Genomic DNA, 72089 nt, shown 5'->3' with positions numbered 1-72089 from the left:
GCACAATGCTACTAAAATGCTCAGGATGCGTTACCGAGAAGGGTAACAAAACGGGGAGCAGAATATCGTCGTCCTACCGCTGTGCTGGAAGGGTGATGCGGATGACAACCAAATGGGTCCTGCTATTGAAAGAAATGGTACCCCAGACCACAATTCCTGGTTGTCGGACGATATGACTAGCTACAATCAGGCTGCTATCTAGCGCTGTCTGAAACATATCTGAAAGGCTGATCATCGGGGTTTCAGTTCGATGCAGGACTCTTCACTGAAGACAAATTCCAGCCGGAGACGTGTCTGGAGACACCCCAACAGTGATGGGATACCAACCTGACTGACGCCCATCGTACGGCCCCATAGCCGGGAGTGAAGAAGTGGGGTGCAATTCCTTTTCATATCAGAACCCCTTTGGTTGCCAATCTTGTCATTCTTACAGCACAGCGGTATGTCATCGATGGATCATGGAAATCCATCCTGGGCTTACGTTTCATCAACATAGAGCCCCACCGCACACGGAGTGAGTTTGAACTGCGTGTCTCCGTGCTTGCAAACTGTCCCTGGGCCAGCAAGGTCGCCGAATCTCTCCCCTATTGAGAAAGTCTGGCGCACTATGGGCAGGGCCCTTCAATCACCTCCGAATTTTTACGACCTAAGGCACCAGTTGGACAAAACAGCATGTATGCCTGAAATGGGTTCATATGAGGGTTAATCGTAAAGTAAGGAGCGATCGGTCGCGAAATAGAAACCACAGGGAAAATACGATGAAATTTTGCACAGGTGTGTTGGCGGTGTCTCTAGTATGCCCGTCGATCGCGTTACGTCGTTTTTTTTAGTTCTGAGCACACTGGAAGCACAATCAACCCGGACAGTTGAAAATGTGTGCCCCGACCAGGACTAGAACCCAGGATCTCCCGCTTACAGGGCAGACGCTCTATCGATCTGAGCCACCAAGGGCACCGACTGCAGGTACTTATCCCATGCACGCTCCCCGTGAGACCCACATTCCCAACTTAATGTCCACACAATACATGCGTAGTGCCCTGCCCATTACTCTCACTACTCGCGGCAGACAATCTTACCGTAACACATTAGAATTCGGGCAATACGTGTGCTTCCGCACAAAAGGAAGAAGGTCAATGGGCGGTTAGCCTTAACTGTATGAAGATGGTATCTGTTCTTTCCGACATTTCGCCTGAAGCTATACAGCCAATATTACATAACTGTCGTGCGTTTTCTTCTTCAAGAGAATTCTCAGCGGCATTCTGCAGGAGCAATGAAGATGCTCTTGCATCGTTTTTAATTGTAAATGTTTGATTACCCACAAAACAGTCCGTTATTGTCTCCCTCTGAGTTTCATCTCTGCTCACATGAACCGCTGGATACGAAGACAACATTTTCGCACAGACAACGAGCTGTAGGCCAGCTTAGAGAATTGGCGGAAATCACTGGCAGCTGCCTTCTATAAAGAGGGTATTGGAAAGTTGGTACAACACTACGACAAACGTCTCAGTCGGATCGGCTACTATGGAGATAAGTAGCTGGAATTTGTAGCAAACTGTTGCAAATAAAACAGTTTTGATTTTCACTGTGTTTTCCATTTCGCGACCTATAGTTCCTTATTTTTCCTAATAGCCCTCGTATAATCAAAATTGTAAATTATAACGTATTGTGAAAGAGCGTAAGCAATATATCGGTTATAAAGACGCCTACTTGTGAAAGAAAGCTACGAGGCAGCTATCGCTGAGGCAGAGTATGTGTAACAAAGTGCTTACCTTAGCTCGCGCGGTACTAGGAAGTGGTTGCTCGGGCGTAGCAGGCGTAACGCGCCAGAGGCTGGCAGTATCTGTTGCGATGCTCCGGAGTGGGCAGTCGCTTAGTATTAAATACTTTGTGCAATAGTTTCAGTGTTATCTGTTAATGATATATGGAAGAAATAATTTGAAGTAAAGTTAATTAAGAAAATGCTACAAGTGTTATTATGGAATTTTTATGAAGCATGTTTTTACATCTTGTTACAATGACCTGCAATAAGATAATCAGTATTCATGTATTTATGTGCTTTTGCTGAAGAACGAATTTCAATGACACCTGCTTTGTACGTAAAACCATGTTTTTTATTGTATTTTTTGTAAAGACAATTTATTTGTGTAAATGTAATTTTTATGATGTGACGTAACAATTGCAAATCAGTTTCGTCATATTCCGCCTTCCAAGTCGATGTCGTTTTTATTTAAACAGGTTCTAAATTTGTCTCAGTCAAAACTTACGCATTTTGACTCTTTGAGACAGTAGTTAGTTTAGTAGTGCTGAGAGCAGTACAACGCGTTATCAAGGCGTCACCAGTACGAGGTAAGAAATGTATTTCAGACAGTTTATGGACTTTCGCACTTATTCAGCTTTACAGGGCCGTAGTGAGATCGAATAGGTCTGAATGTGCTTACATATAATTTGTCATTATCGCGTACCGGTTATAAATAGTTTGTGTTCACTGGTATTGCTTTCTTGCTAGTAAACAGATTGTTAAAAACAGGATCAGATACGCGTAATGAGATAGGAGCAGCCCCGAATCCTCCCGCGGTGAGAAAAATGGTACCACATCCTCACAAGCCCGCAAGGGTCTGAAAAACGATGGGACCGAATCATCCTGTTTGAAGCAGGTAGCAGTTATAAACGTTATGAATACGCCAAGCAGGCAAAGGAAAGCATATGAAGTTACAGTAGAAGATTCAAACATTTTTCGCGTGTATTGTATGTTTTAAAAGTTTTATCTTTTATCTATTTGAGATAAAGTCCAGCCGGCAGAGTGCCAGCGACCAAGTCCCGCTTAAGGTCACGCTTAAAGCGTGCATGAGTGAATCAATATTGTTTGTTTAAAGCATGGAGGGGTAGAGGAAGGAGAAAAGGAAAATGGCAGTGATAGTTATATTACTGTCTATAATACAACGTACAATGTGTCAGTTTGAGGGGATACAGTCCTGTTACCTGCTTACCTACCTGGTTTCGGGAGGATTCGGGGCTACGCCCAATCAGATACGCAGTCAGCACACCACTTGATATAACCGTCGTTTGTTAGACATAAACATTACACTTTAGACTTAAACGTTACATGCCTCAGGAGACCATCCAACAACTCTGTTTCCCATGTCAAGTCGAGTAACTGCTTGCATAAGCGTCAGAGATGGACCAAGGCGTTATTGATTTACTCAATTTGTGAAGCTCTTTCTCCTCAATAAATTATCGAATTTACCTGAAATTGTAGTCATTTCTTTGCCTGTTCCCAAAGTGAGACAAGCTTTTCAGTAGCCGGCTTTACAAAATGAGTGCCAGTTGAATATGGAAGTTGTATCTTGTTCCTGTGTAAGTAGCGCTGTAATATCTAGAAAAATATATACAGCGAACGGAATAGTTCAGCTGAGTTAAACTCAGTAGACTTAAATGATGTTTGCTTTGTGGACATTCTCCCTTGGCGTCAATACTTACAAACCAAAGGTGTGAAAATAGATAATTCGCAACAGTGTGATCAGGTCGGCAACATCAAGAATTGTGCCAGATCTGCAAGCTGGATGAAAACTCTTCAATAGGCCTACAACGCGGTTCCTTGTTTAAGAAGTTTCAAAAATCAAAATGTTTTCAGCAATGTTGAAAATTTGCCAGTTTTGTTTGCGATGCCTGATACCAATGCATCTGTTGATAGGGTGTTTTCCCTCATAGCCGGTGGGCAAAAGAAAGGAACCGTTTGTAGATACACAAAGTGAAGCGAAAATTACTGGACTAGTAATAATTCAAGGATACTTTTTCAAATATTCAAATGTGTGTGAAATCTTATGGGACTTAACTGCTACGGTCATCAGTCCCTAAGCTTACACACTACTTAACCTAAATTATCCTAAGCACACACACACCCATGCCCGAGGGAGGACTCGAACCTCCGCCGGGACCAGCCGCACAGTCCATGACTGCAGCGCCTTAGACCACTAGGCTAATCTTGCGCGGCGTCAAGGAGACGGGTATATCCCGTGAGGAATTTTATAGCTATATTCTTCAAGATAACAGTTCAGCAGTTCTCTCAGCATTACATCCTATTGAAAAAGGGAACACCACTGTAAAAGATTAAAAGCCACACCAAGGCAACTGATCTGTATTTGTACACTTAAATACCAGTGTTTAATGCTATGGTAGGTTTTCAGTGTATTATTTACTGTCCATGTTGGGATTAGAAAATGTATATTATCACATTATTACCGCTGTGTGTAAAATATAAACGACTTATTGATTCTAAAATAAACAGTCAGGATTTTTTTTTTAAAAAAAACATACATTTTTGTAACGCCCTGTACTGCTGCTGATAATTCTGAGTTGATAACCCTACTTGAAAGCCACGGCAAATATTAAATCGCTATGTTCAATACTACTTGTCCGCCGGCCAGAGTGGGTGAGCTGTTCTAAGCGCTGCAGTCCGGAACCGCGCGACCGCTACGTCGCAGGTTCGAATCCTGCCTCAGGCATGGGTGTGTGTGATGTCTTTAGGTTAGTTACGTTTAAGTAGTTCTAAGTTCTAGAATGACGTCAGAAGTTAAGTGCCATAGAGCTCAGAGCCATTTGAACCATTTGAACTACTTGTCCCTAACCACTGCTTCATTTTGCAAAGAAGGCCGAATAACTTGCGTAATGGACAGATGGTATATACATGAAATAACTTCAGAGCACCTCAACGCTTCCCAGAAGATCATTCCTCTTCCATATCCCACCCTCTCCACTTCTCATCGCTAGTTGCAGCACTGTCTTCTTTTCCATTAGTGCTCTTCATCTCCATATTTATAGTTCGTTGACATGAGTGCGTATAATCATAAAAGAGAAGAGCCCGGGCAGTCGCTTTATTCACACTTGGCTAGGAGGCTTTCGGTGTGCGCGAGGAAGACTAACGTCCTAATAACGAGGTGAACGTGTCCGCTTAACACCTCCCACCCCCAGGCCCTGCATCTGGTACCTGCTGCGCGCCGTCGCCGGCCCGGGCGCCATTCGTTACGCGACTCGATTAGGCTAACAAGAAGCGGCTGCATTTCCCAGGAGTCAGCCCCTACGTGCCGCCGCCCCCGCCCTATCCGGGCTTTGTTGGCTCGCAGACGCGCTGGCAGCGACGCCACTGAGAGGGGTGGTCGGTGCACGGTAGCCTTAGGGGGGAGGGGGGAGTTAGGGGGGCAGGCGCGATTGCCCTTATTTACAGCTGCCTCGTAAATCGTGCCCTAGCCACCCTCCGGGCGGGCCACCACGCCGGACCCATGCAGAGCAGCCCATCCCTAATGCTGCGCCGTCGAAGATGTTTAGGAAACGATTTCCTCGGAGAGCTGCAGTGGCTGGAAGAAAAGCCGGCAGAGGAAAGGCGGACCTGGCAGCGGAGTGGCGGAAGCGAGGCTTGGGGCGCTGGCAGTGTTCCGCCTCCCCCTCCATTTGTTGAGCAGGGGGGTGGGAGTGGCTAGAGAGGGGGCGGTCTGCTACGAAGGCACGCTTCCGGGGACGCGGGCTCTCAGCAGCGCTGTTCTACGTCCGACAGTGTTACCCTGCTTGTCGTCTGGTCACACTGTTAACGGCCGATTCACTGTGGATCCGAACGCTGCGTCACATTAGGGTAGTATCCCGTCGTATGGTGCTTAATCAGGTGCGTTCCGTGGTTTCCATACTGGGGAAGGATGCGAAATTTATCGTTCAGAACTAACCTTAATCTCGGGCTTCACTCTTCGCTACGAATCAGTCTGTCACGACACCCAATATTTCAGGGTGGGGGGGAAAGGAGTATCACACTCTAGCAAACGTTTACATATTGTATTTTCTTTAGGTTTCATAATGAGCTACTAAATGACGTCGATATCTAGCTCCAAGGTAAAATCTACAGGTAGTTTATTTATCCTCCAACATCACATTTCCCAACAGTTTACCACAACAAATCGTACTGAAATATGCATTTTGCAGAGAAGCAATACAAGTTAGCTTCGTATTGTGCTTAATTGTGTGCTTAACGTCTCGGTATTTTCGTTTCTAAACTTCAGACGCTTAATGCTTTGTGCACTGAAACCTCATTGCTTATGAGTAGGCTAGACGAACAAGCGATGTTGCCATTACGTCATCCTGTAATACCTTACTGAGAAACTTACTTTAATATATACTTTGGGACGGTTCCGCCTCAGAGACTTTAATTACGAGCCTCAATTGTGCTTGATTCTTTCAACACAGTACGTCAACGTCACATTTCACATTACCCTATAGGACAACATATGTGATACAAAAGTATCTGGACGCCTGGCTGAAAATGACTTACAAGTTCGTGGCGTCCTCGATCGGTAATGCTGGAATTCAATATAGTGTTGGCCTACCCTTCGCCTTGATGACAGCTTTCACTGTCGCTGGCATACGCTCAATCAGGTGCTGGAAGGCTTCTTCGGGAATGGCAGCCCATTCTTCAAGGAGTGCTGCACTGGGGAGAGGTATCGATGTTGGCCGGTGAGGCCTGGCGCGAAGTCGGCGTTCCAAAACATCCCAGACGTGTTATATAGTATTCAGGTCGGGACTCAGTGCAGGCCAGTCCATTACAGGGTTGTTACTGTCGTGTAACCACTCCGCCACAGGCAGTGCATTATGAGCAGGTGCTCGATCGTGTTGAAAAATGCCAACACCATCCCCGAATTGCTCTTCAACAGTGGGAAGCAAGAAAGTGCTCAAAACACCAATGTAGGCCTGTGCTGTGATAGTGCCACACGAAACAAAATGTGGTGAAAGCCCCCTCCATGACAAACACGATATAAAATTACTTTTTTATAATAATATGAATATTTATATATGTCCTTGGAGAGAGAGAGAGATAGTGATTTGTGATTGAGATATTTACTTTAAGTCGTTACTGGTACGTGAATTTTGCTTGCTACCTCCTTCAATGATCAGCTTCTGCACCAGTTGGTGACGCATTACAATTTGGAGGAAGTTATTGTTCTTTAAGGTTTAAAATACAACTCTGTTAGTTACTCGGCCGTATTGCGGATAGCTTTCAGCCCAAGTTTTCGTAGCTTTTCATACCAAAGGGACCACTGTTGTAAGTAAATAATATCAAATAGCAATCTGCTTTTCGTGAGAAAAGGAGATAGCATACAAACTTCCTTCAAACTACACGTCCAGCTACATCAAAATTCGCCAATGGAGTTCAGCACCGTATTATTGTACTAGAACATAATCCAACTACTGTAATTAAGAAATTATGAGAGGTTGTTACTTATTGATCGAAAACTATAGAGAATGCATTTCTTTTCCTGTATTTTAGTGAACTTTGTACACTTAAAATTCTGTCGATTGATAGACGGCGACGACAATGATGCTCGCCTCCTTTACCAAAAACAAGATATTTCTATTCTTCACTTCCAGAAAATTTGTATACATAAATGTTTGGCAACTCTTACACAAACTTTACTCGTTTTTATCACTCAAATATCAATTTTCATTAAATGTAACAATATGTTCTGAGCGACGTCCTAGCAACACGTCCTCTTTCCACGTGATACAGATTAACAGTCCTCTTTTTTTTAGTAAATCAATTGTCTTTTTTTTACATTTACGGTATTTGCATACATTACTGAGCTTCTCAGAATAAAATCAGGCACAAATTAGTTAAAAGGAAACAGTGAGGCACACATAATATTACGACGACCACGCTATAACACCACAGCCTCCGAATTTAACTGTTGGCACGACACACGTTGGCAGAAGACGTTCACTGGGCGTTCGCCATATCAGCACCCTGCCATCGGATCGCCACATTATGTACTGTGATTCGTTACTCCACACAACGTTTTTGCACTGTTCAATCGTCCAATGTTTACGCTCCTTATACCAAGCGTAGCGTCGTTTGGCATTTACCGGCGTGATGTATGGCTTATGAGCAGCCGCTCGACCATGAAATACAAGTTTTCTCACCTCCAACCTAAATTTCATAGTACATGCAGTGGATCCTGATGCAGTTTGGAATTTCTGGTGAGGGTCTGGATAGAGGTCTGCCTGTTACACGTTACGGTCCTCTTCAACTGTCAACTGTGCTATACGGAGTCCCTTCACGTTTCCACTTCACTATCACATCGGAAACAGCGGACGCACGAATGTTTAGAAGTGTGAAAATCTCGCGTACAGACGTGTACCACAAGTGACACCCAGTCACGTGAGCACGTTCGAAGTCCGTGAGTTCCGCAGAGAGCCCCATTCTGCTCTCTCACGTTGTCTAATGACTACGGAGGTCGCTGATATGGAGTACCTGGCAGTAGGTGGCAGTACAATGCACCTAATATGAAAAAAGTATGTTTTGGGAGGTGTCCGAATACTTTTGATCACATGGTATGTATAGTTATTCATTTGCGTGTTCCTTGGATCATAATTGCGGAATACGTCATTCTGTAGTTATATTGCACTGGAGCTCCAAAGAAACTGGTATGGGCATGTGAATTCAAATACAGAGACATGTAAACAAGCTGAATATGGCGCTGCGATATGCATCGCCTATACAGGGTTGGTTCAAATGGCTCTGAGCACTATGGTACTTAACATCTGTGGTCATCAGTCCCCTAGAACTTAGAACTACTTAAACCTAACTAACCTAAGGACATCACACACATCCATGCCCGAGGCAGGATTCGAACCTGCGACCGTAGCAGTCGCGCGGTTTCGGACTGAGCGCCTAGAACCGCTAGACCACCGCGGCCGGCTCTATAAAGGGCGACAAGTGTCTGGCACATTTGTTCGGTCGGTTACTGCTGCTACAATGGCAGGTCATCAAGATTTAAGTGAGTTTGAACGTGGTGGTATAGTTGGCGTACGAGCACGCCGCACGAACACCTCCGAGGTAGCGAAGTGAGAATTTTCCCATACGAACATTTCACGAGTGCACCGTGAATATCAGAAATCCGGTAAAACATCAGATCTCCGACATCGCATGCGGCTCGAAAACGATCCTTCAAGAACGGGAACTAAGACGACTGAAGAGAATCGTTCAACGTGACAGAAGTGCAACTCTTCCCCAAAATACTCCAGATCTCAGTTCTGGGCCATCAACAAGTTTTAGTATGCGAACTATTCAACGAAACATCGTCGATATGGGCTTTAGAAGCACAAGGCCCGCTCGTGTACCCTTGTTGACTGCACAAAACGAAGCTTTACGCCTCGCCTGCGCCCGTGAGCACAAACGTTGGACTATTGATGATAGGAAACATGTTGCCTGGTCTGACGAGTCTCGTTTCACACTGTATCTAGTGGATGAACATGTACGGGTACGGAGACAACCTCATGAACCCATGGACCCTCCATGTCAGCAGGGGCCTGTTGAAGGTGTTTGAGGCTCTGTAATGCTGTGGGGAGGATGCAGTTGGAGGGATATGGGGCCCATGATGCGTCTAGATACGACTCTGACAGATGAACTTACGTAAGCATCCTGTCTGATCAGCCGTACACACGTCCAGAATTGCTATAGAGTAGCTCCGGAAGTACTCTTCTGAATTTAAATGCTTTCACTTGCCACCAAACTCTCCAGACATGAAAATTACTGAGCATATCTGGGATGCCCTTCAACATGCTGTTCAGAAGAGATCTCCACCCCCTCATATTCTTATGAATTTTTGGATAGCACGGCAGGATTCCTGGTGTCAGTCCCTTCCAGCACTTCTTCAGACATTACTCGAGTCCATTCAACGTCGTGTTGCGGCACTGCGTGCTTCGGGGGCCCTAACGATGTGATTCAGCTGCACCAGTTTCTTTCGCTCTTCAGTGTGTACATCACAAGCGAAAAATGTGGCAATATAACTTCACGTCTTCCTCGTTGGACTACTGCTTGTAGACGGCGACAGGTTTTTAACAGGAAAGAGCTCAATTAAAAGAATTCTCTGATCCAGTAGCTTCAATTTTCTTACAGGGCGTATTTGGAGGGCTTACACTTTTATCTTCTTCATCTACACCTACATCTACATCTACATTTATACTCCGCAAGCCACCCAACGGTGTGTGGTGGAGGGCACTTTACGTGCCACTGTCATTACCTCCCTTTCCTGTTCCAATCGCGTATGGTTCGCGGGAAGAACGACTGCCGGAAAGCCTCCGTGCGCGCTCGAATATCTCTAATTTTACATCCGTGATCTCCTCGGGAGGTATAAGTAGGGGGAAGCAATATATTCGACACCTCATCCAGAAACCTGGACAGCAAGCTACACCGCGATGCAGGGCGCCACTCTTGCAGAGTCTGCCACTTGAGTTTGCTAAACATCTCCGTAACGCTATCACGCTTACCAAATAACCCTGTGACGAAACGTGCCGCTCTTCTTTGGATTTTCTCTATCTCCTCTGTCAACCCGACCTGGTACGGATCCCACACTGATGAGCAATACTTAAGTATAGGCCGAACGATCGTTTTGTAAGTCACTTCCTTTGTTCATGGACTACATTTTCTAAGGACTCTCCCAATGAGTCTCAAACTGGCACCCGCCTTACCAACAATTAATTTTGTATGATCATTCCACTGCAAATCGTTCCGTACGCATACTCCCAGATATTTTACAGAAGTAACTTCTACCAGCGTTTGTTCCGCTATCATATAGTCATACAATAAAGGATCCTTCTTTCTATGTTTTCGCAATAAATTACATTTGTCTATGTTAAGGGTCAGTTGCCACTCCCTGCACCAAGTGCCTATCCGCTGCAGATCTTCCTGCATTTAGCTGCAATTTTCTAATGCTGCAACTTCTCTGTATACTACAGTATCATCCGCGAAAAGCCGCATGGAATTTCCGACACTATCTACTAGGTCATTTATATATATTGTGAAAAGCAATGGTCCCATAACACTCCCCTGTGGTACGCCAGAGGTTACTTTAACGTCTGTAGACGTCTCTCCATTGAGAACAACATGCTGTGTTCTGTTTGCTACAAACTCTTCAATCCAGCCACACGCTGGTCTGATATTCCGTAGGCTCTTATTTTATTTATCAGGCGACAGTGCGGAACTGCATCGAACGCCTTCCGTAAGTCAAGGAAAATGGCATCTAGCTGGGAGCCTGTATCTAATATTTTCTGGGTCTCATGAACTTCTCGGGGCCAGTGGATTATATTAAAATTTATTTGCCGAGTGTTGTCGGTTTGAAACAAGCCTTTCTCAAGCATGCTGACCATTTTTATCATTTGACACGTATTATACTCGCCCAGACGCTAATTGCAGAGGAGACCCATATAGCTGGAGGAGCTATAAAAAGCATTAATGAGATATGAGGTGGCGCCGCCATTGATTGCAATCAGCCCACTTTATATTTCTTCACTACAGTGGTTATTCACTGACGAGTATTACGCCTTAAGAGTTGTGGCATTAGCTATTTTCGAAAGCAGAAATACGTAAAACTTTCACTGGATTGTTATCACTAAATGTTGATCAGATACTTTCTGTCTGTTCGGGAATGACCTATTTGGGTTGTTATCCAAGAATGATATTGTAATTTCTGCCTCCGAGAAAGGCGAAAGCCGAAATGTGCAAGGCAAAATACACGGAGTAAATGCTATGGTCAAGACATACAAAAGTGGTTGATAGTTGGAGGAGTGAAAACATTTAGGAGAGTTTAAAGTATGTCCCCATTCCGTTCGTAGTATCTATTTGCTTATAACAATTCGGTTCTACTTTTTAGCAACTTTTATAAATCCCGTCAGCTTTCAAACGAAACTGTGCAGTGTATTTCTGATTCTGTGGTTGCATAAACAAGTTTTTGACCAGAGAAGTTTGTGAATCTGTAAAAGCCACTTGCTGCAGACGATGCAATAGGTAACGTTAAAATCAGGAGAGCAGGATATCTGTAGAGAGGTGCGTGTGGTTTCAGCTATGATCAAAACTCACTTCTAGGGTACGGTGGTTGAGGGAATGTGATGGTGCTGCTGGTCGGCATAAGTAAGGTGGTATAGTTTTGTCCATCGTGAGGAGCTGGTGGGTCTCCTCTGTACAGAGTACTGAACACAGTTTAGCTGTTCAGAGTACCGCAGAAGAGACTGATCAGTGACGTTTATGTAGATTCATATCTAATTACGTATATATATGTAGTTTTCTCTTTATTTTCAATAACATGACAAAAAATCAAGCTCTACGAGCGATTTCATACGGAAATATTTCCAAAATGCTCTTATTCGTCAATTACAGATTCCCAAGAAGTTGTTTGTTTTGTGATTTTAGATCGATAACGACTTTATTTACCAAATATATCCTGCTTTTCATTGTGTATCGAGTCATGTGGCCACAGTTCCGTTGGTATACGTTAGGATATGAGTGCACTATTCGTAGCACTGTTCTATGCTATAATTTTTTTTTTTTTTTTTTTTGCATATTCTCTGTTATTCTGTATCAAACAAAAGATCGTTTCCCAAGCTGTTCATTTGATCCCAACATGCAGCTTACTATCATGTACCCTTTCACATCCGTCTCTGAAATGTGTTCGGTGGTATTGTGAAAAATACACTACTCTCTCCATAAGTATTTTACTGCTAACAGTGCGCATTTTTTTGCTGTAATGAATGTCCTGTTATTAAATTTATGTTTATAATACATTTTACTGTCACTTTACAGTATGGGATCTCAGTTCCTTGCAGAATCAGAATAAATGTGTCTAATCTCAGTATCCTTTTAATCAACAACCATTTCCTACGGCACCATCTGACAAAAACCAATTAAAAGTGCTGTGATAAGGGGCTCGCCTAACCATCCTGTTTTCCAGGACGAGGATGCTCAAAATTTATCAAGCAAACTCTGTCGTTAATGGTGACCCTACAGGGATACAAAAAGCATGGTTACCTATTGAGATGCAGTCAGATGACGAGGAAGTAAACTTTTTTGGTTGGTTAGGTATTTGAGTCAGTTAAATGCATTCAAGTTATAGTGAAACAGATAGTACGTATATGTTCTTTTCCTTTTTTGTTTTACCCACATGTCTCTATCCCGTCGATTTGCTGCAAAATTGGAGAGATGTTGGGAAAATTTGGAAGATAAATAAATTTTTGGGTGCAAGAACATTTGGTTTTTATTAAGATTGCCCAAGAATATACTGTTCTACTGAATATGTTGGCAGATGTTTCACAGTTTTTAAGTGTTCTTGATTTGCCTTGTTTCGTTTGTGTCTCAGTGTTGTATTTTGGTGTGTTTCCTTTTACACTAGTGTGTCAATGTGCTCATATGTGGTGAACATAGGTCTTTAAGAATGAGTTGAGGGGTTTCCAGTTTTATTGGTCTTTCGTATTCCAAGTGTTTTAGTTACTGTGAGTATACTGCTGAGTGCAAAATGGAATTCACACAGCCACGACTTATTTGTGCAAAATATAATTCCGAAATGTGGGTTGCAAAGATTTCAAGCATTAAAATAATGATAATTCTGGTTGAAACGATGATAAGAGTAGGGGGTTAATGCTTGCATCGCCCCACATTGCGCGTTGCCTACTTCTGGGGTAAGTATACCTTCAGGGTATTGACTGGTCTTTTGACTGACAGGTCGTTAACCTATTGTTCTGCCAAAACAATTATGACCCCCAGGGGATAATCCTTCCTTTTGATTAACAGGTCCTTAACCTATTGTTTCCCTACCCATCCCCCTCCCCTTCCTTCTCCCTCTCCCTCTCCTCCTCTCTCTCTCCTCCTCTTACATCGATCTGGGAATTCCAATCGTCGATACAAGAACAGTTTTGTTATAACTGTGATTGTTAGACAGAATTTCAGGAGAACTGCTGGGCATTTGTAACTTCCTGCCACAATATTTCGGCGCAGAGTCTTCTGGCCATCTTCAGGTGGTAATAGCGAAAACTCCCTCAGCTCTGGTATTTAATGCCCCGCCGGCACATGCGTGGTGGATTCACTTGGGGTTGCGCGTGCGTTACTTGAGCTGGTCCGATTCTGCTTAGCTGCGCCCTCAGTGGTGAAAACTCGCCGCATCGATATCAATTCGATTATCGTCTTGTGGTTCCATCACAGAACTACGCTGGCTACGGAGGACACGAAGTTTTTCGACGATTGGATTCCATGCCGAATTCAATTGGAAACCGGCTTCACGATTAATAAGAGACTCACTGTCAGACAACCGTATTTCCTCGTATTTGTTAATAATACAACTCCAAAAGATAGGCGTGTGGGCCACAATTTTTGTCCCATTGTAATTCATGACAGGACCAGTGGATATACAGTGTTCGGTGATGGCAAACTTACAAGACTAAAGAAGGAGAGTAATGCGACCCTGCACAGTACGCGTCGTTTTCTCTATATCAGATTTGCCGCATTCACACCTCCCTTGCGCAGCTCTAAGTCGTCTTTGACAGATCCCAACAGCGACGATCTGTCAAAGACGACCTGTTTCCTTAAATAACGTAACCATCCGGCGAACGGTCCGGACACTTGGATCATGTCGTCCAGGATACCTAGCAGCATACATAGCACACGCCCGTTTGGCATTTTGATCACAATAGCCATACATCAACACGATATCGACCTTTTCCGCAGTTGGTAAATGTTCCATTTTAACACGGGTAATGTATCACGAAGTAAATACCGTCCGCACTGGCGGAATGTTCGTGATATCAAGTACTTAAGTACTTACACGTTTGTGACTATTACAGCGCCATCTATCACAAAGTGAAAAAAGTAGTCCAACAAAAACATTAATATTTCTTTACGTACTACACGAATACGTAATAAAAATGGAGGTTCCTATTTAAAGAAGCGAAGTTGATATCCGTTGGACCTATGGCAGTGCCACCTAGCGGGCCAACCATAGCGCCATCTGGTTTCCCCCTTCAAGCCAGACAAGTTTCTTTCTTCGTAGTTGTTTTGTTTGACGCTCATTTCGTGAGATATTTGACCCGATCACGATCAATGGACCACACTCTACATATATATACAGAGGCACAAACAAGAAACGAACGATAAACACAAGCGGCAGTTGACAACATTACACAATGCAAACACATACATGTTGATCACAAAATGAAAAGTGTAAGCGATGTAAGTGATGGATTGTAACATTTGTGGGTGAAAAAATGCCAGAAATTGTCCAGCAAGAGCATGGGGTCTAATGAACACATCTCCAAGACCACGCATGTGTTCTAACAGCACTCAGAATTGTAACACCGAACGATAATTTTATCTCAGTAAACTTGTGCTACAAAAGTTGATTTTAATCTGAAAAACCAGAGAAAAACATGACGAAATGTACCATAGTATCATATTGTCTGTACTATCTAATACATTTCCTATAGTATAAAAAGAAACATGCAATACAAGCCACTGAGGAGGCTTCACAAACAAAAGAAGCGAAGCGCGTATGACAATATAGAAACTGCCTTTTATTCAGTTGCATAGACGGAACATACCTGCATGAAGTTTGAAGCATCTAAGGAACGACGGAAAAAAGAAAAAATGACGATAGTTCAAGTAGTATCTTATATGCAAACAATGTTGTTCTTGTGCTACAGCAGAATATTATTTAGAAATGGGTCTACACATCTTAAGACACACAGCAGATGAAAGTAGCGGAATTTCTAGGGAAAAGCATGATTAAGTCCAAAACTGAAATAATGTAAAAACATTGTAGAAGGCCACTGTAGTAGACAGCAGTCCGTTAGACCCTGCCTCACTCCCTTCCCAACCACTGCTTCCCCTTCATGCCCCTCGACCCAGCCATCTAGTTTCTGGACAACTTGCAAATAGCCTTTCGCTCCCTGTATTTCACCCCTGCTACCTTCAGAATTTAAAAGAGAGTATTCCAGTCAATATTGTCAAAAGCTTTCTCTATGTCTACAAATGCTAGAAACCTAGGTTTGCCTTTTCTTATCTATCTTCTAAGGGTAAGTCATAGGTCAGTATTGCTTCACGTGTTTGCAACATTTCTACGGAATTCAAACTGATCCGAGGTCGGCTTCTACCAGTTTTTCCATTCGTCTGTAAGAAATTCGTGTTAGTATTATGCAGCCATGCTTATTAAACTGATAGTTCGGTAATTTTCACATCTGTCAACACCTGCTTTCTTTCGGATAAGAATTATTATATTCTTCTTGAAGACTGAAGGTCTTACGCCTGTCTCATACATCTTGCTCACAAGATGGTAGAGTTTTGTCAGGGCTGGGTCTCTCAATGCTATCAGTAGCTCTAACGGAATGCTGCCAACTCCTGTGGCCTTGTTTCGACTTACGTCCTTCAGTGCTCTTTCAAACTCTTCACGCAACATCGTATCTCCCATTTCATATTCATCTACTTCCTCTTCAGTTTCCACAATATTACCCTCAAGTACATCGCCCTTGTATGAACCGTCCATATAACTCCTTCCTACCATTCTTCTTTCCCTTCTTTACTTTTGAAACCGGTTTTCCATCTGAGCTCTTGTTATTCATACGGGTGGTTCCGTTTTCTCCAAAGGTCTCTTTAATTTCCCTGTAGACAGTACATATCTTGTCCCTAGTGATATATGCCTCTACTTCCTTACATTTGTTCTGCATCCATTTCTGCTTAGCCAGTTTGCACTTCCTGTCTATATCATTTTTGAGACGTTTGTAATCCTTTTTGTCTGTTTCATTTACTGCATTTTTATATTTTCTCCTTTCATCTATTAAATTCAATATCTCTTCTGTTACCCAAGGATTTCTACTAGCCTCGTCTTTCTCTACTTCATCCTCTGCTGCCTTCACTATTTCATCTTTCGAAACTATCCATTCTTTTTCTACTGTATTTCTTTCCCTCGTATTTGTCAACTGTTCCCTAATGCTCTCCGTGAAACTCGCTACAATCTCTGGTTCTTTCAGGTTATCCGGGTCCCCATCTCCTTAAATTCCCACTTTCTTGCAGTTTCTTCAGTTTTAATCTACAGATCATAACCAACAGAATACGGTCAGAGTCCACATCTGCCCCTGGAAATGTCTTACAATTTAAACCTGTTTCTTAAATCTCTGTCTTACCATTATGTAATCTATCTGCAACCTTCCAGTGTCTCCAGGCGTCTTCCACGTATATAACCTTCTTCCATGGTTCTTAACCATGCTATGATTAAGTTATGCTGTGTGCAAAATTCTTCCAGGCGGCTTCCTCTTTCAATCCTTACCCCCATTCCATATTCACCCACTACTTTTCCTTCTCTTCCATTTCCTGCTATCGATTTCCAGCCCCCCCCCCCCCCCACCCTGGGTATTAAATTCACGTCTCCCTTCAGTATCTGAATAATTTCTTTTACCTGATCATACATTTCTTCAATCTCTTCGTCATCTGCGGAGCTTGTTGGCATATAAACTTGTGCTACTTGGTTGGCGTGAACTTCTTGTCTATCTTCGCTACAATAATGCGTTCACTTTGCTGTTCGTAGTAACTTACCCGCGATCTTATTTTTTCATTCATTATTAAAACTGTACCTGCATTAGCACTATTAGATTTCGTATTTACAACCCTGTATTCAACGACCAGAAGTCTTGTTTCGCCTACCACCGAACTTCACTAATTCACACTGTATCTAACTTTAACCTATCCATTTCTCTTTTTGAATTTTCTAACCTACCTGCCCGATTAAGGGATCCGACATACCACGCTCCGATGCGTAGAACGCCAGTTTTCTTTCTCCTGAGAACTTCGTCCCCCTGAATAGTCCCCGCCTGGGGATCCGAATGGGGTCTATTTTACCTCCGGAATATTTTAGCCAAGAGGGCGCCATCATCATTTAACAATACGATAAAGCTGCATGCCCTCGGGAGAAACTACAGCTGTAGTTTCCCCTTGCTTTCAGCCGTTCGCAGTACCATCACAGCAAGGCCGTTTCGGTTAATGTCCGAAGGCCAGATCAGTCAATCATCCAGACTGTTGCCCCTGCAACTATTGGAAAGGCCGCTGCCCCTCTTCAGGAACCACACGTTTGTCTGGCCTCTCAACAGATACCCCTTCGTTGTGGTTTCACCTGCGGTGCGGCTATGTGTATCGCTGAGGCACTCAAGCCTCCCCGTCAACGGCAAGGTCCATGATTCATGTGGGGATGTTTGTTGTAAGAGTCTACAATTATTGAATAATTTCGCATTTTTAATTGTTTATTTACTGTTACAATGGGTATAAGATAATCTCCTTCTCGTTCATAACATACATTACTGCAAGTGTGTTGGTACCATTATCTGCACCAGGACTCTTTCTACACATCAGTACATCTTTGAAACGTATCTTATTAATATAAGCCCACAATCACTAGGGAAACCATTTTTTTTAATTTTTCTTCGTTTTTATTCTATTTTGGTTTGTGTGTGTGTGGGGGGGGGGAGGGGGGGATGGGAGGTAGACGTAAAGTACCCTCCAAATGAGGGGTTTAGAGAACTGTGAAGAATCACGAAAAGCTCAAATTTTGATTGTTTGTTTGGGCCAAGGGGCAGTGTGTCGCTTTTCATCAGAGTGACAATTCGGTGGCCTAGCACTACATGTATCTTCACGAAAAAATAAATTCCTTCAGCAACGACATAACTATCAGGACGTAATAAAAATGTAGCAGGAAAATTCGGTCGGATAATGACGAAATTCCTTTAAACTTACTGTCTGTATGTCTTTTATTGTTTTTTCTTGTTTTATAATTACAGGTATGTCAACGGCATCTTGTATGTTACCGTCTACTTGTTTGAACTACGCCACATAGGTTGTTAATAAAGTTGTATTATTTTCAGTATTTTTACGTGCTTCTCTTATCCATTCTGATTCAGCCTAACTGCACTCGCTATTAAGTTCATTCCCATCCTAGAAAGAACTGATTTAAATGAGACAAATATTTTGAACGCTGACCACTTATGTTTCATTAACAGCTTACGTAGGTAAGTGGATATTTACATTTACGTATTTGTTTTTAATTATCTGTTTGTTCTTCCACTGCAACAAAGCAACGCTCCAGACATTCAAAAAAGATATCCTGAGACATATATTAGATGTTAATCTATACCTAGTTGCAGAAACGCTATTCTTGCTGCCTATTTCGCTCGTTGTTTGTTAAATTGCTGTTCCAATAGCGAAACTCCTCTACTGCTTTTAGTGTTTCATGTTCCTCAACCTTGCATGGTTTAACTCGACTGCAATCGATTATTTTTGTTTTACTTTTGTTGATATTCATCCTTAACTCCTACTCAATATTCTACGCATTTCTTTAAAGAGATCTTGCAAGTATTTCGCCGTCGCCTGACGTAATTACAGTCTCATCGACAAACCTCAAAGTTTTAATTCTTTTTGCCTGAATTTTAATTCCCTTCCTAAGCTTCTTATTAGTTTCCTTTACGGCTTGCTCGTTGTACAGACTGGATAAGATTTGGGACATAGATTAAAACCCTAGCTCATCCAGTTGTCCAGTATTTAATTCCAGCCATGTCCTTCGACTCTTCTGAGTGCAGTCTTGTTGTAAATAACCCTTTGCTAGCTATATTTAGGAACTGCTTCTTTCCCAGTTTCAAACAGTGCATCCCTGGCAGCACTTTATTTAAATCTACAAACGCTGCAAAACTAGGCTTAGTATAAACTTTAGTGGTCTTGATCGCAATATATTGAAATATCCATGTCATAACCGCTTTCTACAAACCATCCTCTGATCAAACATACAAGAGAATTAGTATGTAAGTACAATGTTAATCCCAACAACAGCGTAAATAAACGTAAGTTGTCAGTATCCAAAGGCTGAATAATGCGTGACTGTTATACATTATTTAGTCATCATGCGAAGATGTTAGGAAGTCCGCGATTCAAAAAGAAGATGATGAAACGCCAAATCTAATGTAATAACTAATGGTACTTGTTTAATCATTACTGTACCGATACGCTGACACAAATATTTCAACAGTTCATTCCATAAATTGGTTTGATGCACGTCCATGCTGATGTATCCTTTCAGAGCCTCCTGAAACACGTATAACTACTGCAACCTACATACATATGAATACAATTTTTACCACCTACGTTTCCCCCATTACTGAAGTGACTACTGTTTGCTGTTTGTATTCGTAAAGATAAAATTGCTGTGCTTAAATTTGTCAGTGACGTAGCTTCTGCAAATACAAGTGTCATTTAATTAAAAAGCCAATAGCTCTGTCTCTTGGTTCTTACTTATAGCCTACTATGAAACCAACAGCCGTATCTATTGGCTCTTTAGTGTACTACGCAGCGATGACTAATCACCCGGACTACTCAGCTGGGCGGACGATTTTGAATGAAACTTTACATTACGCGATCTTGTTTCCTCGTCGTGCGATTTTGATGAAATACAGCATATACGTTACCCCAAGCTACGCTCAAGTAGCCCGTGAAACCGCCATGCAAATTCGTTTAGTAGCTTTAAACATAAGTTTGTTCAAATAAACATACAGACACGTCAGTTTTGGATAAAGCTTTATATCACGATATCCTTTTCCCCCTTGATCCGATTTTCCTTAAATAAAGCCTATACGTTGTTTCAAGCTTTGCTCAACCCTAGTAGTTTTGGAGTTTTGCAGATTAGCGTATTCCAATGGCGAAAGAGACAGACACAATGGTTTGAGAGTTTGAATATTACTTACAAATAAAATAGCATGTGTCAACGAACCTTCGGAAGCATAGGCGTATTATAGACTTTCAAAAGGAAAGTTTTAATGAGTACATCCACACAGACTATTTTCATATCACCATCACGATGGCGAACGTCTACGAATTTTGTAGAATGGTCCAAGTGACGATGTAGGACGTCTGTGTTTTCAAGCAGCCCGCTTATTAGTTAGTGGCTAGCTCTTCATTACATGTGAGTCGGCAACAGCTGAATTCTAAAAAAAAATACAGTACTTCCACAATATCAGTCACACGCTTCGTCCAAAAATAATTTCCTTTATTCCAGAATGAAGGGAATAAGGTATGGAGCAATAACACTGCTACGTCCAAAAGCAAGGAAAGGTCTTTGAAATCATTCATTAGAAGTGCGTTTTATCACTTAACGGCGTATAATTTACTTAATAATGACTGGTTTCTTGCAAATAGCATTTTTTTTAAATAAGAGACTTCTACTTATACTTGTTATGTAAGTTCATAAAACATACTATTTATGTTCATTGTGTCAGAGGCAGGTTTTATTGCTTTGAGCAATAGCATAGAGTTTTGAGGTGCAGAAGCCTAGCCGCACCACAGGCGGTATGCAAATACAATCTCGGCTGGTGCGAGGGCGTACATGCGCTGTGCGATGTATTTGCTTACCAGGCCCATGGTGGGGTATGACACATTCAGTTAATCACGTTAACAGTTAACACGCAAACTTAGGCATGGGATACATTCTATAATATCACTGCGGAGTAGTCGACCGCTTGTCATTTCATGGTATATTCGTACAAGTCGTTGCTTCCACCAATGAAATAATGCAGATTTTATAGTGTGGCTGACATCTATGTTTAGCACTTCAGCACTCTACGGGTCACACGTTAATAACATGCGTAATGTTTCAATGAATGACCAATTACTGTTGCAAGATGTTATTCAATCTGTATATTCAGCAAGCGGTGAAGGAAACAAAAGAAGAATTAGGAGTAGGAATTAAAACCCATAGAGAGAAATAGAAAGTTTGAGGTTTTCCGACGACACTGTAATTCTGTCAAAGACAGCGAAGAACCTAGAGGAGCAGTTGAACGGAATGAACAGTGTCTTGAAAGGAGGATATAAGATGAACATCAAGAAAAGCATAACAAACATAATGGAATGTAGTCGAATTAAATCGGGTGATGCTAAAGGAATTAGACTAGGAAATAAGACACTTAAAGTACTACATGAGTTTCGCTATGTGGGTAGCAAAATAACTGATGACGGTCGAAGTAGAGAGGATATAAAATGTAGACTGGCTATGGCAAGGAAAGCAGTTCTGAAGAAGAGAAGTTTGTTAACATAGAGTGTAGATTTAAGTGTCAGAAAGTCTTTCCTGAAAGTATTTGTATGAAGGGTAGCTCTGTATGGAAGTGAAACATAGACGATAAATAGTATTGGCAAGAAGAGAGTAGAAACTTTTGAAATGTGGTGATACAGAAGAATGCTGAAGATTCGATGGGTAGATTACGTAACAAATGAGGAGATACTGAATAAAATTGGGGAGTGGAGAAACTTGTGGCACAACTTGACTAGAAGAAGGGATCGGTTGATAGGACAGGTTCTGAGGCATCAAGGGGTTACCAATTTAGTATTGGAGGGCAGCGTGGAGGGTAAAAATCGTAGTGGAATCTCAAGAAATGAATAAACTAGGCAGATTCAGAAGGATGTAGGTTGCAATAGGAGATGGAAAAGCTTGCTCAGGATAGAGTAGCATGGAGAGCTGCATCAAACCAGTCTCTGGACTGAAGACCACAACAACAACAACAACAACAAACACTCTAAAGAAGTACTGGTGTGTAAATAGAGTCCTGAACCTGAAAATATTGAATGAATATGACATGTACCGAGGAAAGTGACATCTGCTATTAAGACTTAGATTTTTGGATGAAGTTTAACTGAAAAATTTAAATCATTTATGGAATTTGGTAATAAAATTCGTTAAAAACAATTAACAAAATGTTAAAAATTGTTAATATACAAAGTAGCTTACTAGACGACTATATAAAGCACCCCCACTGCCCTCCCCCTTGATGCTGTGGGGGTTAAGTAGACGCAGGGATGGTTCCACTAAAAAGGTAACAGGGACATAGGTAAGTGAAACGGCTAGATAGTTAAGTGCGATACGTTTCAATAAAACCACGATTTACTAGCCGCATCATATCGAATGAAAAAGTTGTGCTTTTGATGACTACCTCCCAAATCATCATCAGGAGTTAAAATCTCTAACTGACGAACAGTAATACTAACTCCTGATGAGACTGCGGAGACGGCTATAGAGGACTCGCTTATTTCATTAGATGTGATATGGCTAGACAACCAAGAAGATCGTATTAAAGCACTTCATTGTACAAGATTACGTGGACACAATGGCTTTTTCTAATAAAACACGTAAATAAGTTTTCTGCAGCACATGATGGAAAGTAGTCACCTCAGATTCCTTCTGGATCATTAACAGTTGTCTCTGGAGCCCTGTTGTGCCGCTCAGTAGGACCTTGCACTCGATAAAGCCCCCAAGCTCTTCGCCAGCAACTGTTCCGGGCAGCCGCCCACGCAGTGTTGTCCAGCTCACTCCGTTCCGTGAAGCGTCAAGGATGCGCCTGTGTCTCGCTGCTCTACGACCCTCAGACGTCGTGTGGGTCTCGTAGCGGCAACGTGGGGCTCAGCGTGACCGCCCCAAGACATTCATATTGGCGAGTTGGCAGCCGCGGGAAGACACCGCGTCCAACACAGCAGAGAAAGGACATCTGTTTCCGTCCCTGTCCGTTTCCTACCGGATCTTGTGGTTGTTCTCTAACGTCCTCGTTGTGGACTATGATCTTTATTCATTTTGTGATGAGTTTGCTTCGAATGTTACAGCGCGGTTTGAATTGTGATTTAATTCTGTAATCATCGAACACCCATGATGTATAGTCCACATGATATTGTGTGTTTATTTATGATTTAACACCATTTAATTTGAAACTTCCTGACAGATTAAAACTGTGTGCCGGACTGAGACTCGAACGCGGGACCTTTGCCTTGGTAGAGCACTTGCCCGCGAAAGGCAAAGGTCCCGAGTTCTAGTCTCGGTTAGGCACACAGTTTTATTCTGCCAGGAAGTTTCATATCAGCGCACACTCCGCTGCAGAGTGAAAATCTCATTCTGGAAGCATTTAATTTATTTAGACAATTTAAGTTTTTAGGAGAACTCTTTTTAAATTAGGTAACCCTTACCTTTGGTACGTAATATATCTTATTATTCACTCACGCTGAGTGTCTTATATAGAACTTTGAGTCTATATATCGTAAGTACACGTTCAGGTGCTCAGTGCCGTCGTAGCATTTAGCGCCACATTTTCTCACGGCAAGTTCCTTTCTTTCTATAGATCTAATTACGGAGGGCTTTGAATAAGAAATGCAACACATTCCTTTCTGAAAGCAAATCGGTTTTATTCAGGATTCCAGTAACCTATATTATTCCCCATTCTGTTGACTCCAATACCCCATTTTTAAACAAAATTTCCGTTCAGTGCACTCACCCTACACCATCTTACCGGGAGGGCCTAAATGCCCTCATGCTACCATGCGACTGCTCACAACGGAGCCAACGTCTTCCTGAATCAGTACCTTCCCCATCATCCAGGTAGTGCTTCTGGTGGAATGCATCCTTCACTAGCCCAAACAGATGGAAGTCGTAAATTTCGAGAACTGGGCTGTAGGGTGCATAAGTGGAATTAAAAAAATTGTTGAAGTAGCTGTAAGAACTACGGGACTTAACAGGTAAGGTCATCAGTCCCCTAAACTTAGAACTACTTAAACCTAACTAAGCCAAGAACATCACACAAATCCATGCCCGAGGCAGGATTCGAACCTGCGACCTTACCATCCGCGTGGTTCCGGACTGAAGCGCCTAGAACCGTTCTGCCACCGCGACCGGCGATATGGGGAACTGTCCAAAGAAGGTTGTGAGCTCCTCTCGCATGCGCAGGCCTTGCGTTGTCATGGAGGAGGAGAGTTCGTTCGCATGTTTGTGGGAATGAACGTGCTGAAGTCGTTTCCTTAGTTTCCACCATTGCAGGAGTCACAGTTGTGTGCAGCACGCCGGCACACAGGAGATCGGACAAATTTCGAAACTTTGTTGCAGTGATGACAGGAACCTCGTCAGCGACTCACCGAGTTTTAGTTCACTTCTAGCAAGCACCTATGAATAACGGCGATACCCTGGGTTTCCGCCAAAAGAAAACCCGTGCCAGTGCTTAGAACGCACTTCCGTTACAGAGTATTTTTGAAACTACCTAAGCGCCGCCACCTATCGGTATTTCATGAAACTAAAGGTGCTGAAGAGAGAATGTTTCAAAATGTCCCACAACAATTTCCGCATCTCTTCAACCCAGGCTGGCCGAGAAGAGAAATAAGATGCATTACTTAGTTAACGCCGTCGTAATTGTTTTCCGAAGCCAAATGTAGCTCGATCTTTAACTTGGGAAGTGGAAGTGAAATGCTCGCATGTCTCTCAAGGGTTTACAAATGCATCGTTCATCATATGGCAAAGGGAAATAATTCGATTGATTGATCAATTTTCCCTCTTTTCCTTCCATTTTCATTTTTTTCGTTTATTTCTTTCCGTCGGCAGGTGTGTCTTAGGCCACCGGTTTCCGCAGTCTAGCTACAATCTTGGTCCAGTTTCTCATACTCTATGGTTCCTGGAGATGGAGAAATTTTTGTAGCGGCAATTGCTGTTCCCAACAAGCTTTCAGGAGGGATCACAGTGGTGTTTGTCAGACTGCTCCAGACAGAAACGAGACTGATCGATGGACACCACGAAATATCACTAAATGTTCCAGTTGTTTCTCACTCTACATTAGACAGGTTTCAATGGTCTGTGATTTCGTGTCAGTGCAAAGTAAAATATGCTAGCAGAGATCTGTACCGAGTTTCAAATAATCTGTTCCTTGTGTACTCTGACCGTATTTCAACTCCTATCATCTGTATATTCGTCACAGATAGTCGAACGATCCTACGATAATCATGAAGTGCAGTAATTCTCGCAACACTGTTACCCTGAGTGCATCTAGTCAACATTCGTACATCTGTCATTGCACTGAAGCCAAATGCCTTTGCGGTATGTCGATAGGGTTTCCCAAGTCTCTCATGCGATCTATTCAACCTTTTGTCAATATCTGAAATACGTCAATAATGTGGACATATACGTCCTCTGTCCATGCTGTGCTGCGATCTGTACCTAAAACGTGCCTCTACATCGGACGCACTCAATAGCCATCTGGTACACGTATCTTTCGCCATGTGTAAGAATGACTTTATTCCTGCACTCAATATTCTAATAATAAGCTCGAATAAGAATGAAAGCCTAATCAAAATATCACAGAGGTATAAAGCTAATGTCAGTCTGCTAGCTTTAAGTCAACTTTTTCATGGCGTAAGACTTCCCATTTCCTTCGATGTGGAGGGACCAGCAATGGAGTAGTCACTTCGAACTGCTCCTACAAGACTGTTACTATTTGGTGTAAGATTTTGTGTTTATATAAAAGTAAATACATATTTCCAGCTGTTTCTCAAAGCACTAAGTTTAGAACGCTTTACCGTTTATGCGACTTTGCCCCCAAATGTTTGCTATACCGTACACAAGAAGAACAATGTGCTATTAACAACAGTCTCCAGGTTTTGACTCATGAGGACAATCATTGTGTCTCCTGATGGAGCAGGAGCTTATGACGTCGATGAATGCGAAAGGAAATCATCCGTGACGTTTATAAAGTGTCCTTCCCCTTAAACGATTTAGCGATAACGCCAAATACCTAAAATTCTAGGTGACAGGATGAGGTTCTAAAGTCGTGAATTCCAGAACTGCGTGTCCAGTATCTAGAAAAAACTACTTACGTGTAGTACAGAATACAACACACACAATGAGGCAGTCAGAAATGAAACTTTTATTCAAAGACAATGTCTAATGAAGCCCCGCAATTTATAATGTTTCACTGGACATTAAGAAAAGCGGGGCATGGTTCTTAATAGGGTGTGCTCTCACCACGGACGGCAACGCATACTGTGCGAAGGGCTCCCATGCTGACCACAAGACTGGTACGTAGTCTTTTTGGTAGAGGCTTCATTCCTCCTGGAATGCATTTGATGGTCGCTGCAATTCGTCTCCCCATCACTTAAGTCAGGGTAACGGGCTGGACAGTCCATTCACTGAATGTCATTTTCATCCACGACATCGTCCATCTCCAATGTTCACCGCAGTCGCGCGTCGTAACTCATATACAAATGAAATCAGGCCCGAATGGGCCTCTGTAAAGATGTAGAGGAAGGAGGAGTACACTGTCGTTATAACATTAAGCGATGAGTATACTGTGTTTAAATATTTGGAGGTCACTATGACCATGCAACGTTTATCCTCAGCGCATGGTAACACTTGCATCATTAAAACGGTCACACACTGAAGCGCCAAAGAATAGGCATGCGTTTTCAAATACAGAGATATGTATATAGGCAGAATACGGCACGGCGGTCGGCAACGCCCGTATAAGACAAAAAGTGTCTGCCGCTGTTGTTAGACCGGTTACTGCTGCTACAACGGCAGGTTATCAAAATTCAAGTGAGTTTGAACGTAGTGGTATAGTCAGCGCACTAGTGATCGAACACAGAATCTCCGAGGTAGTGATGATGTGGGGATCTTCCCGTACGACCATTTAACGAGTGAACCGTGCATATTAGGAATCCGGTAAAACATCAAATCTACGACACCTCTGCGGTCGGAAAAAGATACTGCAAGAACGGGACCAACGACGGCTGAAGAGAATCGTTCAACGTCACAAATTTCAGTGCTGGGCCATCAACAAATGACACCGTGCGAACCATTCAACGAAACATCATCGATATAGACTTTCGGAGCCGAAGACCGACTCGTGTAGCCTTGATGACTGCACAACACAAAGCTTTAAGCCTCGCCCGGGCTCATCAACTCCGAAATTGGACTGTTGATGACTGGAAACGTTGCCTGGTCAGACGAGTCTTGTTTCAAATTGTATCGTGCAGATGGACGTGTACGGGTATGGAGACAAACTCATGAATCCACGAACCCTGCATGTCAGAAGCGGACTGTACAAGCTGATGGAGCTCTGTAATGGTGTGGGTCGTGTGCAATTGGAGTGTTAAGGGACTCCTGCTACGTCCAGATGCGACCCTGAAAGGTGGTGACACGTACGTAAGCATCCTGTCTGATCACCTGCATCGATTCATGTCCAGTGTGCATTCCGACAGACTTGGCAGTTCCAGCAGAATAATCTGACACCCCACACGTCCAGAATTGCTACAGAGTAGCTTCAGGAAGCCTCTTCAGAGTTTAAACACTTGCATGTGCCACCACACTCCCCACACATTAGTCGAGTCCATGCCACTTCCTGTTGCGGCACCTCTGCGTACTCGCGGGGCCCTACACGATATTAGGCAAGTGTACCCGTTTCTTGGCTCTTCAGTGTGAAACCTACCAGGCACGCTACAGCACTAAACACGAAAATCACAAATGTGCTTTGGCGGCCATTCCACCTGTCATAGAGATTTGTAAGTCTTATCATTTACATAACCGCCGACAGTGTGTCCATGTACCAATTTACGCTAACATTCGAACATGTTTTCTGAATGCCTCACTTTTTTTGTCAGGTAGTGTAATTTACAAAGCTATTGGCCGGAGTTTATAGTATACTGGAGGAATAGAGACCCCGGTAACTGGTATAGGCAAGCCTATTCAAATGCAGAGACATGTAAGCAGGCTGAATACGGCGCTGCGGTTGCCAACGTCTATATAAGACAACAAGTGTCTTTTCGGCAGATCGGTTACTGCTGCTACAATGACACGTTATCAAGATTTAAAAGAGTTTGAACGTGTCAGCAGGGGACTGTTCAAGCTGTTGGAGGCTCAGTAATGGTATGGAGAGTGTGTAATTGGAATGATTTGAGACCCTTGATACGTCTAAATACGACTATGACAGGTGACACGTAAGCATCGTGTATGATCACCTGCATCCATTCATGTCCATTGTACATTCCGAAGGACTTCGGAAATGCCACCAGAACAACGCGACTCCCTACACGCCCAGAATTACTGCAGAGTTGCTCAAGAAACACTCTTTTGAGTTTAAGCACTTCCTCTGGCCATCAAACTCTGCAGAGGTGAACATTATTGAGCATATCTGGTATGCCTTGGAATGAGCTGTTCAGAAGAGATCTCTACCTCTTCGTACTCCTACGGATTTATGGATGGCCCTATATGATTCATGGTGTCACTTCCCTACAGCACTATTTCAGACATTAGTCGAGTTCATGCCGCGTCGTGCTGTGGCCCTTCTGCGCGCTCGCCGTGGCCCTACACGATACTGGGCAGCTGCATCATTTTCTTTGGATGTTCAGTGTAATTGACAGTGAGTCGTGTAAAACGTAGTGCACCCAGTTACATTGTCCAATACAGTCGTTCTTGTGGTGCAGGTGTTGTGGTGTGGGGACGCACAATGCTGCATCCGTGTAGTGACCAAATCCTTGAACAAGGTACACTTGTCGTTGAAAGTTATTATCACACTGTTCTCCTGCTCCGTAAGCGTCTTTTCGGGGGTGTACTAGGCCCTCACTTATTTTCATGGATGACAATACACGACCGCATCGAAAATCGCATGTGACGGAACTCAAGCAAGGAGAGGCCATTCAGCGAATGGAGTGCCCTGCCCGTTACTCCGACTTAAATCCTGTCGAGCATGTGGGGGATGCGTTGTCGGGAGGTATTGTAGAAATTCCACATGCACCAATGACCATCCATCCGATGTCAACCGCGCTGTTAAAGGAATGGAACGCCCTACCGTACCAATCTTGCTGCCCATATGGGAGCACGGTGCAGAGCGTACATTGCCGTTTGTGATGACCACACACCCTAATGAGAACTACTCCCCGCCTTTTGTAATGCCCAAGGGACTATTATAAAGCGTGGTGCCTTCACAGTAATTACTATCTTTGAATAAAGGTGTACTTTCTGTTCGACTCATGCATAATAATTTCCAGTTACCTTCTGTACCATACTGTACAAGTTCTTTTTAAGCACGGTACAAGTTTCATTCAGCTATGTTACTTGGCAGGAACACATCATGCGAAATTTAATTCTGTTCTTAAGTTTTGCAAACTGGTGTATGTTCACCCACAGTTCTTTGTTTAAATCTCTGATTTGTAGGTTGCTAGCAAGGTATCTGGTTTCCTTGGGCTCAGGTAGCAAGTTGTCGGTTTAGGTTCTTAGACGATGGTTCTTACACTTTCGTGTGGTCGGACAATCAGACATACCAAGACGTATCACAGTTAAATGATATGGGAAACACAGATGCAGAATATTCTCGGAACGTCACAGAATGAAATAACTAGAACGGAATTCGAAAAACCTTTATAGCTTAAATATCGCCTCTAAGGCGAAACCTTACGCTGTTGTTGTCTTGTAAGAGTTATACACAGAACAGGCGGAGCGGGATCTCGTATCAGAGCATCAGTGTCGGAAATAATTTAGAATTTCACATTTAACGAAGTATTATGTTGGATTTGTGCATGTATCCTTCAGTAGGAAGACTGGTTTTATGCAAATCCCCAAGCATCTCTGTCCTTCTTATGTCTGGATAACTACTGCTACCTCCATCCAATTGCCCCTACATACTGTCCTTGGTCTCTCTCTACAAGCTGACGATTCTTTGATGCCTCACAACGTGTACTATAAACTGATTTCTTTTGATCAGTTTGCGCCTGTTAATAAACTTTTCTTTTATGGAAACGCTTCTCTCGCTTTTGTGTCTTCATTTTGTATGCTCGCTACGTTGTCATTAATTATTTTGCGGTCCCGGAGTATCAGAACTCATCGACCAGTTTCGCTGTCATATGTACTAGTCTCACTTCCTAATTCCTCAGCGTCGTCAGATTTACCTCTGCTACATTTCATTACAATCGTTTCCTTTTTGTAGACAATCATATTGTTCCCAGAATAAGATTTTCACTCTGCAGCGGAGTGTGCGCTGATACTGGCAGAAGTAAAGCTGTGAGGACCGAGCATGAGTCGTGCTTCGGTAGCTCAGATGGTAGAGCACTTGCCCGCGAAAGGCAAAGGTCCCGAATTCGAGTCCCGGTCAGGCAAACAGTTTTAATCTGCCAGGAAGTTTCAATCATATTGTTAATCGACCTCCAAGACCCTACGCATTCTGTTCAACTGATCTGTGAAATCCTGAGAAGTCTCAAACAGAATCGCAACGGAAAAGTCAAATCTCATTGTTTTGTTTCTTCTCCATAGAATTTTATTCATTTTTAGCGCTTCCCAGGTTCTTTCATTCTATGAAAAACTGTGCATACGGAATCGTATCTGTGTTATTTTACAAACCAGTCTCACTTCCATTTCAACTACTGCTTTCTCTTCATCGCTTTGGACTCTTCAAACTACAATCTGGTACCTGTGCAAGCTGTAAACAATCTTTAGCTCCCTATATTTTGTTCCAGCAATGTATGAATTTCGTAGAGTGAAATCCAGTTAACCCAGTTAAAAGATTTTTTAAATCTACAATTGTCATAAATATACGTTTGTATTTCTCTAAAGTAAGTCGTAAGGTCACTATTGTCTCGGGTTTTCCTACATTGATCCAGCTCCCAAATTGAAATGAGTTTAATTTGATATCCTGTGTCGAACACCCGAGTCCCTCAACCATTTCTGAAAAGATAGACATACAGAGAGATTTCCCATTGTTCTGCTAGTATTTCGTCTCCGTATTTTGCAACAATGACTTATTAAGGTGGTGGTGGTAAGTTCCTATGGCACCAAACTACTGAGGTCATCGATCCATAGGCTTATACATTACTTAAACCAACTTATACTAACTTACTCTAAGGACCACACACACACCTATGCTCGAGGGAGGGAGGACTCGAGCCCCCGACGGTGGCAGCCGCGCGATACGTGGCAAGGCGCCTTGGTCCACGAGGCTGCCCCGGGCGGCATGTCTTATTAAGCCGATAGTTTGGTCATCATTTGTATTTTTTGGTTTGGATTTATTACGTTATTCTTGAAGATTGTTGAAGTTTGAGGACATTTTACCTGAGTCATATATCTTGCTAACCATGTGGAATCATTTTGTCATGCTTCTTCTCCCAAGTCTCATTAATTATGAGAGTATATCGTCTGCTCCTAGGGTCTAGTACCGTCTTGGGTATTTCAGTACTCTGCTAAATTCCGCTTTAGTATCATATCTTCCATTCCATTTCCATTAACCTACTCTTCCGCTTCTATAATAGTTACAAATTCTTTTCACTTGTATAGCCCCTCCTGTTTTACAGTATTGTCTTGAACGTCATTCGCCTTGCATGTCCCTCGTACATAATCTTTCTATCTTTCAGCCGTCCCTTTCTTTGTTAACACTGGCTTGCCATCTGAGCATTTGATATTCATACAGTCCACTTTCTATCTGTCTAATTTTCCTATATACCGCATCTACACTTCCCTCAAGGCATGCATGTCTCTATAGCGTTTTCCACAGTTTTAAAGCTTTGCATTTTCCTTCGGGGCATTGTTGCTTTGGTGTTCTGGACCTTCTGTCTACCTAACTTTCTCAACATCTGTATTTTAATTTACCTGCTTCATTTTCATATTTTTTCCTATTGTTGAAATTCCATTTCTCGTTTACTATGGAAGAATTCCTGCTGGGAATGGTCTTTTTGCTTATTTGAAACTCTGATTACCCTACTATTTCATCTTTGATGGCTACCTAGTTGCTAACATGCGCACCTGCTTTAGTTTAAAATCAATTTTCGAAATCTTTTGATGTGTTATAATTTGTATGAAACCATCTTTTATGACCCTTAAACCAAGTGTTGTGAAAAGTTCTACCAGGCAGCCTGCCATTCACATCTTTTCCCTTGCCCATATTCAATTACTATTTCTCGTTCTCTTTTTTACCCTACTACAGAATTCCAGTCTCTCATCACAATCAACTATGTGAATAATTTGTTTTTATCATATATCTTTCAATATCAATATTGTCGGCGGAATTAGTAAGCATATAAATTTATATTGCTACATTAGGTGTTGTCTTCTTCTCCACCTCAACCATGATAATGCATTCACCAAGCTGTACGCAAGTGCTTATTCTCGTATTCATTGTTAGACCTACTTAACTACGCCTCTTTAATTTCGTATTCATACCCCTATAACGGCTTGACCTAAAGTCCAGTTCTTTCCGCCAATCTCTTTCCCTAACTCCCAGTACACCTAACTTCAACCTAGCACTTTCCCTTTCCAAATTCTCTGACGTTCCTACCCAATTAAGGAATCTAATACTCCATGCTTCTAATCGTAGAACGTATATTTTGTTTGTTCTGATAACTATCAACTACTAATGCCAGAGGTTCAGAGTTCGAGTCCGCGTTCAAGACATAGTTACCATAAGTTAGGAAGAGTAATAGCAGCACGCATTCCAATGCAGAGTGGAAGATAAACTGGAAATTGTTAATAGATATTTTCTGTAAAAATTTAATGTTACTTGCTGAAAAATCACATCAATATTTTGGAAAAGAGAGTTAGCTGATATCAAACGATACAGGGAGCCCTAATCAAAGTGGATGACCTTTACTTCTTGCTTGGTATGTTTCGAAATAAACGTGTTGACCTCTGGACTTATAATGTGAAAATTATTCACACCAAAATGGTCCCCACAACTAAGGTTTAAATACCTCTGACAGCTACTTCTGTGTTTGAGCGGGACTACCTAGGACTGTTCCACAAATCTGAGTGGAGTTTGGAATTTTTGACATGTGCCATGACACGTCCTACCGCAACTGACTACGATATCTTGATGCAATACTTTCACCTCACTGACTGTAATGCATTAAGTGTTCAATGTACGGTGGCAAGCGGAAAACCAGCGCACAACGTTGTCACAATTAAATCTTACTGACCAAGATTATTCGAAGCTATTACACCGCTTATTCAGTTTCAGCTTCATACAGGACGTGTCAATTCTGCATACATATATCTATGAAATCATCTAGCGCCTGCTCTTCCTCTCGCATCAGTCTGGGATGAGAAAATAAACATACCCACACACTCTCATACACTTCTATAAAATTGTATCATCAAATATTATAAAAATGAATCTAAATATATGTGTATGTATGTACCACATTTCCTCCTAAACCGCTGCACCGATTTCAACAAAACTTGGTATACATGTCACTGTCTGGAGAGCATGTCTGTGAGATAAGACCCATCTACCAATGAAATAGTTGAAGATGGCGGTCAAAAAGTAGTGTAGTTCACGACGCGCGAATTCGCATACTTTGTCCATCCAATACTTGAAAATGAAAACACTCAGTGACACACAGCTGCCTTAAGGTCACACAACGCCTAGCGCGTAACAATGCGCAAAAGCATAAGTAAGTGAATGTATTTTTTTTTTGAAAGATAAGGAATTAGGAAAGGAGATAAGGAATTTTAACTGTCTATAATACAACGTACTGTCACCGGTAATCTTTATTTTACAATTTTTGTTGCCTACTTTGGCCCATATAAATAGATACTCGTCTGCATTCAGCTTCTTGTAGACAAAGTAAAGGGCTTGTCAGGAACCAATGTAGCATAGTGAACCTTAGCTAGTAGGCCTGTACTCTCCGCTGTACTCCACGTCTTCCAGGCCAAAATGTTTTCAGCAGGAAAAGTTGCAAGGCGACCATAGTTTGCATGGTTTCCTCATACAACAGCCAAGGTCAACCATGTACTACCTCCAAAAACAGCTGATGAATCACATGTGCACTGCATGAAAGACATTTGGACCACCAATAAGATGCTGCCTATTGAATTGGCCAGCAAGGTCGATGTCTATTGCTTTCAAGAATCTATACACAGTAACACTGCGCCGCCAAAGGCTACGATAACCACGTCGCACTTCACAGATAATTTCAAAGATTAATGAATGTTTTGTCGTTGACAATCCCAGCAAAATGCCGAAAGGAAGAAGTTTATCGTTTAGTATCTTTTCTTATTTTAGCAATATAGCTACCGCATAAGGTATCATATTTTAATTTAATACTCCTTTATTACTAATTTATTCATTTTGCAGACAGATTATACTGAATTTACATGCAACATTATATAATTGTACGACATATATTTTAGGAGATATGATGTCACATACACTGAGATAATTGAAAAGTTTCCGCATCATCCATGACGTATAAATTTATTAGGTATAGTTCTAGAGATGTGAAGTCATAAAAGCTGAGATGCCTGAAAAACTACTGCATCATGTACATTGTCTAAAATTTTTACTTCTGTGCTGTTTACTCTATTTGCAACGCGATTTGCATACAGTATCCACCTATGCCACTGATTGTACCTAAGAAATTATGTCACTGTACGTCACAAAGTGGTATGACATCATAAACACTGAGCTGTATGAAAAAATGCTGTATCATGCATGACGTTAAAATTTCATATTTCCCTGTTACTTAATCTTTTCACGAAAAATTTTTCAGTCAGTATGAAACTACACTACTGAATGTACCTCCAGTATTATATCATTACACGACAAAGTGTTCAGGTGATACAACGACGCATAGATTGAGCTGCGTAACACTGAAACTACAGGACGAAATCTGCTACTGAACATAAGAAATACGAGGGCTATCCACAAAGTACGTTACGTTTTGGAATTAAAAATAAATAAAGTATTGGAATTTTTTTTATTATATACAGAGGAAAGCCACACTTCAATACTACTTTTCTACATAGTTGCCATTTAAATTAAGGCACTTATCGTAGCGATGGACGAGCTTGGAAATTCCTTCGTCGTAAAATTTGGCCGCCTGCGCCTTCAACCACGTCGTTACCTCTTCTTGAAGCTGTGCGTCGTCATCAAAACGCTCGGTGCCAGGTCGGGACTGTACGGCGATTGAGGAAACAACTCCCACTTAAAAGATTCGACTGGCATTTGCCGTGTGGGCCCGGGCGTTGTCGTGAATCAGCATGATCTTTGAGCCCAACTTTCCCCTGTGCTTGTTTTGTATTGCTCTTCTGAGGTTGTGCATAGTTTGGCAATACCTTTGAGAGTTTATTGTAGTTCCTCTTTCCAGGAAATCCACAAAAATCGTATTTCTACCGGGTTACTTATTAACCACGTGGTTGAAGGCGCTGGCGGCCGAATTTTACGCCGAATGAATTTCCAAGCTCGTCCATCGCTACGATAAGTGCCTTAATTTAAATGGCAACTATGTAGAGAAGTAGTATTGAAGTGTGGCTTTCATCTGTATATAATAAAAAAAAATTCCAATACTTTATTTATTTTTAATTCCAAAACATAATGTACTTTGTGGATAGCCCTCGTATGTGTACAAATACGTGAAATACATATGACATGGTACGCTCAAGCAAAACCGTACTGAAAGTTCCTCCTAGGCCCGTCGATCGATTTCTGACGAACATTGTAAACATATTACTACTTGGAAAGAAATACTATGGGGCAATGAACCAGCTACCTTCTAATGACTTCGCGGTGGTGACGTGGAGAGAGCGGGGTATGGAAGAGATGGACAGACAAAGAGGGGGAAAGAGGAAAATGATCGAGGGAGTGGGAGGATGACATGGGCACAGTGAAGGGGAGGGAGAAGAGGTAGGGTGGATAGACAAGAAGAGGGGGAAGGGTGATATAGGCTATGTTGTTGTTGTTGTGGTCTTCAGTCCAGAGACTGGTTTGATGCAGCTCTCGACGCTACTCTATCTGTGCAAGCCTCTTCGTCTCCAGGTAACTATTGCAACCTATGTTCTTCTGAATCTGATCAGTATATTCATCTCTTGGTCTCCCTCTATGAATTTCACCCTCCACGCTGCCATCCGGTACCAAACTGGTGATCCCTTGATGCCTCAGAGGAAAACATCTACTGCAGTTAGTGGTATTGTCTTTCAATTTAACTCACACTGTAAACTTTCCAACTAGGATCATTCACTAAATCCTCAAGGACAGCCATTGATAACATTTTTATAGACAAATCAAAGAAACAAAATCGTATCATAGAACCTGCTATAAATAGACTGTCAGATCATGACATGCAACTCCGTGTTTTAGATGTCAATTCTAAGCAGATAATCAAGACTGCTAAATATAAGTACAGGAGAGCAGTCAATCAACCAAAAATTGAGTGTTTTAGAAAACTGCTCAAAGATATGAACTGGAAAGATGTTTTGTAGTGCTCATGAATGAAAAATATATCACATTCATGAACAGTGTCAGTACCATGTTTGAAAACTGTTTTCCTCTAAACGTTACTCAAATAAAACAAAAGTCTATAATAAAACCATAGATTACACAAGGAATAAAGACTTCCTGTAAGACAAAAAGGAAAATGTATCTGTCGACCAAGAATAGCTCAAATGCTGATAATTTAGGTAATTACAAGGAATACTGTAAAATATTAAAGAAAATAATTCAGACATCTAAACAAATGCACTACGAGAAGAAGATAGCAATGTCAGGGAACAAAATAAAAACAATATGGGATATAGTAAAAGAGGAGACTGGTAGAACCTGAACGGAACAGGAGCCAATAGCATTAATTGTAGATGACACATTAGTAACTGATGGGCATAGTGTGGCAAATTTACTTAACAAGTACTTTATATCCGTTACTGATAGAATGGGATTGTCAGGATCAGTAAATAATGCGCCTAAATATCTGAAACTAGCCTTTACAAATAGCTTCAGGTACATGAGTATGTCACTCACTTCACCAAAACAAATAACTTCCATAATAAAATCTTTGAAAACAAAGCATTCTAGTGGTTACGATAAAATATCAACAAAGTTAATTAAGGCATGTTCTTGTGAGTTTAGTACAATTCTAAATTACTTGTGTAACCGGTCAATTATAACTGGGACATTTCCTGACTGGCTAAAATATGCAAATGTTAAGCCTCTAAGCCTCTAAAGAGATACCATCAAACTACAGACCGATTTCACTTTTGCCAGCATTCTCAAAAATTTTAGAAAAAGTGATGTACTGGCAGCTTCTCAACCATCTGACCACAAATAACATATTATCAAGAACACAGTTTGGATTTCTGAAGGGTTCTGATATAGAGAAGGCTATTTAGACCTACAGCAAAAATGTACTTAATTTATTAAATAACAAATTACAAGCTGCAGGTATTTTCTGTGATTTGTCAAAGGCATTTGATTGTGTGAACCACAACATCCTTTTAAATAAATCAGAATTTAATGGTGTCACGGGAAGTGCTGCAAAATGGTTCAAGTCATACCTCGCTAACAGGAAACAAAGGGTGTCAGAGCAAGGGACTAGTGAATTAAGTCATCAGTCATCATCAGGATTGGAAGAAATTACATGTGGTGTCCCACAAGTATCCATCTTAGAGCCATTGCTTTTTCTTGTGTACATTAATGATCTCTCATGTCAAATTTAGTTCTAGAAAGATCTGCTAACGATATTTTCATGGATATTAATAAATGGTTTAAAGCCAATTCACTGACATTAAACTTCGAAAAGACTCCCTTTATGCAATTCAAAACCTGTAAGAGGTTTCCACCAAACACATTCATAAAGTATGAAGAAGAGCAGACAGAAGAGATTGCCAGTCTTAAATTCGTGGGATTACAACTTGATAATAAATTCAATTGGGAGGAGCACACCACAGAGCTGCAGAAATTCCTTAACAAATCTGTATTTGCAATTCGAGTGTTAGCAGAGATAGGCGACATAAAAATGAAAAAGCTTGCAGACTTTGTCTACTTTCATTCCATAATGTCATATGTTATAATATTTTGGGGTAACTCTTCAAGTCAAGCAAAAGTTTTCAGAGTCCAAAAGCATGTAATACGTATTATTTGTGGAGTAAATTCACGGACGTCCTGTAGAAACCTCGTCAAAGAACTGGGTATGCTAACTACAGCCTCTCAGTATATTTACTCCTAAATGAAATTTGTCCTAAACAATATATCTCTTTTTCCAACAAACAGCTCAGTTCATACATACAATGCCAGGAACAAAAACGATCTGCACAAGGACTTAAAAGCATTTAATTAATTTCAAAAAGGGGTCCACTACTCAGGAACACTCATCTTCAATAATTTGCCAGCAAACACAAAAAAATTTAGTTAAAAATAAAGATCAGTTTAAAAGGAGTCTGAAAGACGTACTAGTGGCCAACTCTTTCTACCCCATCGACGAATTTTTTAATAGAAACAAATGATGTATGGTATATACTCTTACTATTAGTATTGTTCAAAAATGGCTCTGAGCTCAATGGGACTTAACATCTATGGTCATCAGTCCCCTAGAACTTAGAACTACTTAAATCTAACTAACCTAAGGACATCACACAACACCCAGTCATCACGAGGCAGAGAAAATCCCTGACCCCGCCGGGAATCGAACCCGGGAACCCGGGCGCGAGAAGCGAGAACGCTACCGCACGACCCCGAGCTGCGGACTATCAGTATTCTTATTTCAGCTTAAGAAAATGATGTATTGTATATACTCATACTATAAGTGTTGTTATTTCAGCATTAAAAAAAATTGACATGTTCCACATCAACGAGGATCTGCTCAGCACGGATCTACGGAACGCAAAACTAATCTAATCTAATCTAATTTAATCTCAGAACATGTCATACAAAACCGATCCCTTCTTCTAGTCAAGCTGTGGCACAAATTCCTCTCCTCCCCAATTCTCTTCAGTACCTCCTCATTTGTTTCATAATCTACCCACCTAATCTTCTGAACTTTTCTGTAGAACCACATTTCGAAAGCTTCTATTCACTTCTTGTCTAAACCAATCATCGTCCATGTTTCACTTCCATACAGGGCTACACTCCATACAAATACTTTCAGAAAAGACTTCCTGACACTTTAATCTATACTAGATTTTAACAAATTTCTCTTCTTAAGAAGCGTTTTCCTCGCCATTGTCATTCTACATTTTATATCCTCTCTACTATCACCATCGACAGTTATTTTGCTTCCTAAACACCAAAACTCATTTACTACTTTAAGTGTCTTATTTTGAAATCTAATTCCCTCAGCGTCACCTTATTTAATTCGACTACAGTCCATTATCCTCGTTTGCTTCTCTTGTTGTTGAACTTATAACCTCCTTCCAAGACACTGTCCGTCCCGTTCAACTGCTCTTCCAGGTCCTTCGCTGTCTCCGACAGAATTACAGTGTCGTCGGAAAACCTCAAAGTTTCAATTTCTTCTCCATGGATTTTAATTTCTACTCCGAACTTTTCTTCTGTTTCCGTCGCTGCTTGCTCAATACACGGATTGAATGACATCGGAGATAGGCTAAAACCCTGTCTCACTCCCTTCTCAACCACTGCTTCCCTATCGTGCCCCTCGACTCTTATAACTGTCATCTGGTTCTGTACTAATTGTAAATAACCTTTCGCTCCCTGTATTTTACTCCTGCCACCTTCAAAATTTGAAAGTGAGTATTCCAGTCAGCATTGTCAAAAGCTTTCTCTAACTCTACAAATACTAGAAACGTAGGTTGGCCTTTCCTTAATATATCTTCTAAGATAATTCGTAGGGTCAGTATTGCCTCACGTGTTAAAACATTTCTACGGAATCCAAACTGATCTTCCTCGAGGTCGGCTTCTACCAGTTTTTCCATTGGTCTGTAAAGAATTTGTGTTACTATTCTGCAGCCGTGACTTATTAAACTGATAGTTCGGTAATTTTCACACCTATAATCACCTGCTTTCATTGAAATAGGAATTATTATATTCTTCTTGAAGTCTGAGGGTATTTCTCCTGTCTCATATTCCTCGCTCACAAGGTGGTAGAGTTTTGTCAGGGCTGGCTCTCCCAAGGCTGTCAGAAGTTCCAATGGAATGTTGTCTATTCCTGGGACCTTGTTTCGACTTAGGTCTTTCAGTGCTATGCCAAATTCTTCACACAGTATCGTATCTCCCATTTCATCTTCGTCCTCTTCCATTTCCATAATATTGCCCTCAAGTACGTCGCCCTTGTAAAGACCCTCTTGAGTAGTCCGCGCTTGGAGATCCGAATCGGGGACTATTTTACCTCTGTAACATTTCACCCAAGAGAACGCCATCATCATTTAATCATACTGTAAAGCTGCATACCCTCGGGATGAATTGCGACCTGTAGTTTCCCCTTGCTTTCAGCCGTTCGCAGTACCAGCACTGCAAGACCGTTTTTGTTAATGTAGCCCACGAAAAACATTCTGACCACCCATAAGCTGTTGCTTATTGAATTGTCCAGCCAAGTAAATCTCTATTGCTCTCGATGACTTGTACACAGGAACACAGTTTCGCCAACGGCGACGATATCCACGTCGCAAAGGCATTGCAGAGGCACGTTGACACACAGTGACTTTCGTCACCGCAGCTACTGAAATGGCTGCTGCCCATCGTCAGGAGCCACACGCCCCTTTGTCTGGCCTCTCAGGAGATACCCCTCCGTTGCGGTTGTATGACTATCTGTATCGATGACACACGGAAGCCTCCCCAACATCGGCAAAGTGCGTGGTTCATGGGTGGTGTGTTGTGGGGGGACGGGGGGACGGGGGCTAGGGGGATACAAGATAATTAAATTGAAATAGTGTGCTAATTCAACTGCAATAAATATGTAACCGGACCAGGTATTCGTTAATATATGTACCTAAAAATGTAGCAGTGAAATACGTTAGTATTGAGGGATTACTTGCGAAGGGGTTAATAAAGGCATTACGAGTAAAATCTGAAACTCAAATCACCTACATCAACATTCTACTTTGCTGCTTTCAGCTGCTGCTGTAAGATGCTGGCAACATCTGCCAAGTGTGGGGGCAGTGTAGGCAGGGTACTTCTGTTCCTGCTTTGATCTCAGGATTGAACTGTGTTGACTATCTGCTAGAACAGCCCTCCATGATTGCTTTGAGTTCTTCTGGAAACTTCTCTGTACGTCATGAGGGTAATTTCCAACTGCGAGAGGGTTTTAGTTAATGAAAGGACAGGCAATGAAATCCTGTTTGTAACTTTTCTCGGGGAATTCTAATTATTGTTCTTATCTCTTTGTCCGCATTCACATAATACTTTCTCAAAATTTTATTTTCAATTGTTACGAAACAAAGTTTGAGGTGTTGTAGAAATCAGTGGAACATTCACATGTCTCAGCTTAGGTCCTGTTCAAAGTTATGAGTGCTCACTGATGCCCTTACCCTGCTGCTTTTACGATGATCTCTGGACCATGGCAAAATCGTGGTTCTCAAGTTGTCAAACAGAAAATCAATTTACAAAATGCAAGTACATTCGGGTGACTGCCCCAACGCTTCATCCCGTGGCTGAAAACATTTCAAAATTTTTAAGATACTCCAAATGTAAAGTGGGACTGGATTGCGCCAGGTCGGTCACCCATTAAGTGGTAACATCGGTCTCTCAGACCATGGCGCTCTGTTTTTCTGTGACATTGCCTACACTAATTATGTCACAACCTTGAATTCCGAGTTATGCCTCACATAAACATTTGTTATGGATGTGAAAACGTGGCTTTGTAATTGTGATACCCATTGTTACAAATTTATCAGAAGGGTTTCGCTGACCGGTGTTACTATTAACGCAAGTGTATTTTGCGTACTTCTGTCTCTTTTTTTCGAAAGGTCGTTGCTGTTTCCTCGCATATTAAAAGTAATAGTTCACTCTCTTCATGACGACTATGTCTCAAAAGACTCTTTGTTCCTCACAACAATAATGTGTCATGTTACAGTCATAAAACAGACTCTGAAATTGATGAAAATGAAAGTGAAAATAGTGAACGCCATAAAAATGGGAGTTCGGCTTGTGGTGCAACAGAAGAAGAAAACAGTCAGTTTTCCACAGAAAAAATAAGTGTTTCGCATGAAAGTCACAGGAACCCTAAAACCACGGTAAAGTAATGGCAAAGTAATGTGATAAAAGCAGAAATGACGTCCCTAAAACTCATTTCCTTGAGCCTGATTGATAATTCCGTGCCCGAGAAAGCCTGACGATAATGCGATTATTTTTCCAAAAAATCTTTCAAGTGGCTCTGAGCACTATGGGACTTAACATCTGAGGTCATCAGTCCTCTAGAACTTAGGACTGCTTAAACCTAACTACTATAAGAACATCACACACATTCACGCCCGTGGCAGGATTCGAACCTGCAACCGTAGAAGTCGCACGGTTCCAGACCGATGCGTTTAGAACCGATCGGCCACTCCGGCCAGCGATTATTTTTCAATGGTGAGGTAATTACCTACATCGTTATGCGCACAAATACAAAGCTGGGGGTATTTAGAAGGAAACTGAAAATGGTAGAATACAGATCGCACAAAGACACGGATTATAATGATATTGAAACTCTAGTAGTGTTGCTGATACGACATGGCATCTTCAGGTCAGAACGAATGACTCTCCTGCCACTGCTCTCTAAGGACGCATTTGACCACCCAGTTTTTCGAATTGTTGTGTCCTTGAAAACATGTAAAGTCCACTTGTTGGCTTTGCGACATGATGATTCATCTACGCGAAAAGAAAGAGAAAAAGAAGATCCAGTAGCAGTCTCTTAAAAAAAATTGATATCGAACTGTAGAAACTATACAGTATGCACATGCTATTTCCGTGCAGGGAAGGTGTCGGTTCCGAAAACTGATGCCGGATAAACCAGTGAAATAAAGCTCATGAGTCTTATACTGATGCTCCTAATGCATAGAGAAGAAATTGAACAATAAAGAACAATCTGTAGTGTGCATTGCTGCAACAATAGTAGGAACTAATCACAACATCCCTCCCCCCCCCTCCCCCTACCCATGAACCATGGACCTTGCCGTAGGTGGGGGGGGGGGGGTGGCTTGCGTGCCTCATCGATACAGATAGCCGTACTGCAGGTGCAACCACAACGGAGGGGTATCTGTTGAGAGGCCAGACAAACGTGTGGTTCCTGAAGAGGGCCAGCAGCATTTTCAGTAGTTGCAGGGGCAACAGTCTGGATGATTGACTGATCTGGCCTTGTAGCACTAACCAAAATGGCCTTGCTGTTCTAGTACTGCGGACTGCAGAAAGCAATGGGAAACTACAGCCGTAATTTTTCCCGGGGGCATGCAGCTTTACTGTAAGATTAAATGATGATGGCGTCCTCTTGGGTAAAATATTCGGGAGGTAAAATAGTCCACCATTCGGATCCCTGGGCGGGGACTACTAAAGAGAACATCGTTATCAGGAGAAAGAAAACTACCGTTCTACGGATCGGAGGGTGGAATATCAGATCCCTTCATCGGGCAGGTAGGTTAGAAAATTTAAAAAGGGAAATGGATACGTTAAAGTTAGATATAGTGGGAATTAGTGAAGTTCGGTGGCAGGAGGAACAAGACTTTTGGTCAAGTTAATACATGGTTATAAATACAAAATCAATTATGGGTAATGCAGGAGTAGGTTTAATAATGAATAAAAAAATAGGAGTGTGGGTAAGCTACTACAAACAGCATAGTGAACGTATTATTGTAGCCAAGATAGACACGAAGCACACGCCTACTACAGTAGTACAAGTTTATATGCCAACTAGCTCTGCAGATGACGAAGAAATTGATGAAATGAGATAAAAGAAATTGTTCAGGTAGTGAAGGGAGACGAAAATTTAATAGTCATGGGTGACTGGTATTCGAGAGTAGGAAAAGGGAGTGAAGGAAACTTAGTAGGTGAATATGGCTTGGGGCTAAGAAATGAAAGACGAAGCCGCCTGGTAGAATTTTGCGCAGAACATAAATTAATCAGAGCTAACACTTGGTTCAAGAATCATAAAAGGAGGTTGTATACATGGAGGAAGCCTGGAGATACTGACAGGTTTCAGATAGATTATATAGCGGTAAGACAGAGATTTAGGAATCAGGTTTTAAATTGTAAGACATTTCCAGGGGCACATGTGGACTCTGACCAAAATCTATTGGTTATGAACTGTAGATTAAAACTTAAGAAACTCCAAAAAGGCTGGAATTTAAGGAGATGGGACCTGGATAAACTGAAAGAACCAGAGGTTGTACAGAGTTTCAAGGAGAGCATAAGGGAAAAATTCACAGGAATGGGGGAAAGAAATACAGTAGAAGAAGAACGGGTAGCTTTGAGGGATGAAACAGTGAAGGCATTAAAGGGATCAAATAGATAAAAAGACGAGGGCTAGTAAAAATCCTTGGGTAACAGAAGAAATATTGAATTTAATTGATGAAAGTAGAAAATATAAAAACACAGTAAATGAAGCAGGCAAAAAGGAATACAAACGTCTCAGAAATGAGATCGACAGGAAGTGCAAAATGGCTAAGCAGGGATGGCTGGAGGACAAAGCTCCAAAATATAGTGCAGAGTTTATATACGAGGTTCATTCAAATGAAACCTTGTCAGTATGTCCACATTTGCGTTACACGTAAGGTGGCACCACGTAACTGCGGATGTGGTGGCACAATCAATTGGTAGAGAGACTGATGCGTGCACAGCGTTTGATGTTGAACAGCGCCAGTAAGGTTTCACTCCGAAGAGAAGGTGTCACACAAGTTATCGTCCACTGTCGAACATGCGGGCGAGTAAGAAGAAACAACTAGTGAGTCACAATGTCAAGTGTATGACACCCGCCGATGACTAACATCCGCTATATTGAACTCATCGGAATTGGTCTAAACCATCATCACAGCTATGCCTATGTTGCATATATCAGACATTCAAAAGGCTTAGTGAGGATAAGGTTTATATGAGACGTGAACTTGAGTGTGGCGTATAATAGTTTCGGGCACAAATATCTCAGACGAGAAATCCATACGTGAAAATATATTGTTGATTGAATTCTATCGATCAGTGCCAAGGTCAATAACTGCTTGCATAACGACCAGAGGTAATCGAGGTCCTCAATACGTGAAGCTCTTTCTCTTAAATAAATTATCCATTTATTCTGAATTTTAAGATGTTGCATGCTAGCCGGCCGGAGTGTCCGAGCGGTTCTAGGCGCTACAGCCGGGAACCTCGCGACCGGTACGGTCGCAGGTTCGAATCCTGCCACGGGCGTGGATGTGTGTGATGTCCTTAGGTTTAAGTTGTTTTAAGTTCTAGGGCACTGATGACCTTAGAAGTTAAGTCCCATAGTGCTCAGAGATATTTTGTTGCATACTGGCACGGTGATAAAAATCACATAAGTGTCACATTATTTTTCATTTTAATTTTGTTCTTACATGAGCTGTTTTCGCCACTGAGACATTTGTGCTCATAAGTACTGTTGTGCGAAACCCTTCTTACGGTCGCTAAGAAGTGTTGCCTCCTCCACACAGAAGCGTGTACTAGGCTGTATCATGCTATATTCGCTGTAGTTGTTTACTGTAATGTAGCTTTAAAATTTTCAAGAGAAACGGATGAAATTAAATAAACGCTAATTTATTAAATCGTTTACTTGTAACTAAGGCCTATGCAGAAAAGTGAAGTAAAGTAAGCAAAACTCATCTGAAACCGAAGGATTCTTTGATTACAGCACAGTTTGTCACGGTATGGTCGCATCAGAAGTGGTATTCCTAATGTCTTTTTCTGACTCAACCACTTTGCTGACGACTCTGAATTTCAGAGTAGTTTGTAATTTCTTATTAATTCATCCATTATTATCGAATATAGCAGCCACCCAACTTTCACATTTCTTTATTTATAATAAGATGAGTTTCGGGGTTTCACCCATTTCCAATTAACATTAACACATTTATATCTTCGTTAGTATAACGTTAATATCGACTGTATTTTGTGCGCTGCAGCTGCTTTCTGTGAAATAATAACTCCTTTAACTACCATGTTACTCGAGTTGTAAATTCGTGTTTTGTTAGTAATTAGGTGCACCTGCTTATGGCTGTTTTCATATCTCCAGCATTTTATATGTTCTTTAACTAGTTTGGAAATTCCCACCTGTCATTTCTAGATAAACTGAATCATATTCTTGGCATTCTAGCCGAAATATACCTGTCCTTTGGTATTTACCTAATTTGTGAACTGTTGTTTGTAAATGTGACTGGAGTGTTTTTCTTGTTCTGTAAGCGATGTTAATCCCTATTTCTTTGATACATTTGCTACTCGGTGTTTTGATTTGTGCTTGTATGTTAAAGTGTACCATGTCTTTCTGCTAGTTATATCTTGAGTTTTACGTTTTGTGTTTCTGTGTAATGGTAGACAATCCAGATAAATACAAAAGAGCAGGTGCACACCAGTTAGAAGGTCAAGAATGAGAATCTGGGTAAAGGAACATATAAGAAGCTAGAGGTATGAAAACAGCCTCTCTACCTTGGCTGAACACCTCTCTCCCCTTCTCTCTCTCTATCTCTCTCTTTCTCTCACTCTCTCTCTCTCTCTCTCTCTCTCTCTCTCTCTCTCACACACACACACACACACATACACACACACACACAAAACAAATGAAAATATCAAACCACACACGCAAGACAAACAAAAGGTGAAAGATAAACACACTACAACAGTTGCAACACTACATACTGTAAACACACAAGAACACACAGTGAAAAATGCAGGTGAGTGTAGCAATTAGTGTGGGTGAAAAAACGCCGGAAATCGCCCACCTGGAGTATGAGGACCGAATGAACAGATCTCCAGGACCACACAAACACTCTACCAACATTGGAAATGGTGACCAAACTATAATTAAACCTCAGGAAACTTCTGCTACAAAAGTAGTTTCTAATCCGAGAAACAAGAAGAAACATGAGCAAATATAACACAGTAACATATTTGTAATTACTGGCCAATGAAGACTGTTCATAAATAAAAGAAACGAAAGCAGATGGCAAACTGCCTTTCATTTAGATGCAAAGACGGAACGAACCTCCATAAACGAATTTTAATTAAGCAGTGGTCAAATGTAAAGCTCAAAGTACGGTCGATAGAAAATGTCACGCTAGCTGAACATGCACGAAAAACCGAAACGCATCTTGATCAAAATAGAGGTATACAGAATTGTATATCTTTAAGCAATTGCCATTTTACACATTAATGAATCACTTCCAGAACTGAAAGAAGCAATGTGTGACAGAAAACAGTTTGCACCCTACTTAGAATGAAATCTGACATCCAACCACAGTGCTACATCAACGAAGAGTACAACGAGAAGAGCATCTGTTTATAATCTTACAAAATATATACTAAATATGCTCAAAGCATCAGTTATGCTATGCATTCGATTATGAAACAATATAGCATACATTTCTGAGAACAAGTGATTCCGTAAGTTTTCACCCAGGAGCGACAGGCAATTAGTTACCTTTATCTGAGTATCGTTTCAAAACTGCTCCATAGCGTAGAAGTATCGCAAAGATTTATGCCCTGGTACACGCCCAGATGATGGTATTGCTCGTAAAAAATTACGCTTTCCAGGTTCACTTCACGTAAAAAAATGAAACGAGACGTTCTGTCTAATCGCGTGCTTTTCAGCTGTTTTCCTGTTTGACCTCAGAGTGGTCTGAATTTCATTTTAGCACCGATTTAATCGTATTAGCCTTATCTTGTGTACAGTTTTATTCGTCTCCTGAGAACGCTAATTTGTTTCTCTAGCTTCCGATTAATCCTTAAATGAAAAGGTCTCAACATCTATTGCCCCAGTGGCCTTCACAGAACCACACTTGGTTGATCGGCATCGCGAAGAAAAGCAGACCCATCAGTAGCCATAATTCACTGACATCCCACAATGTTCCACGACATACATGCATGGCAATACGGTAGTCTGAGACAAGGCCAGGAGGATGTTGAGGACAGCCAATTTGAAGGTCTGTCTGCTGTTAGTTCTGCTTAGTTTACCGCCTGTTGACGGCAAAGGGCGTGCCATTGCAGGAATCGCCTGATTAAGGACCATTAAAGCTCGTTCGGTTGTCTGTGATAGCGGTTCGTACCGGTATTCTCACCTATGAATTTGCTGTTCTAGTTCCTTGCTCTGTCTACTGGCGTTAAAAGCAGCATGCAGTAATCAAATGGCGACCGATATTGCTCGCAATATGGCTGTATGAGCATCTCTACGATGAGTGTGCCTTATTGGTCTGTCCGCTGTCCCAGTAACTGGCCTTCCAATAAAAAGAGGGGGAATTGTGAGTTCTTCACATAGTCTCGAAAACTAGTGGTCGAGCGTTAAAGTTGATATTATCATTTATGATTACAGGAGCCCCATTCTGTTTTCTATTTAAGGAAGTACTACAAAATTTGCTTTAAAATACTTTATATTTACCACTGATGTCTTTGTTTATAAAGTGTCTAAATCTTCTTTCAGATATAAAGGCACTGTTCTGACGATGACCACTGTCGCAATTATTACGAAAGTGATTCGCATTTTGCGGTTCAGCATTGACGTCAACTGTTCGTGACAAATGAACATTTATGCCGGACTGAGACTCGGAACCGTATTTCCCACTTACCGCGAGCAGTCGCCTTAACCACTTTGGCTATCCTAACACGCCTCCACGACCGATCCAAACTTCCATATGTGGTTCCTGTGACATGTGGAAGTTAGTGTCGGCTCTTAAACGCATTTGCATAACTGAAGTTGTTAAGCTAACTCTGGTACCACGCACCGTGGAATTTGAATCCGCGCCAGACGTCATGGACTTCGAAGACCCATAGAGGTCTCTCCACCATCGAGCAGTAAGCTGTGGCGGCGTGCGCCTCCTGGCCCGCTTTTAGTGTGAGGGCGCCACCGTGGAACACATGGTCCCAGTGGCCAATAGTGGCGCCCCCGATAGCATATTTAAGGGCCTGCCTCGCGCGGAGCCAGCGCCTTCACCCCCCATTCCACTTTCTCCAGTACGCCGATTACACCGCATTTCTTGCCATCGCACCCACCCTGCAGCGCTCCCAACACCTTCTCCAATCTCATCTTGACCAGTTCACCACTTGGTGCAACCAGTGGTTGCTCAAGGTCAATCCTTCCAAAACCCAGGCGACCATTGTAGGCAAAACCACCCCTTCCTTGCGCCTCCTCGACTTCTATGTCACCATCTATGGCCGTCCTATAGCCCTCACCCCCACCCTTAAGTACCTTGGCGTCACCCTTGACCGTCGCCTCTACTGAAACCCCCATCACTGGAAAATCCAAGCCAAGGCACACTCCCAACTCCGTCTCCTCAAGCTCCTTTCTGGCCATACATAAGGTCTGGAACCCTCCACCATCCTCCACACCTATAAATCCCTCATCCGCCCTATCCTCTGCTACGCCCACCCTGCCTGGATTTCCGCCCCTCCTACTTTTTACAAATCCCTTCAAATCGTTGAACGCCATGCTCTTCGCCTCACCTATCGCATCCGTCTCCCCTCCTCCACGTGGATCCTGTATGACCTTATTCCGTTCCCCCACCTCCTCCTTCCCCTCGAATGGATATGGATCGTCTACACCTTCTGTAAACTAGATCCTCCTCACCCGCTTGTCTCTCACATCCTCTCCCATCCCCTACATAAGGTCTGGAACCCTCCACCATCCTCCACACCTATAAATCCCTCATCCGCCCTATCCTCTGCTACGCCCACCCTGCCTGGATTTCCGCCCCTCCTACTTTTTACAAATCCCTTCAAATCGTTGAACGCCATGCTCTTCGCCTCACCTATCGCATCCGTCTCCCCTCCTCCACGTGGATCCTGTATGACCTTATTCCGTTCCCCCACCTCCTCCTTCCCCTCGAATGGATATGGATCGTCTACACCTTCTGTAAACTAGATCCTCCTCACCCGCTTGTCTCTCACATCCTCTCCCATCCCCTACATAAGGTCTGGAACCCTCCACCATCCTCCACACCTATAAATCCCTCATCCGCCCTATCCTCTGCTACGCCCACCCTGCCTGGATTTCCGCCCCTCCTACTTTTTACAAATCCCTTCAAATCGTTGAACGCCATGCTCTTCGCCTCACCTATCGCATCCGTCTCCCCTCCTCCACGTGGATCCTGTATGACCTTATTCCGTTCCCCCACCTCCTCCTTCCCCTCGAATGGATATGGATCGTCTACACCTTCTGTAAACTAGATCCTCCTCACCCGCTTGTCTCTCACATCCTCTCCCATCCCCTACATAAGGTCTGGAACCCTCCACCATCCTCCACACCTATAAATCCCTCATCCGCCCTATCCTCTGCTACGCCCACCCTGCCTGGATTTCCGCCCCTCCTACTTTTTACAAATCCCTTCAAATCGTTGAACGCCATGCTCTTCGCCTCACCTATCGCATCCGTCTCCCCTCCTCCACGTGGATCCTGTATGACCTTATTCCGTTCCCCCACCTCCTCCTTCCCCTCGAATGGATACGGATCCTCTACACCTTCTGTAAACTAGATCCTCCTCACCCGCTTGTCTCTCACATCCTCTCCCATCCCCATCTGCTGCTGCGCCTGTATTTCCACGTCCCACCTGCTCTCCATCTCTCCACTCTTCTTCTCCTCTCCCAAGGTGGTTTCCCCCAGCTCCCCCTCCCTGATGATGCCGTCCTCCCCTCCATCTAGCCCTCCTATCAACTTAGATCCACCCTTCCCACTCCCTGTGTTTTTTCCTCAGGCCACCCTCTCTTCCTTCTCTCTCCCTTCCCTCCCTCCTCCCTTCCTCCCCCCTCCTCCCCCAGGCTTCCCCTACCCCCAATACCTTCATTCCTCTCCCCATATCTCCCCTCCCATTGGCATCTCTTCTCTCCCCTCTCCCTCCCCCATCATGTTCATCCCCTCTTGGCGGGTCCCCACTGGTTTAGTGTATGTGCCGTCGTGTTTGTAACTCAGTGTTTTTCGCCGACCACGCTCTTTCGTTCGCATGTGTTGTCTAAACCATCAGTGTTTTGTGCACAGTGCCGACAGTTTTCTTGTTTTTCGTCGAGTGTGAACGGCTTCATGTTTTTTAATTATTGTGTCTACTGCTTTTTAACCACCATTATGTTACTTTTCTGTCTTCATTGGTTTTCTCTTTTATTGTACTGCTTGTGGCTGAAGTACAGAGTAAAATTTTTCTGCTGCCAGCCCACCTTGTGTGAGATGCAAAATGACAATAAAGAAAAAAAAGAAAAGAAAAGCTCAGCCAGCCCATCAACTTCCCCTCCCGGATGATGCCCTCTCTCCCTCCATTTCTCCCTCCTATCAACTTTGATCTTCACCCCCCCCCCACCTTTCCTCAGTCCTTCCCCTGGGCTTCCTCTTCCCCCCTTCCATCCTGTGTTTCTCCCCACCTAACCATCCCTACCTCCCTTCTCCTCCCTGAGTCCTTTCCTCTTCCCATCCTCTGCCTTCCCCACTCCCTGTCGCGTCTGCCCAGCACCCCCACTCCTCTTATGGGTCCTCATCCCTTATTGGCTCTTTTCCCCCCTCCCCCCTTCGCTTTTCCTCACCTTCCCCGTTTTTCATTTTCCCATCATTTGACCAGTTCCCCTCACCTGCTCTCGGCTGTGGTATGTCATATTTTAGTGCAGTGTTCCAGTGACTGTTCAGTGTTGTTTCGCCTTTTCCCGTGTTGCGAACAAAAACCATGCTGTCGCTGGGTGTGAATTTTATGTCTTTCGCGAACTGAAACCAGACTCGCCGTGTTTTTTAATTGTCCGTATATTATTTTCTTTGTCTGCTTCATATGTATTTTATTAGCATCATCATCCCTTTGTTCTCTGTTTTAAGTTCCACGATTTTTTTCGTCGTGTTACCCTTTGTCTCCGATTTTGTCGCCTGTTTTTTTTTATTATTATTTATCATCTTCTCGTTTTCTAAAACAAAGTCTGTAGGTTGAAGAGCGGCATACTAAGCTGCTGCCAGCCCGCCCCTTTCGGGGGGAATCGAAATTCAATAGAAAGAAAATCAGAAAGCAGTCTAACATCGCGTGTGCCTCCGGACCTATCGCCTCAGACAGCGTATTGACTTTCGTGTTTCTATTCCACTGGATGTGGTTGTCTTGTTTCGTTCGTTACTCTGTTGTCTGTTCTTGTTGTGTCGTAACGTCCCCCGTTGGTCGTGTCCGTCCTCTCCCGTTGTGTTGTTGTTCGCGGTCCGCTCCACGGGTCCCGCGACATTTCCGTCACTACTACCCCGCGACCGTTCCGGTCGCCGTTACAACACTAACCGATGGCGATAAGCGGGACGCACGAGGGTCAATAGCTGACATCAATCCTGACTCGCAGAATGGTAATCCATTTCGTAACATTTAATAATTGCTTAGTAATGCCTGCGTCATCTAGCTTTTCCTTATAAAAATACACGTAAAACTCCTTACAAAAAATTAATTTCGGAATCCCAACAGTTATCATGTTTGGAACATAGTTGTCAAAATAAGGCCTTTGCAAAAATACACAAAACTAGAAAAGGTTATTATATCAGAGAACACATATTCTAGTTTCAAAGTACAACTACAATGTGATATCTTTTGTTGGCGATGCAACCAAGATCCCTGCTACAGGTTCCTCTTGGCTTTGGTTTTGTGGCGTGTAAGAAAAAGACTAGGCCACTATTGCCCAGAAACTTCGTCTTTGAACGGGTATTCAACGTTATTTCTCTGTGTGACTTGCACCACCAAATCGAAAGGAAGAAGGTTCCAGAGCAAGATAATAGTAAATATCTGTACCCAAAATTATAGGTCTCTCTGCTTCCTTTGGTGTACTGTATTAAATGCTGGACCACTTCATAAGTGTTATTCCTGGAACATTAAAATTCTTCCAACCCACCTTCCTTTCCTGAGCAACATCAACTACACTTCACCTGATCAGCCCTCCCCATTATTCTCGTGAAATCATCAGAAGAAGTCCAAGAGAACAAGAGTGTGTATTTATACAGGAAGACTTTAACCGACAAAAAGTAAAGCGACCAGTTCAAGCAACTGATGGAGGTCCAGTATACGCGACTCTAACTTCCATATTGTTAATCCACTAAAGTTTAAATCGATCATCTAAATGAATCAGTTCAATCGTAACTCTTAGTTTCAGTGTTCAAGAACGCACGAAGCTTGTTTATTTTTGTTTATTTGTTTACAAAATTCTGCATTACGATATCTGTAATACTACGAGTATGAATTGTGTGTGTGTGTGTGTGTGTGTGTGTGTGTGTGTGTGAGTGTGTGTGTGCGCGCGTGTGTGTTTGTTTTTGTTTCTGTGTGTACGTGTGTGTGTATGTGTGTTTGCGTGTGTGTTTAGTGTAGTGTTTCTGCTGTATGATGAAGATGAAGATGAGAGAAGGGAGAGGGTGAAACCCTGTGGCAGTACATAAGCTTTCTTTGTCATCAGTCTTCTGCCTGGTTTGATGTGGCCCTCCACGAATTCCTATCCTGTCCTAACATCTTCATCTCAGAGTAGCTCTTGCAACCTACGTCCTCAATTATTTGCTGGATGTACTCCAATCTCTGTCTTCCTCTACAGTTTTAGCCCTCTACAGCTCCTTCTAGTACCATGGAAGACATTCCCTCAGGTCTTAACAGATGTCCTATCATACTGTCCCTTCTCCTTATCAGTGTTTTCCACATATTGCTTTCCTCTCCGAATCTGCCTAGAACCTCCTCATTCCTTACTTTATCATTCCACCTAATTATCAAGATTCTTCTGTAGCACCACATCTCAAATGCTTCGATTCTCTTCTGTTCCGGTTTTCCCACATTCCATGATTCACAACCATACAATGCCATACTCCAGACGTAAATTCTCAGAAATTTCTTCCTCAAATTAAGCCCTATGTTTGATGCTAGTAGACTTCCGTTGGTCAGGAATGCTCCTTCTGCAGGGACCAGACTGCTTTTGATGTCCTTCTTGTTCCGTCCGTCATTGGTTATTTTACTGCCTAGGTAGCAGAATTCCTTAGCTTCATTTACTTCCTGATGTTAAGTTTCTCACTGTTCTCATTTTTACTACTTCTCATTACCATGTCATTACTCCTCAGTGATAGCAGCAACGGGGCCGTCATCCGATGGATGGATCACCACCAACACTGCCACATGTCCTCACTTTACGAGACACTGCGGGGTGGTTTGGTATTTAAACCAGGACACTGTCGCCAAGGCTGGTGATCAGTAACTTTAGGCCATCACCTCCTCCCCCTATCCGCAACGTACCGGCAGCGAAAATTTTTTCCACCGCCAGTATTCTGTCCTGCTTACCCCAGTAGAGTGCCACCACACAAGCGTGTGTTAGCGGCCTCGGTCACGCAGGCGAGAACATTAAAGTTGGAAATCTTACCTGCCGAGATTTAGGGGAAATAACGGAAAATATAACACAACGTAGAAAGGTTTTTAATTGTCGAAACATGAAACGGCGAACTGATAAGCAAAAATTCTAGTGTGAAACTGGTGCACGCCGCTAAAGAGGGGTAGAGGCCTGAACTCTAGATCTACACTACTGGCCATTAAAATTGCTACACCACGAAGATGACGTGCTACAGTCGCGAAATTTAACCGACAGGAAGATGATGCTGTGACATGCAAATGATTAGCTTTTCACAGCATTCACACAAAGTTGGCGCCGGTGGCGACACCTACAACGTGCTGACATGAGGAAAGTTTCCAACCGATTTCTCATACACAAACAGCAGCTGACCGGCGTTGCCTGGTGAAACGTTGTTGTGATGCCTCGTGTAAGGAGGAGAAATGCGTACCATCACGTTTCCGACTTTAATAAAGATCGGATTGTAGCCTATCGCGATTGCTGTTTATCGTATCGCGACATTGCTGCTCGCGTTGGTCGAGATCCAATGACTGTTAGCAGAATATGGCATCGGTGAGTTCAGGAGGGTAATACGGAACGCCGTTCTGAATCCCAAAGGCCTCGTAACACTAACAGTCGAGATGACAGGCATCTTATCCACATGGCTGTAACGGATTGTGCAGCCACGTCTCGATGCATGAGTCAACCGATGGGGACGTTTGCAAGACAACAACCTTCTGCACGAACAGTTCCACGACGTGAGCAGCAGCATGGACTAGCAGCTAGGAGACCATGGCTGCCTTTACCCTTGACGCTGCATCACAGACAGGAGCGCGTGCGATCGTATTCTCAACGACGAACCTGGATGCATGAATGGCAAAACGTCACTTTTTCGGATGAATCCAGGCTCTGTTTACAGCATCATGATGGTCGCGTCCGTGTTTGGTGACATCACGGTGAACGCACATTGGATGCGTGAATGCGTCATCGCCTCTGGCATGTACCCGGCGTGATGGTGTGGGGTGCCATTGGTTACACGTCTCGGTCACCTCTTGTTCGCATTGACGGCACTTTGGACAGTGGACGTTACATTTCAGATGTGTTACGAGCCGTGGCTCTACCCTTCATTCGATCCCTGCGAAACCCTACCTTTCAACAGGATAATGCACGACCGCATGTTGCAGGTCCTGTACGGGCCTTTCTGGATGCAGAAAATGTTCAACTGCTGCCCTGGCCAGCACATTCTCCAGATCTCTCACCAATTGAACACCTCAGGTCAATGGTGGCCGAGCAACTCGCTCGTCACAATACTCCAGTCACTACTCTTGATGAACTGTGGTATCGTGTTGAAGCTGCATGGGCAGCTGTACCTGTAGACGCCATCCAAGCTCTGTTTGACACAATGCCCAGGCGTATCAAGGCCATTATTACGGTCAGAGGTCGTTGTTCTGGGTATTAATTTCTCAGGATCTATACACCCAAATTGCGTGAAAATGTAATAACATGTCAGTTCTAGTATAATATATTTGTCCAATGAATACCCGTTTATCATCTGCATTTCTTCTTGGTATAGCAATTTTAATGGCCAGTAGTGTACTTGCACTTGATCCCATAAAAGTTTAAGAAAATGCAGTGCCCAGGGACTAAGGTGTCCTCTTCATGTGGGGTTGGAGGGGGGGGGGGATGGGGGGAATACATTTTAAAGCACTTTCCTCTTTACGAACACATGTAAAAGATCACAAAACTCTATCGTTTCTTCCGCAGTGGGATTTGCATTGGGGTGATGACCGTAATTGTCTCAAACAGATCCCTCAGATGCGAGCATCACAGTGCATGTTAAAAAGTTTCTTCTGACTTTCATGTGGACTGCGTAAGACCGGCCTGTCTCAGGTTTGCTAGTTCCTTCCCGGAAGTACTCGGTTCGGTGTGACATTTCATTAAATACTGCGGTGTATATTTTTCGATCTTCACTACTCTCTTAAGTCCGGAAGTATCATGGCGTCAGCGAGGCTTACCCTTTGCGATTTGTTCATCGTGTCTAGGATGTTCAGATGTCCAGTGACTGCTTGCACAAAAAAAGCCAGTCTAGCGATCTATCGTCATAAGCTTTTAATAATGAATGGGAATAACAGGAGAGAGCTGTAAGAATATTCCCATTGTGTACTATGGAGTACCATAAGCGACAGGTTCGTCAGTTTACTACAAAACGATATTGCAATACCATGCAGAAGGAATTTAAAGATATATTTGACAATGAAAGCGCAAAAACTTACAACAATCACAGATGGGATTCACTGTTCTGTACATTAAGGAGTACTTTGTGCTAAGTTTGCAGTCATGCTGCACGCGAACAAATTGGTGTATGAACAGAAAAATTTCTGAAGTCGCACCCATTAGTCGCCTGCCAGTTGCTACAATTGGAACTGAACGAATAGTATGGAGTATCTATATAACACAGCAAAGTATGTTGATTAAGTCCAGGGGTACGTCTGGAACAATTTGTTGGTTTACAACTCGCTATTGTAAAATTCATGAAGGATAAGAAGTGCAGTAACGGAAATCGGAACATCCGAAATAGATTGCAGACCTCGACTAGTAATTGGACTTGTCTGTACACTGCCGACGAGAAATACAATCCAATCCTCTAATCTCACTGCCGTTAAAGAAAATGCGAGGGCTGAAGGACTCACTGTGGCCTTGAAAGAATCCTGAGGACAGTTGCATAAACATTTTGAGGACTCTGTCAATCTTACATCGATTTCGAGCTGTTTTCGAGACCATTTCCATTTTAGTTGGAAGTGTCCCTGAGCATATGCAGATGTAACTGACTGACCTTTATGGTAGTTTATATTTCAATGACAAATCCTTTAACGGTAAAACTGTTCAGGACGTCTATGTTGCTTTCTTCAGACATCTCCACGTCTCCATAATGAGGCTGGAAAAGTGCTACACTATTTCGATCTACATATTTTCATGAAAGAATGTTTTCCATTATGGAACTAAATAAGTGATAATTACATGGCAAATTGGGTACGAAAATCTCTGAAAGTGCTTGTGTTTGTCTGCATTCCAACAGTTTGTACCAGATAAAAACTGTATTTTATCTTCGGTGCCCCAAAAATAATTAAGTAGTAACATTTTTTTGTGATCTATGTCCTACATTAAATTTACATCTACATGGATACTCTGCAAATCACACTTACGTGCCTGGCCGAGGGTTCATCGAATCATTTTCACAATAATTCCCTATTGTTCCAATACCCAACTGCGCGGAAAAAAATGAACTGCTCTATCTTGCCGGGCGAGGTCTGATATCCTTTTTTTTATTATGATGATCGTTTCTCACTATGTAGGTAGGCGTCACCAAAAAATTGTTTTCGCATTCCGAAGAGAAACTTGTTGATCGAAATTAATTGAGAAGGTTCCGCCGCAATGAAAAATGCCTTCGTTTAAATGATGTCCACTCCAAATCATATATCATGTCAGTGACGCTCTCTCCTCTATATCGCGATAGTACAAAGCGTGCTGCTCATGTTTGAACTTTCTCGGTGTTCTCTGTTCTTCCTTAACCCTATCTGGTACGGATCCCAGACAGCGCAGCAGCACTCCAAAAGAGGACGGACGAGCGTAGTGTACGCAGTCTCTTTTTACTAGATATGTTACATTTTCTGAGTGTTCTGGCAATAAAATACATCCTTTGGTTTGCTTCCCCACGACGTTTTCCACGTGTTCCTGTTGGTAATTGTAATTACTAGGTCCACTGCGGTCGCAGGTTCGAATCCTGCCTCGGGCATAGATGTGCGTTAGTTAGTTTTAAGTAGTTCTAAGTTCTAGGGGACTGATAACCTCAGATGTTAAGTCCCATAGTGCTCAGAGCCATTTGAATCATTTAGGTGCAATTGCCAATTTATGCACCATACAAATGTCATTTCTAAATTGTTTTACAATTCATTTTGAATTCTAATGACTTTGCTAAATGATAAACGACAGCATAACCTGCAAACAACTTAAGACGGCTGCTCAAATTGTCTCCAAAATCGTTTATATAGATAAGGAACAGCAGAGGGCCTATAACGTTACCTTGGGGAACGCCAAAATTACTTCTATTTTACTCAATGACATTCCGTCAATTAGTACGAACTGTGGTACCTCTGACAATCGCATAACTGAGGTGATATTCCGTAAGCATGCAATTTCACTATAAGCCACTTCTGTGGCACACTGTCAAAAGGCTTCAGTACATCCAGAAAAAAGGCATAAATTTTAAATCCCTCGTCAATAGCATATGCTGTTACGAAATGTGAAATATGTAATCAAGTCTTACGCAGTGGCAATGAACTGCCATTCAATTTCAGCACACTGGTAGTTTTGTTTTCCTCACGCTCAGAAGCGTGCCATAGTGGTGGGGGAAGAATGAAACTTGACTGAACGCTATTTCAGTCGTGCCAGGGCATTATCCGCGAGCCGAATTCTCTGCCGCCTCTGATTTAAACAGTGCCATCAGAGAGAGGTAAGTCGTAGACCGCAGAGTTCTTACAGCGACAGACACTATAAGATGATTAGAAAAATTTTATCTGTATGTGGTAGAAGTGACAGAAAGTCATCAGATTTTTACTATGAAAGCAAACTGAGAAATTTTTTGCACTAAACCTCAATAACGCTGAGGAGTTATTGTAAAGGACTAAACAGTTCACTGATAGCGCTCAGGATAGCCAAAGTGACGTAATAAACGACAGCAGAGACTTGTCTACGCTTTCTGCTGCATTTCCCATTGTTACTCAATACAAACAGTTGCACTCTCTCTGTAAAAATTCAATAGGGAAACTACTAGAGGAAACATAAGAGCCGGACGTTGTGGCCGCGCGGTTCTAGGCGCTTCAGTCCGGAACCACGCTGCTGCTACGGTCGCAGGTTCGAATCCGGCCTCGGGCATGGATGTGTGTGCTGTCCTTAGATTAGTTAGGTTTAAGTAGTTCTAAGTCTAGGGGACTGATGATATCAGATGTTAAGTCCCAGTGCTCAGAGCCACTTTTTTTTTTAACATAAGAGGAAATTGTTTTCCGAGTGGAGCTCACATCAATTTACACAGTCAGACCTCTGCGAAAGGTCTATCATAAAGACCTAGACATTACGGATCTTATGCTCATGCAAATTAAGGATTCCAGTCTTCCATAGAAAAGTCGTAAACTATTTTTGAATTTAAACTGAAGAGAGAATTATAAATCAAACTTATTAAATTTCATACTAAAAATGCCTTCTCGCATAGGACACGTCTCTGGAACTGTTTTTTAAGAATCGCATTCTCTCGGTACTAAGCAATACTGAAATAAGGACTCCAATAATTGAAAAGTAACTCAGATAGCACAAGGCGAACAAAATATCAAGCCTGTAAAGACTCATATTCGGCTGGATGGCAGTTGAAACGCCCACTCGATCGCCAGGTGCAGATCTTCCATGTTAGCCTGAACGGCTTTAACTGAAATCAGGGGTGGTTGCTTTGAAAGGGACACGGCCGATAAGCGGGATGTCAAATTTCAGCCGTCAAATTTCCAACCTTATTTTTTTTGGCAACCAGTTTCAGCGTTTTACGACACCATCTTCAGGCCGCTCACGTCAACCATCACCTGACGACACTTAGTTAAAGATTTTAGACTAGCTTGGTTTCAATGTTTATCTAACAGTCGGCAGAAGATGGGTTACGTGGTCACTGTAGCAAATATCTACTAATATCAGTATTGCTGGCTCCTATTTTGATCACAACCGAGGTAAATTGTTCCTACACGTCGATAAAGGGCCTGAAGATGGGGTAGTAAAATGCTGAAACTGGTTTCCAAATAAAATAAGGTTGGAAATTTGACGGTTGGAAGGTGTTTAATTCGATACGCTCTACCAAACAGCCGAGTCCCGCAACCATCTCTAAAAAATGGACGTACAGCGGCCGATAAGCTTCTCTACTCTTCCACAACCTGAGTGGGGCTTCGTCGGCAGATCGTTGAATTTCAATTTTCCTTCTTTCCTTCGAGGAAAGAAAGGCTCTCTCAACGAGTCATCACATGTATAGAAAAATTTTCTCAACCGATACACAGACTGCTTTTTTCGTACACTATACCTTCCAAATAGTAGATGCAGTTGAGGAAGTAGAGTTCAAGTTATGATTTTTTGTAAAGTCGTTAGGGACTGCGCCATACTACTGTCATAAACAAGATACTCTCCTACTGATTATCCTCATAATTAAATGATTGCCTCGAAGGTATTTCGAGTGACACAGACTACGACGCTATATTGGACAGGGAATTTTCAACAGGAACGAAATAACATCTGGTATATCCAACGCAGCCGTAACAGGCCTGCTATGTTTATCAGTACTGATAAACGATGTATCAGATGCTGTTGTCTATAACGTCGTCGCTGGATGCCTCTGGAGACATGCAGAGCGACTTCAACAATATTTTTGCTGAAAGTAGTGGTTAGTGTACACGTGGTCTAGGGGTTGCGTCTATGGTTAAAATCAAAACGTCTTTGGTCCTGGGGTAGAAACCCGCCCCCACTTAAATTCTGATTAACAACGGGCTTTGGCATACGGCATTAAATGTCGCTCACATTCCGCCAATGGTTAACTGAAATGGAAAGAAGACAAGGATTTCTGGTCAGATGAGTTATAGAGTAATATCCACAGCAGCGGGAAATGGTATAACAGGAGTAGGATTCGTTATGAATAGGAAGGTAGGGCAGAGAGTGTGTTACTGTAAACAGTTCGGTGACAGGGTTGTTCTTATCAAAATCGACAGTAAACCAACACCGACAAGTATAGTTGAGGTGTACATGCCGACTTACAAGCTGAAGATGAAGTGTTAGAGAAAGTATATGAGGATATAGAAAGGGTAATACAGTATGTAAAGGCAGGTGAAAATGTAATAGTCATGGAGGACCGGAATGCATTGTAGGGGAAGGAGCAGAAGATAAAGGAGAATATGGGCTTGCGACAAAGGACTAACTGAGTTGGTAATAAATTTCAACTAGTAACAGCGAACACTCTGTTCAAGAATCACAAGTGGAGGAGCTATACATGGAAAAGGCTGGGTGATACTGGGAGATTTCAGTTATATTACATCATGATCACACAGAGATTCTGAAATTAGATACTGGATCGTAAGTCGTACTCAGAAGTAGATGTAGATTCATATCAAAATATGGTAGTGATAAAGAGTAGGCTGAAGTTTAAGAGATTAGTCAGGAAGTGTCAGTACGCAAAATAGTGGGACACACAAGTAACAAATAATGACGAGATGTGCTTGAAGTTCTCTAAGGCTATAGATACAGCAATAAGGAATAGCTCAGCAGGCAGTGCATTTGAAGATGTATAGACATCCCTACGTTGGGTAATCACAGAATTTGTAAAGAAAAATATAGGTACAAAGAAGGTAATTGCGAAGAACCCATGGGTAACAGAAGAAATACTTCAACTGATCGATGAAAGAAGGAAGTAAAAAATGTTCAGGGAAATTCAGGAGTACTGAAATACAAGTCGCTGCGGAATGAAGTAAATAAGAAGTGCAGGGAAGCTAAGACGAAATGGCTGCAGGAAAAGTGTGAAGAAACCGAAAAATGACTATCGAAAGATCTCACTCAGCATACAGAGAAGTTAACACAACATTCAGTGAAATTAAAAGTAAGGGTGGTCACATTAAGAGTGCAACTGAAATACCACTGTTGATTGCAATGGAGAGAGCGGATAGGTGGAAAGATTACACTGAAGCCCTCTATGAGGGGAACATTTGTCTGATGCAGTACAAGAAGGAACAGGAGTCGCTTTAGAAGCGATAGGGATCCAGCATTAGAATCAGAATTTAAGATTGCTTTGGAACATTTAGGATCAAATAAGGCAGAAGGGATAGATAACATTACATTACAATTTCTAAAATAATTCGGTGAAGCGGCAACAAAACGACTATTCACGTTGGTGTGTAGAATGTATAAGTCTGGCGACATACCAACTGACTTCCGGAAAAATAGCATTCACGCAATTCCGAAGATTGCAAGAGCTGACAGTTGCGAGAATTATCGCACAGTCATCTTAACACCTAATGCATCGAAGCTGCTGCCAAAAATAATCTACAGAAAGGGAAAGAGGATGTGTTAAATGATGATAAGTTTGGTTTTAGGGAACTTAAAGGCCCCAGAGAGGCAATTCTGACGTGGTTGTTAAGAGAAGTAAGACGATAGAAAAATCAAGATACGTTCATAGAATTTGTCAACCTGGTTAAATGTAAAATGATGTAAGAAGTTCGAAATTCTGAGAAAAACAGGTGTAAGCTATAGGAAGAGACGCGTCATATTCGACATGTACAGGGCACAAGAGAAATAATGATAGTGGACAATAAAGAACGAAGTTCTCAGATTAAAAAGGATGTGAGATAAGGATGTAGTCTTTCTCTCCTACTGTTCAGAATCAATGACAGAAATAAAAGAAAATTTCAAGAGTTGAATTAAATTCGAGGTGAAAGGACTTCATGATACGATTCGCTGATGATATAGCTATCCTGAGTGAAAGAGAAGAAGAATTACATGATCCGCTGCATGAAATGAACAGTGTAATAATACATGATATGGACTGAGAGTAAATCGAAGAAAGACAAAAGTAATGAGAAGTAGGAGAAATGAGAAAATCGAGAAACCAGACATGACGAGTGATGGTCACGAAGGAGATGAAGCTAAGGAATTTCACTACCTAGGCCGCAAAATAACCAACGACGGACGGAGGAAGAAGGACATCAAAAGTAGACTAGCATTGGCAAAAAGGGCATCCCTGGCCAAGTGAAGTCTACTAGTATTAAAGATAGGCCTTAATTCGTGGGAGAAATTTCTGAGAATGTACCTTTTTAGCTCTGAATTGTATGGTACTGAAACGATTACTGTGGGAGAACCAGAACAGAAGAGAATCGAAGCATTTGAAATGCTGTTGAACAGCTGAATGTTGAAAATTTGGTGAAAAAGAGTATCAGAAAAACATTGGAAAGGATTAGGGACTGGATTATAGGAAATCTGTTAAGACATCAAGGAAAGACTTCCGTGATATTAGCGGGGGCAGAAACTGTAGGGGAAGACACTGACTCGAATACATCCAGCGAATAATTGAAGACTTAGATTACAAGTGCTACTCTGAGATGAAGTGGGTGCACAGGAGGGGAATTTGTGATGGGGCGCATTAAACCAGTCACAAGACTGATGACTCAAAAACCAAAATAGTGGATGGCTTTCATTTATTACATCAGCAATTAACGTCTGGAGCTCGCCACATCATTAAGGGTAATTATGTGAAATGAAAAATATGAAAGCGAATCAAAGGCTCAAATTTGTTGACAGGGTTCTCGCAAACAGCAGTAAATCTAAAGGGTGCCATTCATGTCAATAATGCGAACATTTGGAGAGTACTGACCCACAGTTTCCTGTCTTCGCCAACTGTTTGTTCGTTAGAGTTATCAGTTTCATGACAGTTGTCCTGCGGCCCCCTATTAATTTGTCTCTTGTGCCAATCTCTTAGTCTCAGAATAGTACTTGCACCCCGAATCCTCAATTATTTATAGGATATGTTCCTGCCGGCCGCGGTGGTCTAGCGGTTCCGGCGCTCAGTCCGGAACCGCGAGACTGCTACGGTCGCGGGTTCGAATCCTGCCTCGGGCATGGATGTGTGTGATGTCCTTAGGTTAGTTAGGTTTAAGTAGTTCTAAGTTCTAGGGGACTGATGACCACAGATGTTAAGTCCCATAGTGCTCAGAGCCATTTTTTGATTTGTTCTTGTCCCTGTCTTCCCCTACAGATATTACACTGCACAGCCCCAGCTCTCACCATCAATGTAATTCCACTGGTGTCCTGTTATTTCGTCGCTTCTTCTTGTCAGCATATTTCATACGTTCCGTCCTTCGCCACTTCTGCAGAGAACCTCGTTCTTCCTTACCAGAGCAGCTAACTTACAGCATCCTTCTATAGAGCCAAATCTCGAACGCTCCAGTTTTCTTCGTTTCCGGTTTCCCCACAGTTAGTGATCACTTCCATACCTACCGCCTGACGAAGAATGGCTGTTGCCGCAGGCAGCCACTTGCTGTAATGTGCTGGCGCTGCGCTGCGCCACGGAACCCGCTTAGTCACCACCACCTGCTTGTCGGCTGGTGACGAGTTGGTTGTCGAAACCAGGGACACCTCCGCACGAGGAGTACGTGACGTCTGCAGCAGTCACATCACACATGAACCGTATTGTCCCGTATAAATACTGACCTTCACGCCAGTGTGGACATCGAATCGGCAATTCATCCAGGCGGCGTCCGCTGTTTTGTTGGTTTCTAGCCCAAGGCCACTACTACTCCAGCATCATCCTGACAGGACCGTCTGCCAGGAGTCCACCTGCGGCAGTGTTGGCCGCGGGTCGAAATGAGGTCCTCCCAGCGACTGAGCCACTGGACACGCGACAGTGACAGTGTCAGACGCCGTCAGCCGCCCAGTTACGTTTACCTACGGTAGGCCCAACCATGCCACCAAGCACCGTAGATGATCATGAGTTGTTGGCAGCCTGAGTAAGCAGACGTCACGAGGTCCCTAAGCAGTTGTGCGCAGCTAGGCAGAGTAACAGCCAGCCTGCGCCACCCCAACGCTTCGTTCACCGACGATAGGAAACTCATCGCCTGGAAGCTCAGCACCCGACAGACGCTCCCACGACACTCCTGCAAATGCCGTTGGGACATAAATAACTGCTGACACCGAGCTACTTGTGACTCATTCAACCTACCACCCTCCACCAGACACCGTCTGCCCTGCTTCTAATACCAGTTTGGCCAAACATCAACTATACGAAACAATAACCAAACGAAATACGAAACGCATCGCTAGTAACACATAATGCAGATGTTCAGAGAACTTTGTTCCAAATATTTACCGTTCTTGTGAAGCCTTGTTAGGAATATGTAAAGAACTGTAGATTCGAGGAATGTGCAAAAAGTCTTCTGTCCCAATAGTACGTCCAGGTGCTGATCTATTTGTTTGGGAATGGGGGGGGTGGGGGAGTAACGTGAGTCTTGCGAAACCACTCCGCCTCCCATAAACATATTACTGAGGACATTTATATTCTTTCGAACGTCACTTTCTGTATTTCCCACTTAATATTTGGAGAATAAAGTCGCATGAAACCTCCGAATCGCGAAAACTCCCTAAAATTTTGTAAAATTACAAGTAGTGTTTGACATAGAATACTTCTCAGTTCCTCTTCTGAGGATTAGCCCATCGAAAAGAACTTGCTTCATGACTTGCTGCGGAAATCGTCTCCGACAGGAAATTAGGCTGCTTCACAGTTTGCTGCAGCTGCCGTTAAAAACAAACCTTACATGAGTCCAAAGTTCACACTTAAGACAGGTCGGTTACAGAAAGTTGGTTACGACAGGAGAGAAATAGAACGACCCATCACTAAGAATAATGTAACACAAAGGCTGATTATTCAGAACGCTGATGGAAACGACTCAAAGAATCTGCGCCGGCCGCTGGTGGCCGAGCGGTTCTGGCGCTACAGTCTGGAACCGCGCGACCGCTACGGTCGCAGGTACGAATCCTGCCTCGGGCATGGATGTGTGTGTTGTCCTTAGGTTAGTTAGGTTTAAGTAGTTCTAAGTTCTAGGGGGCTTATGACCTCAGCAGTTGAGTCCCATAGTGCTCAGAGCCATTTGAACCATTTTCAAAGAATCTGCATTTCCCTGTTTACACGCTTGCATTGCCGTATTCTGTAGACCTTTTTCCACAAACGTCATACTAAGTGAAATAATGATAACGATGAATGCACGCTTAGATTTTACATCGTGTAAATTAGGACGATGTTGAAGTCCTTTGTTGCTGTTACAGCTCCTCAATCAATTACAGATATCTTCCAAATTTTAGGACACACGCTTTACACATTTTGAATTTCTCTGAACTATTATTTCATGAATATTATGGCAGGCTAGATGTGTTAAGTACCGAAGTAGAACAATCATTATTTTACATTAAATTTTGTAAATTTATTGCTATTATTATTTAAGGCCTAGGTCTCTGTCATACGTTAAAACAACGGTTGACAGAAATATGCGGTAAACCCAACAACAGCCAAACTTTGGATCCTTCCTGATAGTTTAGTCAACTATCAGCCGCCTTTAGTGAATTAGCAGTCTACTTAAAAGTTAACTCTCTACAGTAAATTGATTTCTGACGATGGATAGAGTGTGTGACTGCTGTGTACGGACCCAGGAGTTGCTGGCAACTGTTCGCGTACAGCTGAACGTGTTGATGGCCGCGGTCAGCCGTCTTCAGGCTGCTGCCTCGGAGTGTAGCGACAGTGGGGGGTCTGGTGCGTCGAATGGTACACCCCAGGTGTCACATGCTTCACCCACTGTCCCTCACGTCGAGGCATCTTCACGGGTACCGGCGGCGCACGAGGCGGAGGGTCAATGTGGAAGCTGGCCGTGTGGCATCGCCCGTTCTGCCTGTGAGTGGACATGTGGTCGCTCCTTCAGCAAAGTCCGAGTAGGCACACGGGGGAGGGGTTTATTAGTTATTGGGAGCTCCAACGTTAGGGGGGTGATGGAGCCCCTTAGGGAAATAGCGGAAAGGTCGGGGAAGAAGGCCAGTGTTCACTCTGTCTGCTTGCCGGGGGGTCTCATACGAGATGTGGAGGAGGCCCTGCCGGCAGGCATAGAGGGCACTGGGTGCACCCGACTGCAAATTGTTGCTCATGTCGGCACCAATGACTCCTGCCATCTGGGTTCAGAAGTCATCCCCAGTTCATACAGGCGGTTGGGGAGTTGGTGAAGGTGGAAAGCCTCGCTCTCGGGGTGGAATCTGAGCTAACTATTTGTAGTATCGTTCCCAGAACCGATCACGGTCCTCTGGTTTGGAGCCAAGTAGAAGGCTTAAACCAGAGGCTCAGACGATTCTGCGGCGATCTGGGGTGCAAATTTCTCGACCTCCACTATCGGGTGGAGATATGTAGGGTCCCCCTGAATAGGTCGGGCGTGCACTACACGCAGGAAGCGGCTACAAGGGTAGCGGAGTACGTGTGGAGTGCACATGTGGGTTTTTTAGGTTAGAGAATTCCCTCCCTAGGCCCGACAAGTAGCCTCCTGAGACGCGGCAAGGTAGGAGTAGGCAAAATGCAACAGGGAATAACAATATTAATGTGCTAATAGTAAACTGCAGGAGCGTCTATAAAAAGGGCCCAGAACTGCTCTCATTAATAAACGGTCACAATGCCCATATAGTACTAGGTAAAGAAAGTTGCCTGAAACCAGACGTAAACAGTAATGAAATCCTAAACTCAGATTGGAATTATACCGCAGAGACAGGCTGGACAGCGAAGGGGGAGGCGTGTTTATAGCGATAAGAAGTGCAATAGTATCGAAGGAAATTGACGGAGATCGGAAATAACTTAAGTGAAGCTCACGGTTAAAGCAGGCTCATACATGGTAATTGGACGTCTCTATAGGCCCCCTCGCTCAGCAGCAGTTGTGGCTGAGCACCTGAAGGATAATTTGGAAAATATTTCGAGTAGATTTCCCCACCATGTTATAGTTCTGGGTGGAGATTTTAATTTTCCGGATATATACTGGGAGACTCAGACGTTCATAACAGGTGGCAGGGACAAAGAATACAGTGAAATTTTTTCAAGTGCTTTATCTGAAAACTACCTTGAGCAGTTAAACAGAGAACCGACTAGTGGCGATAACATATTAGACCTTCTGGTGGCAAACAGACCCGAACTATTTGAAACAGTTAACGCAGAACAGGGAATCAGCGATCATAAAGCGGTTACTGCATTGATGATTTCAGCCGTAAATAGAAATATTAAGGAAGGTAGGAAGCTTTTTCTTTTTAGCAAAAGTGACAAAAAGCAGATTACAGAGTACCTGACGGCTCAACACAAAGGTTTTGTCTCAAGTACAGATAGTGCTGAGGATCAGTGGACAAAGCTCAAAACCATCGAACAATATGCGTTAGATGAGTATGTGCCCAGCATGATCGTAAGAGATGGAAGAGAGCCACCGTGGTACAACAACCGAGTTAGAAAACTGCTGCGGAAGCAAAGCGAACTTCACAGCAAACAAAACATAGCCAAAGCCTTGCAAACAAACAAAAATTACGCGAAGCGAAATGTAGTGTGAGGAGGGCTATGCGAGAGGCGTTCAATGAATGCGAAAGTAAAGTTCTATGTCCTGACTTGGCAGAAAATCCTAAGAAATTTTGGTCTTATGTTAACGCGGTAGGTGGATCAAAACAAAATGTCCAGACGCTCTGTGACCAAAATGGTACTGAAACAGAGGATGGCAGACTAAAGGCCGAAATACTAAATGTCTTTTTCCAAAGCTGTTTCACAGAGGAAGACTGCACTGTAGTTCCTTCTGTACATTTTCGCACAGATAACAAAATAGTAGATATCGAAATAGACGACAGAGGTATAGAGAAACAATTAAAATCGCTCAAAAGAGGAAAGGCCGCTGGACCTGATGGGATACCAGTTCGATTTTACACAGAGTACGCGAAGGAACTTGCCCCCCTTCTTGCAGCGGTGTACCGTAAGTCTCTAGAAGAGCGTAGCGTTCCAAAGGATTGGAAAAGGGCACAGGTCATCCCCGTTTTCAAGAAGGGACGTCGAACAGACGTACAGAACTATAGACCTATATCTCTAACGTCGATCAGTTGTAGAATTTTGGCACACGTATTATGTTCGAGTATAATGACTTTTCTGGAGACTAGAAATCTACTCTGTAGGAATCAGCATGGGTTTCGAAAAAGACGGTCGTGTGAAACCCAGCTCGCGCTATTCGTCCACGTGACTCAGAGGGCCATAGACACGGGTTCACAGGTAGATGTCGTGTATCTTGACTTCCGCAAGGCGTTCGATACAGTGTCCCACAGTCGTTTCATGAAAAAAGTAAGAGCATATGCACTATCAGACCAATTGTGTGATTGGATTGAAGAGTTCCTAGATAACAGAATGCAGCATGTCATTCTCAATGGAGAGAAGTCTTCCGAAGTAAGAGTGATTTCAGGTGTGCCGCAGGGGAGTGTCGTAGGACCGTTGCTATTCGCAATATACATAAATGACCTTGTGGACGACATCGGAAGTTCACTGAGGCTTTTTGCAGATGATGCTGTGGTATATCGAGAGGTTGTAACATTGGAAAATTTTACTGAAATGCAGGAGGATCTGCAGCGAATTGACGCATGGTGCAGGGAATGGCAATTGAATTTCAATGTAGACAAGTGTAATGTGGTGCGAATACCTAGAAAGATAGATCCCTTATCATTTAGCTACAATATATCAGGTCAGCTACTGGAAGCAGTTAATTCCATAAATTATCTGGGAGTACGCATTAGGAGTGATTTAAAATGGAATGATCATATAAAGTTGATCGTTGGTTAAGCAGATGCCAGATTGAGATTCATTGGAAGAATCCTAAGGAAATGCAATCCGAAAACAAAGGAAGTAGGTTACAGTACGCTTTTTCGCCGATTGCTTGAATACTCCTCAGCAGTGTGGGATCCGTACCAGATAGAGTTGATGGAAGAGATAGAGAAGATGCAACGGAGAGCAGCGCGCTTCGTTACAGGATCATTTAGTAATCGCGAATGCGTTACGGAGATGATAGATAAACTCCAGTGGAAGACTCTGCAGGAGAGACGCTTAGTAACTCGGTACGGGCTTTTGTTGAAGTTACAAGAACATACCTTCACCGAAGAGTCAAGCAGTATATTGCTCCCTCCTACGTATATCTCGCAAAGAGACCATGAGGTAAAATCAGAGAGATTAGAGCCCACACAGAAGCATACCGACAATCCTTTCCACGAACAATATGAGACTGGAATAGAAGGGTGAACCGATGGAGGTACTCAAGGTACCCTCCGCCACACACCGTCCGTGTCTTGCGGAGTATGGATGTAGATGTAGATGTAAAGGTAACATCAGTGTAAGAAACAGCAGGTAGCGTTCCGATGCCTGTAGGCAGTTACTTTTTCCTTTTGTCTTTACTCCAATTGAATAGCATAGAAAGTGAATACTATGGAAAAAAACAAATCCAGGTGTTGCCGTTGACTCCCTACTGTTTATCTGACGTGTTCTTCCCTTCCGTATCTCATTCCAAGACCGTTTCCACATACACAGATGATGCGACATGATTGAGAAGTGCATCGCTTATCCTGTGATTAAATAATATGGGTGCTAACTGATTTTTATGCTCAATTAAAGACGGTGGGAGTTCACTATACCAAGCAGAAATAATGTTTTTCCCATTTTCTAACAATCACTCAGCAACGATGTAACTCTTTAGACAGCCGGCATTGCAGGCGAATTATCTCGTAATACTGCTGCCCGTTCCTCTCATTGTTGGTGTATATTTACGTTTCCAGAGGGCGTTCCCGATGTTATTGCTGGTTCATTCGTCGTCGAATGTAAGGTACTGGTTTCGGCGTTCTTAGAATGCAGACCTATTTACTGACAGTGTCACAAATTCAATCAGACTCGCTCTTCCCATTAGTTAATGTAAAACAGCTCCAGCAGATCTTGGGAGCTTTTTTGTGTACACAGTGATTTCGTCTTTCGTATTAGGCCATTTTGAAATGGTTTTGAAATCCCACGCAACCGTGATAGGTAACTAAACATCGGATACAACACAAGATGAAAAAAATAGCTTCTGCGTGCTTGCGGACATAGTTTTACCATTGACAAGATGCTTTGTACACAGCACGTTTTATTTGGCCTAAAAAACAATTCCTAGCTTTTTATTTGTAAAACGTGTAGTGTGGAACATGTCAACACATAATCCTTTTAAATCAAAAGAATATATTGTAACGAATTACACAACCTTCATAATCTTGACGCGCATGTGTTTTTCAGAATATCGTTGGGCATGTAACATTTTACATCCACCTGATCTGCATTTTTATCATACGGACGGTGCTTATCTAGGGTATAAGGTACTTTTATTATATGAGACTTGCTTTTTATCGCCTGTTACCTGCAATGCTAATATAGCTACCAGCGGAGAAATGCTCCTACTGAAGCACAAAAACTGCAAATAGGTTCCGTTTATTTAAAAGACCCTGACTGAAATGTGGGGTACGGGCCACCTTATTCTACCTTCCTCAGCAACTTTACAATTTTTCCCAAACATCGAACTTAATCATGCTCTCCTTAACACGCAACTCCTCTCTAACTCACTCACACCCCATACTCTATCGTATGTCAATGACACATATGCACTTTCACTTGCCCACACTCACTCACTCATTGTGTTTCTCTTTTAATGTCT

Source organism: Schistocerca piceifrons, chromosome 7 (genome assembly GCF_021461385.2).
Source record: "Schistocerca piceifrons isolate TAMUIC-IGC-003096 chromosome 7, iqSchPice1.1, whole genome shotgun sequence".
Taxonomy (NCBI): domain Eukaryota; kingdom Metazoa; phylum Arthropoda; class Insecta; order Orthoptera; family Acrididae; genus Schistocerca; species Schistocerca piceifrons.
This window is presented reverse-complemented; position numbering follows the sequence as displayed.